The following is a 70,427-nucleotide window of genomic DNA, read 5'->3' as shown; positions in this document are numbered from 1 at the left end:
ACACAATAAAAAATAAAAAGGCACAAGCCGGTATTCAGTATCACTAAGGAATCTTTGGTCCATTTTTTAAATCTTTGGTTGGATTAGAATGCTTGTTGCTTCTGCAGCCACATCTCCTGACAGGGTCAGGGTTAACCCTAAGCAGCTCCTGATAGTGCAGTGGCTGGTTGCTTCAGGGCAGCTTCACCCCTCAGTCCTCCACAACCTCGGAGGACTCGGACACCACCTTGCCGTCCTTGGTCTCGATCATCTTGATGACAACACTCTTCTTGTTCTGGGTGACGCTGCTGCCCCCGTGCCCGCTGCCGCTCCCGTAGGCGCTGCCGGAGCTGTAGCTGCCCGAACCCAAGCCAGAACCAGAGCCGTAGCCATAACCGCCACCGTAACCGCTACTGTAACCGCCACCATAACCGCTGGAGACGCCGCTGCTGTAGCTGCTGCTCACGCTCTCCATGGGGAAGGAGTTGTAGCTCGCTGTGGGGGAGATAGGAGAGCTGAGAGGATGTGACTGTGTAAGAGAGCAGGAGGGATTTACACCTAGGATGTAGTTGCTGGACTATGAGGTAACCGTGGAATTATGATGTAGCTGTGGGATTATGATGTAGCTGTGTGATTATGATGTAGCTGTGGGACAATGAGGTAGTTGTGGAATGAAGGTGTAATGGTTGGAGCCTGAAGATGAGCATGGTGTGGGAGGATCAGGACTTACTGCTCTGTTTGGAGATGTTGATGGACTTGATTCCACTCGCTAACCTGGAAACACAACCATACATATAGAAGACTTAGTTACAGGTGGATCCCCAAGGTTCTTAGACTGATATTCCTGAACCCCAGTAGAGCATGTAGAGAGCAGGAAATGGAAGCAGCTTGTTGGGTTTCCCAGGAGCCTCACCTGTCCTCCTCTCCTTCCAGCAGCTTCCTGTAGGTGGCGATCTCGATGTCCAGGGCCAGTTTGACGTTCATCAGGTCCTGGTACTCTCTAATCTGGCGTGCCATATCCTGCTTGGCTCTCTGGAGCGCTGCCTCCAGGTCACTGATGCGGCCCTTGGCGTCTCTCACCGCCATCTCTCCACGCTCCTCCGCCTCGGCTATCTGGGCCTCGAGGTTAGCACGCTGGAGGAGAGGAGGAGAAAAGAGGAGAGGAGGAGAAGAAGAGAGGAGAGAGGAGAGGAGGCTCAGGTTAGTATTTCAGGGGTGGGTTTTATATACTCTGAGGGTGCTTAAAGCTCAGTGATCGAACATTTGACCACAGATAAAGATTTCCCAGTTTTAAATCCCCCCGATTGTGGTTTTAGATTGAAGCGTCTGCTAAATTACGACATTTTCATTAGTTCTAACTGTTTTCCATTAGGCCCTCTCTTCTATTGTAATAGCCTATACTTCCTGTAGCTATGTACTCTATTCTCAGCTTCCTGTAGTTCATTTGATGTATTTGGAGTAAACACATGAACACCACTGTTACAGTGACTGCTGTATTAAACCCTTGTGCTGCCTTCTGGTCATTGTGACCCACCGTTGTGTTGCGACAATTTTACGTAATACAAAAATAAAGTGAAGCATTGTCTTTTAACCTGCTCGCTGTGGGGGGGCTGAGACAGTGCGAAGGTTAAAAGAAAATGTTTCAATATGAAGGGAAAGTTGTCACAACACAACGGCGGGTTGCAATGACCCAAAGGTTACACAAGGGTTAATTGCATGAGGTAACTTCTCGAGGTGGATTGTGGGTAATGTATTGTTCAGTACCTGTCCCTTAACAGAGTCAATCTCAGATGTCAGCCTTTGGATCATGCGGTTCAGGTCTGAGATCTCTGTCTTGGTGGCTCTCAGGTCATCGCCGTACCTGGTAGCTGATGTCTGCATCTCCTCATACTGAACAAAAACATAATCTACATGAGTCAGGATTCAGAAGAGAGTGGTGGTCAGAATTCAGGAGTCATGATTCAGTGAGTTATGACTTGGGGAGTCAGGGAGTCATGAGTGAGGAGCAATTATTCAGGTCAGGAGTCATGATTCAGAAAGTCAGGGAGTCAGAATCCTACCTTGGACTTGTACCAGGTCTCAGCCTCTGCCCTGCTGCGGTTGGCGATGTCCTCGTACTGGGCGCGGACCTCAGCCACGATGGAGTCCATGTCCAGGTTGCGGCTGTTGTCCATCTCCACCACAACTGAGGTGTCCTTGATCTGCCCCTGCAGCTCCCTCAACTCCTGCAGGGGGAGAGGAGAGAGACAAGGAGTGGGAGAGATAGAAGAGGATGAGAGGGCGTAGAGAGGGCGGAGAGAGGGCGTAGAGAGGGCGGAGAGAGGGCGGAGAGAGGGATCGTCAAACGTAGGGCAGATGACGGCAGCATCCAGAGGAGCAGCTGTGATTGGCGGCAGATGCTCATCAGATGTCTCATGCTGCATATGCAGCATTCCTACAGTTACCACAACATCATGACATGCCAGAACTCACAGATATTCTGGAATCACAAATCAGGAACACATCCATTTCTTATCTGTTAGCCTCAAATCCAGACCCAGTTTCTGCAAAGGGCTTGTTTCTACAAGATCATGGCATGTGCATATTCATTCAAGTTTGGTCAGAGCCAGAATGTTGTTTCAATCAATCCCAGAGCAGGAAATGATGTCATTTGCCCACCTCCTCGTAGATCTGGCGCAGGAAGTTGATCTCATCCGTCAAGCTCTCCAGCTTGGCCTCCAGCTCCACCTTGTTCATGTAAGCCTCATCCACATCCTGACACACACACACACACAAAGATGGAGCATGAGTTGTGTTGAGATTCAGGGACCAAAATGACCCATGATGCTAGGTGATATGAATCCTGTCTGATATCAATATGTACCACAGCTAGATTGCTGGGTGAGGGGATGAAAGTATACCTTCTTGATGAGAACAAAGTCGTTCTCACATTCAGTACGTTTGTTGATTTCATCCTCGTACCTGAAGAGCAAAAAAGAGCAACTAATGAGCCAATACTGAACATGGCCACTAGGGGGCATGAAAATTGTCCTTAGGACTAACCATCTCTCTCTCTCTGTTTCCTTTTTTTTTTCTTCCTCTCCCCCTCACCTTCTCTCTCCCTCCATCTCCCTCTCTCTTTCTCTCTCTCTCCCCCTTTCTCCCTCTCTCTCTTTCTCTCTCAATCCCTCTTCCTCTCTCTAACTATCTGAGACAGGAGGAGAGGGGGAGGGAGGAGGACAGGGGGAGGCAGGAGGAGAGGGGGAGGCAGGAGTAGAGGCAGATGTCCTACCTGAGTCTGGCCCAGAGCCAGGTAAGAGCGTGCCAATGTTTGATTGGATGATCTGTTAGGTCTGCTTCATGAACAGGTGTTAGGTTACCACAACGTCTGTCATGTGACCTGGGTCATGTGACCAGGGTTGTATAACCAGGAACCAGGCCGTCTGGGAGCTGACACACCTACATGACCATCTCAGCCCCAACTAACCCTGGTCCTGTCCAGGGTTAACCCTAACTCTGGTCCTGTCCAGGGCTAACCCTAACTCTGGTCCTGTCCAGGACTAACCCTAACCCTGGTCCTGTCCAGGACTAACCCTAACCCTGGTCCTGTCCAGGGCTAACCCTAACTCTGGTCCTGTCCAGGACTAACCCTAACCCTGGTCCTGTCCAGGGCTAACCCTAACCCTGGTCCTATCAAGGGCTAACCCTAACTCTGGTCCTGTCCAGGACTAACCCTAACCCTGGTCCTGTCCAGGGCTAACCCTAACCCTGGTCCTATCCAGGGCTAACCCTAACCCTGGTCCTGTCCAGGGCTAACCCTAACCCTGGTCCTATCCAGGGCTAACCCTAACCCTGGTCCTGTCCAGGGCTAACCCTAACCCTAACTCTGGTCCTGGTCCTGGACCCAGACTCACTTGTTCTTGAAGTCCTCGACCAGCCCCTGCATGTTGTGCAGGTCAGCCTCCAGCCTCATCTTGTCGTTGCCCAGGCCATCCAGCTGTCTGCGCAGGTTAGCGATGTAGGCCTCAAACATGCCGTCGATGTTGGAGCGTGTGGTGGTCTGGTCCTGCAGGAGGCTCCACTTGGTCTCCAGCATCTTGTTCTGCTGCTCCAGGAAACGCACCTGGGACCAGCAAGAGAAGTAGAAGAGCAAGGGTCAGGTGACCAGGAAGTTGAGGACTAACTTGACTACTGTCAGGTGAGCAGGAAGTTGAGGACTAACTTGACTACTGTCAGGTGAGCAGGAAGTTGAGGACTAACTTGACTACTGTCAGGTGAGCAGGAAGTACACAGTGTGGGTAGAAGATGAGAGACGGGTGAGGAGGGAGGGTTAGGGTTAGGAGGGAGGGGATGGGTGGGTCATGGTTCCCTGGGCAGTGCTGAGTACTGAGCCTGCAAGCTTCCAGGAGAAACAACAGTGTCTGACAGGATGGAGGTTTGTTAGAGCTAGTTTGTTGTTGAGGAAACTCTGGTGACTCTGCATCCTGACGGGGTTGGAGGGGGAGCTGTGGAGGGGAGGTGATGACGGGGGAGGGGCTAGCAGGGAAAGAGTTAGCAGGGAGTGGAGGGGTAGGGGAAGGGTTGGGTGATTGTTGGGGGGGGTGTTCTGTTTGTATGGTGATGGAAACCCAGTTCAGTGTTTTCCTGTTTTTCAAGGGCGAGGTTAGGATGTAAGAGGGCTGACAGAGGAGTGAGACAATGAGAAAGAGACAGACAGTAACAGAGAGAGACACAAAGAGAGGGAGAGTGAGAGTGATTGATAAGGAATAAGTGTGAGAAACTAGGTGTGGTCGTGCTCACAGCCTGTGAAGGTAAATATTTTACCACAGTGTAGGTGGGAGGGGGAGGAGGGGGAGCGGGAGGGGGGAGGAGGGGGAGCGGGAGGGGGGAGGAGGGGGAGCGGGAGGGGGGAGAAGGGGGAGAAGGGGGAGGAGGGGGAGCGGGAGGGGGAGGAGGGGGAGCGGGGCAGCTGGAATGTTGTCTCTGATAACTGTGAAAGACAGAAGATATATGGCTGTGGACTTTGCTCAGGTGGACTTGCCCTAAAAAGGATTCTCTCGTCTCCCATTGGCTCATCTGGTTGTGAGACCAGGCCACTGGCAGGAGTCAAGGAGTGAGAGCGAAGGCTCTCTCTCTGCATGATCACAATAATGTAGGCATTTTGTAGGAAAGCTTACGTAATCTAGAGGGCCAGAACACAAGTCCAGCTGACCTCATCAATATCCCTCCAGAGGAGACAAGGGTGGGAGGCTGACAAACACACACACACACACACTGCCTGAACGACTCAGCAACTACCTCACCCTTTGAAATGAACAAATTGACACAATGTTCTATAACATTTTATATAAAATTGTTTTTCCTTTCAACCACCATTTGCTGGAGAGTGTGTGTGTGTATGAGAGTGTGTGTGTCTCTGTGTGTGTGTGTGTCCTTGTGCGTGTGTCCAGCACTGAGCCACACCCTACCCCAGGGCTGGGCCAGTCCCAAGGTAACACATAGAGAGATCTGAGCAATGACACGCCCTCCCCCCCTCCCCCACTCCCTCCCCCTTTTTCTCTCCCCCTCCTCCGCCCAGCAAGTCTGCTTTTCATCACTATAAAAGGACTCCTGCCAAACCATCAGATGTCGCCTCAGATAACCCAGGATAAACATTCCTATCAGCTCTTCTTTGCCTCATGAAGGGCACTTCCACATTGTTTCACACATTCTTAATCTTTTTCTGTCTCTCTCTCAAAGGCATGCATTTGTTCATCCAGGCTGAGGAGACAGCAAGGCTGAACCTCTCATATCTTAAAGCTCAAACACTGAATTATTTCTAGATGCAATCATCACAAGGCGAAGTACAACTCTACTGCTAAACCAAACAGGCAGACAGACAGGCATGCCTTCCAGTACTCACCTTGTCGATAAAGGAAGCGAAGCGGTTGTTGAGTGTCTTGATCTGATCCTTCTCCTGGGTGCGGACGACCTGGATATTGGGGTCAATCTCCAGGTTCAGGGGAGCCAGCAGGCTCTTGTTCACAGACACGGCCGTGATGGGAGCCATGTTCCCCATGCCCCCGCCCAGGCCCATGCCCAGGCCCATGCCTCCTCCGTAGGCAGAGGAGCTGGAGATGAAGCCCCCAGTGCCTCCGTAGCTGCCCCCCACCCCACGGCTTGCCCCGCCGTAGGAGCTCCTCACGCTGTAGCTCTGCCGTGCCGTGGCGGGCCCGGAGTACGACATGCTGCTGAAGCTCCGGGGAGCCGCGCCCGCAGACGACGACTTGACGGTGTAGCTGGTGCTCTTCCTGACTGACATCCTGGATCTGGAACACGGAGGACTGACGAAGGGGAACAGACAGACAGGCAGGCAGGCAGGCAGAGTGGAGGGGCTGATCTGCGTAGGGAGAACAGATGCTTCCCATTCGGTTTTAAGTGGCTGGCTCAGGGGAGGGGCCAGGGGCCTGCTCTGATTGGACAGGGCTCTGGGTGAAAGAGAGAAGGGGGAGTTGCTGTAACAGGACTCTGTGCCTGGGGGAGAGAGGCTGCAGGCTGGCTGCAGGCTACCTGGCTGGACTGGGCTTTGCTGTGTGGGGGCTACTGCACAGGCTCTTCCAGGGGTGGTGGGTGAGACCTTCAGGAATGTGAAAGCCGCAAGGGAATGTAATAATTGCAAGTCTTCTGCAGGGTGGAGGACAGAAACTTCAAACTGGTATTGAACTAGTTAACCAAACCACAACAACATAGTTCACTGAGCTTGGAGAGTTTTGCCTGAGTCATGGAGTAAAGCTCTCATTTACATAATTAAATATCCACCATTCTTCAGGTGTCAGTCTGCTAGCGCCATGGCACATGGCTGCCAGTACTACACTGCAGTGTGTGTGTGTGTCTGTATGTATACAACATGCATGTGTTTATGCATGTGTAGGTGTATGTATGTGTGTGTGTGTATGTATGTATGTATGTATGTATGTATGTATGAATGCTTGGGGTTTGGCTACAGTATGAGCTGAAGGTGGACCAACAGGTAGCATGTAGCTGGATAATCCAGTTTTCATCAGGACTCCAGGAGAGTGTCCCCAGATGATCTGTGTTTTCTCACAGGGACACTGTGTTCATGCAGGGGACATGACTACACACATGTCCTGGTTTCCTAGAATCTGGTTTTGTACTCCAGTTTGTTGTCAGAGATTAAACTTTGTTTTCATGGAAACTGGTCAAACTGGTCAAAGTAACCCACCCACCTAAAGCTTAGTTTTGATGGAGGGGAGGGGAGGCTGTAGGTTAACTAAGATGTTCCATGGAAATGACTTGTCTGACTCAGCTCAGTGGCTCTCTGCCCATTCCAACAGTGCCCTGAAACAGGGTTCTGGTTCCAGTTTGGCTGAATATAAATCTCTTCCCCTCCCCTCCCTCCTTCCTGTTTGGTGAAGAACACAGAGTTTCTTTCTGTGCAGATTATAAGATTCTTCATGTGTAGTTCTCCTTTACTCTTCAACACACACACAGACACACACACACACACACACACACACACACACGGACACAACCACACACTGACACAGCCACAGAGACACACACACGCACCCATGATTTGTGAATGTGCAGCCCCCTCTTGTTACCACACCCACTGTTACCCTGGCAACAGAGTTACTCCAGAACAGTTTACTTTTCCAGAGAGTCTCGTCACGAAGACGGTTTGTGGTCGTTGCCATGGACACTGGGATAAGTTTAGCCTCGCTGTAATCACCAGTGAGAGGTGCTGCGGTTGGGTTGATGCATCATGGGTAATCTGCGACCGTGGATTTGTTTCATTTCCTGACAAGGGACCAGAAGTATTCTGGAACCTTCTGAACAGCACCAGAGATATCAAACATCTTTCCAGGCTGCCTGGACACAGTCTCCAGGAGCAACCCTAACACAGCACACCAAACACAGAACAGCCCAGTGTTGTCAAGGTTGTGAGAGCTTTCAATCAGCTGAAGACTAAACACGCAGTTTAATGAAATCAAACAAACAAATGCACTGACTCACTCTCCTCTAATAAGAAGAGTTGCTTCCTCTTCTGCTTTCATGGTTATTTGTAGAGGAAAACTAAATAATGTATTCATGTAGCAGACACCGTTATCCAAAGCAACAGACAGTACAGTAGGAGGATTTGAACCTGCAACTTTTTGTTCTGCAGTAAAGTACTCTGACCACTAAGCGTTACTGTCCTCAAAATGCCATCCAATCAAAGCACAAGTACTGTGCTTCTATTCTATAATATGTAAAACCATATGATACTGAGCTACTAATACTGAACTGTATGCATACTTAAACACAGCTTAGCTGCTTATGAACATTATGATGCATACTTTAACTTGGACTTGCTCTGGTCTGCTCCCAGTATGAGGACTGAGCAGGTTATGTTACAATGTGAACACAGAGAGGGTGATGATGAAAGAGGTAACAATCTCTTTGCACAATGCATGTGTGTGTGTTGATCCATCAGCAGCCTTGCCAGTGTGGATGGATGGTTCCCCGTCTCACTAAGTTACCAGCGGGGCCAACAGCAGCTCACCTCTGTGTGGTCAGCTCTCAGGTCTAGGGGAACTTTATGGAGGCCTTTCCTCTCTCCATCTTCCTCTCTCTCTCTCTTTCTCTTTCTCTCTGTCTCCCTCTCCCTCTCTCTACCTCCCTCTCTCTCTCTTTCTCTTTATCTCTGTCTCCCTCTCCCTATCTCGCACTCGCTCTCTTTCTCTGTCTCTGCCTCCATATCTCTCACCTTTTCTGTCTCTCTTCATTTCTCTCTCTCTCCCTTTCCCTCTCCCTCTCCCTCTCTCTCCCTCTCTCTACCTCCCTCTCTCTCTCTTTCTCCCGCAACACAGCACCTCTTGTAACACAGCACCTCCTGTAACACTGCACCTTCTGTCATCACGGATGCTCTTCCCCTGTGTCTCACTGCTCCACCTCACTGCTCCACCTCACTGCTCCACCACACTGGGGACGAGAAACAGGTGACACCTCATCCTGGCACTCCCACAAGCCACACCCAACACCCCCCCCTCCAGCTCAGCCTCGCCCCCACAGTGTGCTGCCATGTGCATTCTCCTTCGATTTCCAGGTTATTGGCATGTGTGTATTTTCGCCCACTTTTCCTTTGTGTTGTGACTCACCCACAATCTAGAACAAGCTAGAGTTCACTACTGCTGTTTGCACTCTCAATTCCTCCTCAATTTCACAGTTTTATAATAACATCTGAATTAGTGCATAGAATAGTGTAGGAAAAAAACGACAGAATAGAATCGGTCACTTGTGGGTGCAGTTTCTTACCAGAGGGTGTAACAACTCGATCTTAAATACAACATGCAGCTCACCTCCAGCATGCTGCTGTGTTGACATTGTGAGAACTCTAATGTGAGGCTGCAGAGTGATGCCGTCACCACACAGCTAGTCTGCGTACACAACAAAACCATCAGGGATTAGTTCCATGTTCAGGGTTAGCTGGTCTCTCCTGGCTCCCAGGAGCAAGCTGCTTCGTAGGGGGTCTGGGTCTGGGACTGGTCTGGGTATGGGTCTGAGTCTGGGACTGAGTCTGGGGTTAAGGTCTGGGACTGGGTTTAGGAGTCTTGCATGACAATATTGTTGTTTTAAGGTTGAAATATGTGAGAGATGATGGTTAGTGAGCTACTATAGGCTAAGACGTGGAGGTTGGTGAGCTGCTGTTGGCTGAGGGGTGGAGGTTGGTGAGCTGCTATTGGCTGAGAGGTGGAGGTTGGTGAGCTGCTATTGGCTGAGAGGTGGAGATTGGTGAGCTGCTGTTGGTCGGTTGACAATTCCCAACATCACAAGATGAGGGTGGGTGTTTGATCATGATGATGGTGACAGATGATGGTGACAGGGTTAGGGTTAACCTTTGATGATGGTGACAGATATTATCTGGCGTATCGCTAGAGAGCAGAGGAGACCTGATAACGGTGTGGCCCGTATTTTAGTTATTAAGTTTGGGAGTAGCTCCAGTTGGCAGCACTACAATAAGATCCAGCACCTTGATAACAAACTGCTGGAGAACAGGTTCATACACCCCCCTCCTGAGAGACTATGTACATTCTGATGTTAGGGTGTTTAGGCCTGGACATGATGGTGTTATGTTAGGGCTGGACATGATGGTGTTATGTTAGGGTTAGGGTGCACAGCCTGAAGGGACTGACATCAGGAGGGAAAGAAACGTTGTTAAAGAGAAGACTTTCCCCACAAGAGGAAGTTGAGAAGGTAGTCAGTCCCCCAGGAGGCAGGGAGGGGTGAAGAGCGGAGGTTCATGGGTCTTCCCAGAACCTATTTGCTTAATACAGACAATCTTATTTCGACTCCAACATTATTGTCTCCTGTAGATGGCCAGGCAGTTCTTGTTGCACTGTGAGAATGGTAGGTTGAGCAGGGGAAGGTTCTATAGAGCATCGTGTTGCACACTCTTTCAAGAAAGAAAAAGTGATGTGAGTAATAGGGGGCCTGTGCCCCCGTAGAGCTTTATGTCTAGCAATGCCCCTGAGGAGAATATTTTACAATGAAATCCATTAAGCTAGGATGTTTGCCTTACAACATTGCCATGGACTGCTCATTTACAGTTGTTTCATCTGGGTTTTCTGGGGCTGGGCTGGGTTAGGGGTGGGCTGGGGCTGGACTGGGTTAGGGGTGGGGTGGAGTTGGACTGGGTTATGGAGGAACACTGTAAAGAATGATGGCTGTGGATTGGAATGCAATAAAATGGACAGAAGGAGAGTGAGGGGTGAAGGGGAAGGAGGGGTGAGGAGGAGAGAGAAGGGAGAGGTGGGGGGGGTACTGGGTAAATATAGAAGGGGGAAAGGAGGAGAGAGGAGGAGAGAGGGTAAGAGAGAGATTAAAGGGCTGAGAGAGAGAGAGAGAGAGAGAGAGAGAGAGAGAGAGAGAGAGAGAGAGAGAGAGAGAGAGAGTGGTAGGGGAGGAGCCGTGACACAGTGGACATCTGACCTGCTTTAACAACAAACAGAGAAGAAAGATGGATGGTTTTGGGAGAGAGGAATGTGAGGCCTCACAACCCAGAATGCATGAGTTCTGGATGACCTTTGACCTACCAAGCAACCTGAAGAGGAGGAGTGGTCCATGACAGGGGCGTGCACATGGACCAAGGCAGGGGCGTGCACATGGACCAAGGCAGGGGCGTGCACATGGACCAAGGCAGGGGCGTGCACATGGACCAAGGCAGGGGCGTGCATGTAGACGGATGCAGGCATTTTGCTGCATAGTTTACATGACAGAACCACACCTCTCCTGCAATCCAATCAGTAAGATTGATGACATGGTCATGACATGGTCAACATGGTTAGGGTTGCTGTATGGGTGTGAGTGTGTGTGTGTTGTGAATGTGTGTTGTCCGAGAGTCAGAGCCTTCCCAGCACCAGGAACAACAGCCCATGGGTAATTTCTGTCTTTTTGTTGGTACTTGTTTTGGTAGTTAGGTAAGCACAAATGGTCTGTTTTATGTCTCTAGTCTGCAGAAATGTTGACTTGTCTCAGCTCTCTGACGCAGTTGTCACCTTGTGTGTGTGTGCCTGTGGGTGTATGTAAGTGCATAGAATGCAGTGTGGGGTCATGGGATTTTGTTGTGTTACCTAACTCAGATCTTATCAGACCACAGCTACTCATTCTCCCTTTCTTTCTGCCTCTCCTTATCTCTCTCTTTCTCTGAACTGGTCTCTCTCTCACCTCTCTCTCTCTCACCTCTCTCCCTCCTCCCTCCATCTCAATCTGTGTATTTGGTTCAGGAGGTGATGTTGTGAATACCAGAGATAAACCTGAGAGCACACACACACACACACACATACTGAGTCCATACTCACACTAACACACACTCACACATACTGAGTGCACACACACACACACACATAAGCCTTTGTTGTATATTATAGTGAGGTTGCATAATATTTAAGCAGGAACCACATAAATCTACAGGAAGTGACTAAAGTGCTTCATGCTCACCTGCAGAGACACCTCCACACCTGCAGGCTCAGTGCTGCCCTCTCCTGCCCCCTGCTGGCCAGCCTTCCTAACCCTAACCCCAACACTTAACCCCTGGACGCAGTCAGAGTGACCCCACATACACACACACACATACATATATACGCGTAAACACACACATACATACAGTACATATACCCACACACATATACCCACATACGCATATACACTCACACATGGACACACACATATATACACAACACAACTAACCCCAACCAAGACATTAACACAAATACACACAAACTCTGACACACACACACATGCACACTGTCAGACACAGTCCCTACTAAGGCTATTCTTCTGGTATATTCTGGTGACTCAGTGATTGGATTGGAATGTTATCAAGATGAAGTTCAAGGTTTATATCTGATAATGTTTCCTGCCACTGTATTAATCACCACATCCGGTTACCATGGCGACCTGTAAACAGTAGCTCATGGTAAAAGATGTGAAGGCCGTGATAGCTGACGACTAGTCCCACACACGGTCTAGTAGGACAGAACCTCTCCTCCTCACCTCCTCAAGTCCTCCTCTCCTCCTTTTCCTCTCCTCTCCTCCTCACCTCCTCCTCATCTCCTCACCTCCTCCTCACCTCTCTTCCTCCTCCTCCTCACCTCCTCACCTCCTCTCCTCACCTCCTCACCTCCTCTCCTCACCTCCTCCTCATCTCCTCACCTCCTCCTCACTTCTCTTCCTCCTCCTCCTCACCTCCTCCTCATCTCCTCACCTCCTCCTCATCTCCTCACCTCCTCCTCACTTCTCTTCCTCCTCCTCCTCACCTCCTCCTCATCTCCTCACCTCCTCCTCATCTCCTCCCCTCCTCTCCTCACCTCCTCCCCTCCTCTCCTCACCTCCTCCTCACCTCTTCACTGTTCAGGGTGAGATGGACTGCTCAGGGCTCCAGCTGCTAGATGACAAGAGCTCTATGTCTCTGTGTGTGTGTCATAGACAGCTGTGTGTGATGTGTGTGTGTGTGATGTGTGTGTGTGTGTGATGCCTCTGGTGTGTGTGCGTGTGTGTGTGCTTGTGTGTGTGTGAGTTATGTTTCACACAGCTGTCTTTCTCTGTCTCCCTCATCTGCTTCATATTCACATGCTGCTTTCAGCAAACACATGAGGAATGTCTCTGTGTGTGGCCAGGAGGCAGGGGGAGGAGGAGAGGGGGAGGTTGGATTACATTAATTAAATGTAAAAGAAATTAAGGAAAGGACGAGCGAAGAGGAGCAAAAAGGAGAGAGGAAGGATAGGAGAAAAGAGGAGAAAAGAGGAGACAGGGATAGAAATGGAGGAGAAGGGAGGAAATGGGAGGAAAGGAAAGAGAAGGGAAGACAATGGAGGATTTCTTTCTCTCTGAGAGTGTAAAATTATATAAAGGCCTGGGTTGCGTGTCATGGAAACAGAAGGAGTGCCACCTGGTTTCCAGAAGCTTTTGGGTGGACTGGCCCTGCTGCAGAGAGGAGGGGTTTGTATGGGGGAAGGGAGGGGGGGTTAATCCTCATTAGAAGGGCGTGGGTGGTGGGGTTGGGGGGGTTGGGGGGGTGGGGTGTTCCCAGAACAGCCCCCATCTGTGGTCTGCTTCCATGTATTCCTGTTCTAACTCCAGCCTATTATTATCAGCCTGGGAGAAGTGAGTCACTCCAACCAGCGCCCAGGCAGAACCAGGCAGAACTATGCAGAACCAGGAAAAACCAGGCAGAACTATTCAGAACCAAGCAGAACCAGGCAGAACTATGCAGAACCAAGCAGAACCAGGCAGATGGGATCAGCTTCTGTTGGCAGGAGCTGAAAGAGCAGGTCCTTTGTTTGAGGGTCAGTCTGTACACACACCCAACAACACATCTCCATGTCCCCTCTCCCCCTTCTCTTCCCCTATCCTCCCTTCTCCTCCCCTATCTTCCCCTATCCTCTCCTGTCCTCCCCTCTCCTCCCTTCTCTTCCCCTATCCTCCCCTCTCCTCCCTTCTCTTCCCCTATCCTCCCCTCTACTCCCTTCTCCTTTTTAAATTTTCTTTTCACAGAGCGCAAACAGTTCTACTGGGATATTCTCTTAACAAGATGTTTGGCATTCTGTGAAAATCAGACACTTCTATTTATTAACCTACAGAAGAGAGAGAGAGAGGCGGGAGACTCAAAGAGAAGGGGAGGGAGACATAGGGGACGGAGAGATAGAGAGGGTGTTAGCATTAGAGAGAGGGACCTTATTAAAAATAAAAATAAAAGCAATAATATGTACAATTTGAATTATTTTAAGTACCCCCCACTTCCACCACCACCGAGCACTGAACTATCAACAGCAACATGTAGATAAAGGGTTAGGTATTGACACATTAAGTAACATTTGGTTTTATTGGTTTTACCAATTTTTTTTACAAATATTTACACTTCTAAGTTAAAACTTCCACCACATTTCACCCAGTGTCAATCTTTACCAAACACTTGCACTTGCACTATTGTATCGTTCTCTTGCACTATCTGTTTTTTTAGGTTAGATTGTAAATTATGACTACTTATATTTTATGTTATTCCCCTTAGTGTTAGCTAGACCCCCCTTAGTATTAGCTAGACTTTGCTCCTTTTGTATGGTTAGTCCACATATTTAAGTTTCAATATTTCTATATGTTTAATGTATGCACCTCCCTGCCAAAGTAAATTCCTTGTTTGTGCATATACCTTAAAAAACCCACATTGTGATTTTACCTGAGTGCAGATGTAGCGGGGTATGCCGGTAACACAGACATGACAGACATGACAACCTAAAACTCTCCAAGAAAGCGAGGAAAACCCCCCCACAACAAAAAAATTACTATCTTTGTGCGGGGGGGGGGGGGGGGGGGGCAGTGGTGTCCTTGGGGGGGTTGAAGGTACCGCTGATGGGAGGGTGTGACTGACTGGAACCCTGTAAGATGACAGGGGAGAGGATGGAGAAGGGAGGAAAGGAGGGGTGTGAGTCAGTATTGACACATTAAGGAGCAGATGCCTTGAGAGACACTGGTCTGATGTTGACATAGTTGTAAATGGGATGGTAGGGTATACTCTGTGTGTCCTAAAGTGTGTCACGGTAATAGAAGGAAGAAAAAAACTGTTTCCATGATGCAGTGCAAACTTGTGAAGAAATGAGAAATATAACCCTGACCTGGAGTGTGGTGTAATTAGATGACTTGCCCAATGTAATATTCTCTGTCAGGGAATGAATATGTCATATATTTGCTGGGCCGGCCAGAGGAGAGCTGCTGCCACTCCAAGCTGAGGAGAGTTAGGGTTAGAGATCACCACCCATTCCTATAACACTAAAAGATGGGATAAATGTATGGGCAAGGACAAAGTTGGAAATCTAAAGTAAGGGGACTATTTTTATCATTTAAATTATTGTGTTCTATTTTCTTTTTGAGCGGGCCAGTGACTCACTAATGTGAGATTAAACTGGGGGGGGGGGGAGAGGGGCGGAACAGGCAGGGAAATAAAATTGATAGAGATGGAGATAGATAGGGATGGGGTTGGATAAAGGGTTAGGGACAAGGTTAGGGGCACGAAGCCTCATAGCTGATCAGGTCACTACGCAACTCCACAATGCCTCAGTGGCAGAGAGGGAGAGGGAGAGGGAGAGGGAGAGGGAGGGGGGAGGGAGAGGGAGGGGGAGGGGGAGGGGGGGGGGAGGGGGAGGGGGAGGGGGAGGGAGAGGGAGAGGGAGAGGGAGAGGGAGAGGGAGAGGGAGAGAGAGTCTGTTGTGACTGGACCCTCAGTGTGTACAGAGCAGACTGTTTCTCGTAGCTGTGAGGAATGTGGTGATTCACCACTAGCAGGGTCTGACCCTGCACGCCAACACAGCCGGGGCTTCCCAGAAACACGTGAAAAAAACACTGATTTTCCTGTTGTCATGGTAACAGGCATAAAGGGTACGGTTCCTGTTTTGGAACTTGGCAACGTCTTCTTGGCCGTGCCTGCATCAAAGGAGAGAGAAAAAGAGGAGAGAGAGAAGGAGGAGAGAGAGATTTAGTTGTTTAGTAGTTTTTTGCCATTTATAACAAGGGTTAGTTCAGCAGCACTGGAATTCTTTGGTCGTGCTCTTGACAATTCCTGGCAGCCGCAGTCTACAGCACTAACACTGTCTATAGCACTAACACTGTCTATAGCACTACCACTGTCTATAGCACTAACACTGTCTATAGCACTAACACTGTCTATAGCACTAACACTGTCTACAGCACTAACACTGTCTATAGCACTAACACTGTCTATAGCACTAACACTGTCTATAGCACTAACACTGTCTACAGCACTAACACTGTCTATAGCACTAACACTGTCTATAGCACTAACACTGTCTATAGCACTAACACTGTCTATAGCACTAACACTGTCTACAGCACTAACACTGTCTACAGCACTAACACTGTCTATAGCACTAACACTGTCTATAGCACTAACACTGTCTATAGCACTAACACTGTCTATAGCACTAACACTGTCTACAGCACTAACACTGTCTACAGCACTAACACTGTCTATAGCACTAACACTGTCTATAGCACTAACACTGTCTATAGCACTAACACTGTCTATAGCACTAACACTGTCTACAGCACTAACACTGTCTACAGCACTAACACTGTCTATAGCACTAACACTGTCTACAGCACTAACACTGTCTACAGCACTCACACTGTCTATAGCACTAACACTGTCTATAGCACTAACACTGTCTACAGCACTAACACTGTCTATAGCACTAACACTGTCTATAGCACTCACACTGTCTATAGCACTAACACTGTCTATAGCGCTAACACTGTCTATAGCGCTAACACTGTCTGTAGCGCTAACACTGTCTATAGCGCTAACACTGTCTATAGCACTACCACTGTCTATAGCACTAACACTGTCTATAGCACTAACACTGTCTATAGCACTAACACTGTCTATAGCGCTAACACTGTCTGTAGCGCTAACACTGTCTATAGCACTAACACTGTCTGTAGCGCTAACACTGTCTATAGCACTAACACTGTCTGTAGCACTAACACTGTCTATAGCACTAACACTGTCTATAGCACTAACACTGTCTGTAGCGCTAACACTGTCTATAGCACTAACACTGTCTGTAGCGCTAACACTGTCTATAGCACTAACACTGTCTGTAGCGCTAACACTGTCTATAGCACTAACACTGTCTATAGCACTAACACTGTCTATAGCACTAACACTGTCTGTAGCACTAACACTGTCTATAGCACTAACACTGTCTGTAGCGCTAACACTGTCTGTAGCGCTAACACTGAATCAGAACCTGATGTGGTTGATAATGATAATGGAAACCTATAAATGTCCTAACCTATTTGAGCCATTGCTCTTTATTAACGATAAGTTGAATTTAATAGAAATTGAATGATACAGAATAAAAACTATATTATTGGTGGATTCTATAGAGAAGTGAAACAAAATGGAAGGAAGAGGGGAGAAAGTGGGAGGAGAGGGAAGGGGAGGTGAGGGGGAGGAGAGGGGAGGTGAGGGGGGTGAGAGGGGTGATGAGGGGAGGTGAGGGGGGGGAGAAAGGTGTCAGAGACAGAGAATAAAGAGAGAAAGAAAGACTGATGAATCGTGTGAAAGAGAAAGTAGAGAGAGGAGACAGAGGAGGATCTGTGCTGGCTGGAATGTGGGCTGAACTGTTATATTGTGTCCCTCTCAGGGCCACAGAGAGAGAGTGGGGGCAGAGGTGAGGCAGGGAGTGACAGGGGAGAGACAAGGGTCCTAAAACACAGACTCAATTCAGGGTAATCAGTGTGTAAGGCAGATTTTCTGTGATGTACAGCCCTGTCAATAGTCAGTGGTCAGCAGTTAGTGGTCAGCAGTCATTGGTCAGCGGTCAGTGACTGGACTACAGTACCCAGAATGCACCATGGCCTCATTAGATTGTTTATTAAGTGTATGTGTATTGTGAGCAATTATAATACGGGTGGATGAAATCAAGCATTCTGATAGGTTGAGAGGGTGTTCCGGGTTGTGCATTATTGAGCGATAAGGTACTGTACGCCTTTTTACATTTACCTTAAAAGGGGAGCGTTCCATATTAGTGCGCATTCAAAATGTAACTGTACACCTGTTTACAATTAAGCTGAGGAGCGTTCCATATTGGTGCAAACGCTCTCTAATGCTGGGTTGGAAGCAAGAGAAATCATGTCAGTGAGTCGACATCAATCCGAAAGCTCCCTTAAAAGTTACTGGGCACCAAATCTCAATAAAAGACAGCGTTGGAGTAATATCCTTGCTGGAGAAGGCACTTCCAACACTGAGCCACCAGCAAAGAGAGCAGTGGTCAGAAGTGAAGTGATCAGAGACGAAGGGGACATGAGAAACTTGTTCCACGGATGCACAATTAATGGAGATATCCAAATCACTATAACCAAATCTTAACAACAGCCTTATTCTATCGAGTAACTCGTAACCAGCTATAGTATAGCAGCCTATACCCAGTGCATACATTTGAATGATTTAGAATGTTTAAGCCTAATGTTAAAATTAAATATTATTTTATTGAAAGTTTCCCATTGTCATTGTGGTTATTTTAAAGGCAACTTTTTTATATAAAATGAGCATTGAGAATGAATGAGACGGTGCGAGATCTATAGATTGCTAGCTAGGCTAACAAACGTGAAGTTCACAATATTGTTTGTCCGTTGCAAAGCAACAGTCACACGTACGGACTATTTTCTCTCGGCTACTGAAATGGATACACAACGTTTGTTGGATTTTTTGTGCTTAAAGGCAGCTTAGTATTTATTTACTATTTATAATTTCGCTGGTAACCGTATTATAAAATACTCTGCTGCGCGTCGGGCCTAAACTACAACACTTAGGTAAAGTTGGCATGACATTCACAGATTCAAACTTCCGGGATCAATTAGCCTACTCTATAGCGAAATGTTATTGAATCACAAATAACGCATATTTCGTTTTTTTTAATATTATCTTGTTAAAACATTAAATTAATAAATATTTTTGTTGTATCTCTTTTCGCTGTTGTCGTTAGTAGACGGTCCCTAAGCGCTCGTCTTACTGCCGGCTGCTCGTAGAGACCAATGTTATTTCTTCAGGTTGTAGGACGGCTCGTTTTGATGAAAATGACTTTGTAGCTCGTTGTTTACCTTACTACAGTACGAAATATGCGTTATTTGTGATTTTATAAAATGTTTGCTATGGAGTAGTTGATCCCGGAAGTTTGAATCTGTGAATGTCATGCCAACTTTACCGAACTCCTAAACGACACCCTGGAATCCGTACATTATTGACGATAAAGTACTGCCTCTCGTAGGCTACCTTATTGCTTAAGTATGAGTACGTCCTTGACTGACAACAGAGTGTGTCTGTGTGTCACAGTGTGTGTGTTGTGTGTGTGACAGTATCTAGGAGACAGTGCAGGACTACAACTATGCTGTTGACGTGTCTGTGGAGCAGCTCTGTTCTGTTTGAAGATCAAAGAACAGTAAGACTCTGAAAACGTTTTGAAAAAAAAGTTTTCAAAGCTTGAACAAATATTTTTTTCAAACGTTTTCAAACAAAAAGTTTCAAAAGTTTGCATCATTGATAAGTACTTGATGATTTTACTGTACTCTCCTGTACTGTACTGTACTCTGCTCTGCTTTAATCTACTCAGTCTTAGGCTTCTCTGTTCTCCTCTCTGCTCTTCTTTCACTGTGTGTAAAAAAAAAGTTTTGCTAAAAAAGTTTCTGAAAAAAAGTTAGTGAAAAAAAGCTTTTGGAAAAAAAGGTTATGAAAAAAAGTTGCAGGGGAGGGGGCGGGTTAACCCTAGCCCTAACCCGGGGGAGGGGGGCTAACCCTAGCCCTGACCCGGGGGAGGGGGGCTAACCCTAGCCCTGACCCGGGGGAGGGGGGCTAACCCTAGCCCTGACCCATGCTCGTCCTCGCAGAGTTCAGGCCCCAGCAGAAGAATATAAAGGTGTTCAATTGTTTCACTTTGTTTGGAATTTTTTTTAATTTCCTGCCCAGTGTTCCTTCCTGCTTCTTTTGGCAAACACACACATAAGAAGTACCAGTAACACACACATGAACATGCACATGTGGGTGTGTGTATGAGTGTGTGTGTGTGTATGTGTGTCCGGTGTGTGTGTGCGTGTGTGTGGGTGGGGTATGTAATGCATGATTATAATGGCTCTAACACAAATAAAACAGTGTTGACAATAGGAGGGTTGTTTGACTGCTTAAACACACACACACACACACTGTACGTACACACACACCATGTTTACACACACACACACTGTGTTAACACACAGACATATGTGTTCTGACAAAGCAGTGTTACAACCATGTTCCACATGTCTAGAGAAGAGGGGAGGGGAGAGTCTGTGGACGTGATAATGGGTGTTTTCAGGACCATGGCTGCTATTCTGTCATTGTGTCTGAGCTTCACATCCTGAGAAGGAAACGATCACATCCTACCTACCTCGGGACACTTACAGCTTCTCAGAAGACAAACAGCATGCTGACTGGATTATTACTACACAATCAGACGAAGATCAGTAAGTCTTTGCCCATGTATAGCATCTCAGTTTCCCTGTGCTGGTGGTGTGTGTGAGAGTAGACAGGCCAACAGTTGAGGATCACAGGCCAGGTAGACAGACAAACAGACAGGTAGACAAGCAGACAGATAGACAGGTAGACAGGCAGACAGGTAGATAGGCAGACAGGTAAACAGGCAGACAGGTAGACAGGTATGTAGACAGGCAGAAAAGTAGACAGGTAGACAACCAGACAGGTAGACAGGCAGACAGGCAGACAGGCAGACAGGTAGACAGATAGACAGGCAGACAGGTAGACATGTAGACAGATAAACAGGTTGACAGGTGAGGATCCCAGGCCTGGTGTCTGCATTGTGGCTCAGGGTTGTCCTGTCCAGACCTGATCATGACATCTCTGACTCTGAACTTACCTGTGACTAAACAACCTTATCTGTCACCACCACCATCCCTTTAACTCTACCTCTCCCACACCCCAGCCCCTTCTTCCAGTCACACCTTATCCTCCCTTATCCCTCCCTATTATCTTGCAGCTCTCCCTCATTCCTCCCTATACTTCCCTCCATCACACTCAAACATGGAACCATATTTTCTTTATTCTTTTTTGATGTACTGTATATTTTGGACAGTTTAAGTGAAGAGTGGCAGGAAAGGCAGGGAGAGAGCAAGAGGAAGACATGCAACGAAGGGCTTTTACTTTACAATGAATCAATGAATGAATGAATGAATGAATGGTGATGCATCTGTAAAGTTTATAAAAGTATACAGTATACACACAATTAGTGTGGTGTGGTAAAAAAAACATATTTTGACATATTTTCATATACACACCTTGTATTTGCTTGTGTAAATCCTCCGAAAAGGAGCTTCCAATAAACTACTTTGGGAAGTAGTTTGAAAGTTTCAAAAGGAATTCCTGTGGGTGCAGAGCAGAGCAGTGGGAGGGAGGGGGGGCGTGGCCAGGGCTCGGGGCAGGCCAGGGGGTGGGGTCTGTGGGGGCCAGCAGGTTTATAAAAGTGCAGCTGCTTCCTCCCTCCCTCCCCTACCCTTACTGAGGTCTGCCCTCCTTCAGCTCTCTAGTCAGTTTCACTTGCTCAACTCTCTCTCCCTCTGTCAGTCTCTCTCTAGTCAGTCTCACTCGCTACAACTCTCTCTCCCTCGGTCAGTCTCTTTCTCCTTCAGTCTCTCTCCGTCTCTCTCTTCAGCACCATGAGCTACAGAAGCAGCTCGTACTCTGTGCACACCTCCAAGATGCCGTCTGGTCATGTGTCTGTCACCCGCTCCTCAGCCGCCCCCTCCTACCGCGCCGCCAGCATCTACGCAGGGGCTGGGGGCCAGGGGGCCCGCATCTCTTCCTCCTCCTACTCTGGGGTCCGCAGCTCCCAGGGGGGCACAGGGGCATCCCTCTCCTCTTCCCTACAGGTGGGAGGCGACACGGCCAACATCACAGGCAACGAGAAGTTTGCCATGCAGAACCTGAACGAGCGTCTGGCCTCCTACCTGGAGACAGTCAGGAACCTGGAGCAGGCCAACGGCAAGCTAGAGCTGAAGATCAGAGAGGCTCTGGAGAAGAGAGGACCAGACCTCCACGACTACAGCCGCTACCAAGCCATCCTGGACGACCTGCGCAAGAAGGTCAGGGGGAGAGAGAGGGGGGAGAGAGAAGGCCTTTTTCTTTGTTGTGAGGGCCTGAAAAGGAGGGAGGCAGGAGGGGAACTGGTTAGGAGGCATGTGAAGGAGAGGGAGGGAGGGGAGGACTGTGAATACTAAAAGCATACTGCCCAGTCAAGTGGAAAGAGAAATTGAAAGAGAGAGACACGGAGAGAAAGAGAAAAGAGTTGTTGACTTACCATCAGAGGCCAAGAGAGACTCATTAAAGCTATCTGCTGATTAGTTTGTAGTTCATTAACGCTTTCTGCTGTGTAGAGCAAATTAATTTGTAGTTCGTTAAAGCTGTCTGCTGATTGGGGCAGATTACTGCAGGGTGATAGGTGAAGAATGGTGGTGGGCAGGGCACAGGACAGGGCGGAACAGTATGGAAGGGGGGGCAGGGTGGGACAGGAACCAGAATGGGACAGACAGGAAGCAGTTTGTGCAGGCCTGTGGTGATCTGTGGTCAGACTAGTTCCTGGTCGAAATGACCTCTCAGAGGCTGGGGTTGGGAATGAGAGGAACTGTATGTGTGATAAGGGAGAGGGGGGACTCATGGGCACATTAGGAAATACTGACTGGAAATTGAATCATGCATAAGTCATCTAAAATGTTTGTTATTAACCATTTGTGATCTCAGAGTTCAGAAAGTTGTTTCTAAGCCTCTGCAGCTGGGGTAGTGTGTGAAACAGAGAAAGAAGACTGATGAGTGTGTGAAAACGCTAGTTGGAGCAAGGTTGTGTCACCTGGCGTGACAGAGCTGATAAGAGCGGTCACACCTACACAGAGCTGTTATGATGTTCGCTCTCACAGGGTGGAGTTTGGATGAATTAGTTTAGAAGTGCTTTCTTCAACAGCAATTAAACAATACTTCCTACTTCTCTTGATAAAGCCCATTGACAGTGTGTGTTTGTGTGTGAGTGTGTGTTTGTGAGAGAGTATAAGTGTTTGTGTATTTCCAACAATGAGTAACAACACACCCCATCTACCATCAGACTGTGCTTCTTCCTGCTTTTAGTACTCCAGAACTAGGAGATCTAACCCTGCTTTCACTGTGTGACTGCTGTGAACCAGTAGTCTGAGAGGAACATGAGGAAAAAGTTTCCATGTGGAACATTCCAGTCACGCCGTCTGGGTTTGTCCATAGAGCTCAGATAAAATCTCCTCAGGCACTGAGTGATCAATGTATGGCGAGTATGAGTATAAACATACATATCCATCACCATTATTTATAATCAGGATAACTGGTGGAGGATATTGGCTACCAGGACAGCCTCCTAACTCGGTTCCTAGAAGTGAAACTAACTTGGGAACAAGGTCAGTAAACTTTGCCTTGCAAATAAGAACATTTGCAAATGAGAACAAACAAAACGTTTAACCTGGAGGGAAGGAGAGGAGAGGGAAGAGAGGGGGGAGGAAGATAAGGGAGGAGACGAGAGGAGAGGGGTATAGAAGAGAGGAGAGGGGACGAGAGGAGAGGAGAGGGGACGAGAGAGTGGAGGATCACGCAGGTTAAGGTCAGTGCTAGGGAATTGCTAGGGATTGCAGAGTATGTATTAGGGTGGTTTTGGTATGGGTTAAGATTGGGTTTTAGAGTTAGACTATTTATTTGGATGTTAGGATTTGGGGTTGTGATTTTGTTGATCCTGCTGAATATTGACCGCCCACCTTTACAGAATGGTTCTATCCAGTTGAATCTAATTCCACTGCTCAGCGTCACAACTACTTCTGGAGAGCAGGAAGTTATACCCACCCTGTCCATGACACAAACAAGTCTGTATATGATAGCAACAGGAAACCCAACCCAGTGTACACCCACCCACACACACATACACACTTACACGCACACTTACACACACACACGCACACATACATATTTACACACACAGCAGTTGTTCCATTAGGAGTGGTGGCCAGCTGTGTCTGCAGGTTAATGATTGGCTCCATCTCCACTCTGTAACTAAACAAACAGTGGGATAACTGGCTTCAGCAGTTCACACACACACACACATCCACACACATATCCACTCACACACACACATATATCCACTCACACACACACACACATCTACGAGCACTCACATGCAGTTCAGAGTCCTTGACTAGCGGTAGGAGAACACAGCTGTAGGAGAACCCTGATTAGCTGATCAGAAGGTAAACAGAGCTAGGGATAGATAGGTCGTTGTTAACCGCATCTCTGTGTTGTTCCAGAACTGACCTTATCTGTGTTTCAGGTGTTTGATGCCACTGTGGACAATGCTCGTCTGATACTGCAGATTGACAATGCCCGCCTCGCCGCTGACGACTTCAGAGTGAAGTAAGAAGAACCCTGTGTGTTTACACTGATCACAGATCCCTGTGTGTTTACACTGATGAAGCCTCGAGGCCTTAGAAACAGACAGTTAGAGCCACACCCTAGGCACACAGAGGTGGAATAGCCATCAGTGGAGAATGGGGGTCATTACCGAAGGATGTGTGTGCCTGTGTGTAGGTACGAGTCGGAGCTGTCTATCCGCCAGTCTGTGGAGGCTGACATCGTGGGGCTAAGGAAGGTGATTGATGACACCAACTTGGGTCGCATGAACCTGGAGAGCGAGATCGAGGGATTGAAGGAAGAGCTCATCTTCCTCAAGAAGAACCACGACAACGTAAGCTGTCACATGACCCAGCCTCTAACCCAGCCTCTGATCCAGCCTCTAACCCAGCCTCTGAACCAGCCTCTAACCCAGCCTCTGAACCAGCCTCTGAACCAGCCTCCAACACACTTCCCCCAGCTTCTAACTCACCCTCTGAACCAGCCTCGAACCCAGCCTCTAACCCAGCCTCTAACCCAGCCTCCAACACACTTCCCCTAGCCTCTAACCCAGCCTCTAACCCAGCCTCTAACCCAACCTCCAAAACACTTCCCCCAGCCTCTAACCCAGCCTCTAACCCAACCTCCAACACACTTCCCCCAGCCTCCAACACACTTCCCCCAGCCTCTAACCCAGCCTCTAACCCAGCCTCTGAACCAGCCTCTAACCCAGCATCCAACACACTTCCCCCAGCCTCTAACCCAGCCTCCAACACACTTCCCCCAGCTTTTAACACACTTCCCCCATCCTCTAACCCAGCCTCTAACCCAGCCTCTAACCCAGCCTCTGAACCAGCCTCCAACACACTTCCCCCAGCCTCTTAACCAGCCTCTGAACCAGCCTCTTAACCAGCCTCTGAACCAGCCTTCCCCCAGCCTCTAACCCATCCTCTAACCCAGCCTCTTAACCAGCCTCCAACACACTTCCCCCAGCCTCTAACCCATCCTCTAACCCAGCTTCTTAACCAGCCTCTGACCCAGCCTCCAACACACTTCCCCCAGCCTCTAACCCAGCCTGTAACCCAGCCTCTGAACCAGCCTCTAACCCAGCATTCAACACACTTCCCCCAGCCTCTAACCCAGCCTCCAACACACTTCCCCCAGCTTTTAACACACTTCCCCCATCCTCTTACCCAGCCTCTGAACCAGCCTCCAACACACTTCCCCCAGCCGTGCACTCTCATCTGAACCATCCCACCCATTCAACACAAAGGGTACCTCCATCCTGACCTCACATCCTGTCTGTAACAGGAAGTGATGGAGCTGCGTGCCCAGGTGTCCCAGTCTGGAGTGCAGGTGGACGTGGACGCCCCTAAAGGCCACGACCTGGCCCAGATCATGTCTGAGATCAGAGCCAAGTACGAGAAGATGGCCCTGAAGAACCAGGAGGAGCTGAAAGCGTGGCATGAATCTCAGGTGAGCAGGACATCTCGTAGTGAATCCTGTGATGACTTAAGATCTAGAAATGGAAGCCTGACCTGAGCCCAGACACCATCATTTTAGATGTATTAATTTAGCAGAGGCTTTTATACAAAGTGACAAAGAGAGTATATAGAAAGTACAGCATTACGGATCAGAAGTGCAGAGGGTTAGGGTTGGTGAAGTGCATAATTCTAACAGTATTTCGGTGGTTAGAGTCAAGCAACAACAGTCATATTGCAGCTACCTCTGAGGAGGTGGAGAGGAGGTTGAGAGCTGTGCTGTGTTCTGCAGATCACAGAGGTCCAGACCCAAGTGGCCCACAACACAGAGGCCCTACAGAGCTCCCGTTCGGAGGTGAACGACCTCCGCAGACAGCTGCAGACCCTGGAGATCGAGCTGGAGTCCCAGAAGAGCCTGGTTAGACTCACATACTCACACACACACACCCACACACACACTCACACACACACTCACACACACACCCACACACACACGGTCACACTCACACACACACACACACAGACACACACACACACACTCACACTTGAACACTCAACACACACTTGAACACTCATTCAAATCAATTTTCACATGCAACCGACATTAGTACAGATAAACACACCTCCCTCCCTCCCTCCCTCCCTCCCTCCCTCCCTCCCTCCCTCCCTCCCTCCCTCCCTCCCTCCCTCCCTCCCTCCCTCCCTCCCATTCTCTCTCCCCCTCCTCCCCACCTCCAGAAGTCCTCCCTAGAGGGCACTTTGAGGGATGTGGAGATGCGCTACAACCTGGAGATGGACAGTCTGAACGGCGTGCTGCTGGGCGTGGAGGCGGAGCTGACGCAGCTGCGGGGGAACATCCAGCACCAGACGCAGGAGTATGAGGCGCTGCTCAACATCAAGATGAAGCTGGAGGCTGAGATCGCCACCTACAGGAGGCTACTGGATGGGGAGGACTTCCAGTGAGTCACCGTGACAATGAGACAACATGAGAGATGGGGTCGCGAGAACTGTTCTAGAATGTAGACAGATTGTTCTAGAAAATGTAATTCACTGATCTGGAACACTCAGTGACTGTTGTGGAACCACTGGTTGACAGTAACAAAGTGTAATTCATTACTGTTCTTAAGAACTTATATGTTACTCAAGTGTTTCCGTTTTGGGAAACATTTTACTTTTATGTTCTGACACACATACGTACTGTTCTGAAACATCTATTTATCTGTTCTGGAATACATACTGACTTTTCTGGATCTTTCAGGCTGCAAGATGCCCTGGAGGACCAGCGGACAGTGAAGACCAAGGTGATGACAGTCACACAGACGCTGGTGGATGGCAAGGTGGTCTCTTCCAGCACAGAGACCAAGGAGAGGAACCTCTGACCTGCCAGTCCTGTTCACTTCCTGCTTATGCAACTACAGCTGACTGACTGATTCAGGAAGAAGTCTGTTAATGTCTGGTTACACAACACTAAAAAGTAGGGTCACATGACCTCCGGGAGGGCCGACTGGACCAGATGAACACTAACTCATACTCTATTTATTCCATCACTGCCTTAATTGTCGTTGTCTTCAGTGTTTTGATATTTTTTATTTTAGGAGCATAGACATTGACCAAAACATTTAACCTAAGATTGTTGTCAAATCAATATGATTTTAGACATTTCCAAAAATTATACAGAACCGAAAAAATTATCTGCTTGTTATGTGGAACTTTGCATCATCAAGTTTTCAGTCTCTCCAGTTGTGCCTGAAGGGTTAGGGTTAGGTAACCGCTCTGTCCAGACATTTCAATAAAGCCTCCAGCATTCAGCCGAATGTCTAAATGTTTTACTGTGTTTTAACATCAAATCATATTATGAACTAGAAGGTACAATTTCTAGGGAAATTGCGTCGGGTGCAGATGGGTCCTTTTTTTACTGACATTTTACAACTGATATTTGTGGAACTTAGTGGAAGTATGCATACTTATTATTAATGAAAATGGCAAAGATTTAAAAGCATACAATTGTTGCTGCTTATTTCCAATTTAAAATATAAAGGTTGAAGTGTAGAATGAAACTAGCCTGGCTCTGCCCTCCTACGAACATCTCCTCAATTTGGATTTTGCTTCTGTACTAGGTCTGGGAGTTTGACTTTGAAGTCGGTTTTCAGAAACACATTTTTTGTAGGTCCAATCAGCGAACAGGGGGAGTGGCTGAGAACGATGACGTTCAGTAATGGCGGCGGAGAAAGATGCGAGCTAAGCTATTCTGCGGTTGTGGCAACTCTGCCGACTATCCATAATTTAAAGCCGGAGCAAGAACATTCCTTGCTGAGTTTTGTTGGTGGCCATGATGTTGTGGCCATCCTTCCCACAGGGTTCGGGAAAAGTTTGATTTTCTAGCTACGGCAGCTAGCTCCGTTACAGTAGTGGTGAAGGAGTTGGCTAAGGCGAACGCTTGCAGTTGGTTATGGCAGATCAGAGTGGCTCTGGGCAGATCCAATAGTTTTAAACTTCAACGGACGAACCCGCCTTTAAGAAAGTTAACGCTTGTCAATGGAGCGATCCCAGACCCTCTGTACATGTTAAATGTACGAGGGTCTGGTTAGGATCAGGCTAGAATGAAACAGGCTTCTGTTGTCATTTCCCTTAGTGCAAGAGGGAATGGTGATAGGCTATGTTGCAACCTCACGTAGTTGAAACAGTTGCATCAAAACAAAATAATTGGGCAATCCTAAGTAAATATTGTCTGAACCTATATCTAACAATGTTGTCTCTGGTAGTACCTTAGCTGAAATCACAATTCAAACAGTACCCTCTGCAAACTGAAAAAAATCCCCCAAAAACGTAAATAAACTTGAAATCCATTTTAATCAGGAGAGACCTGGGATTGAAAGATGTTTATTACAGAATGATAAATGTACTACAGTGTTTGGAGCTTAGACCCCGGGGGATTATAGATCAACGGGCGCCTGCCCAACATCCGAAGAAGAATCCCCCATGGAGTCCAGACACTGGTGGCGGTGGCGGCAGCCGACGACCAACGAGTCGAAGAGCAGACGAGGAACCGGGTGGCGACGGGGTGGAGGGTCGCGCACTTGATAGAATGGACAAACTACACAGGGAGAGACTCGTATTTAAAAGGCACGGGATCATGTGACAGCGTTCATTGATAGATGGGAGAGCAACTCGACCTGAACCCAGATGACTGCCCGACATAGGAACAGAGGAAGTAGAGCGCTCTTAGCGGGAGGAGTGAGTGGTGGACATTATCGAGCATGCCCGAGTGCAGGGATCGGTCTTGCCTGACTGAACTTGCACTAAGCTTCATTTCTGTAAAACTGGCTAATATAGGTTTACTAGAAGTGCTCATTATGTGATAAGCTAACCAAGGATGAGAAAAGGAGGGGCGCTATGGGGCAAATAAACTGTATGGAGGAGGAGGGAAGGGCACCATGGGAATACTGTGTCAATTTAGCTTCACTTTTATTTCTGCTGCTGGCTTATTTCCGTAACAACAGTTACCCCCGTTCTGCGTTCGTGCCTTTTTTACACTTTAACAGGCTGTAAAAGGTCTACTGATAAGAGACCAGAGGTGAAGGCAGGTGTCTGGGGCGGAGTCTGCTCCAGAGGTGAAAGGTCATGCAGAGATAGGGAACTGAAGGAGGGGTGTGACACACCCCAGTGTTGCTCTGCACACATAAAACCCCATCCCTCCGCCACTCTGCTTAGCTCAGAGTTCATCTGTCTGTCTTTCCAACTCTCTCCTCTTCACCGCTCTGATGGAAAATCTCAGCACCTCCTTGTACGCGCTGAATGTGGACCGGGGCAGCAGGGCCTTTCAGAGCCTCACTGGGGGGGGCGGGGGGGCCGGGGGGGGGTGGTACGCCCACGGCGGTCTGGGTTGGGGGGCTGGGGGCCAGGCTGCAAGGATGTCTACAGTCTCCAGCTCACGGATGATCAGCTCTGGGGGGGCCTGGGGGCCTGGGGGGGGCGGGGGGGCCGGGGGAGAGAAGTTTGCCATGCAGAACCTTAACGAGCGTCTAGCCTCCTACCTGGAGACAGTCAGGAACCTGGAGCAGGCCAACGGCAAGCTAGAGCTGAAGATCAGAGAGGCTCTGGAGAAGAGAGGACCAGACCTCCACGACTACAGCCGCTACCAGGCCATCCTGGACGACCTGCGTGAGAAGGTGAGGGGGAATTGCTAACAAAGGCAGAGATAGAAACACAAGCCAGTTCAGAAACTCAGCAGGTCTAAAGTGTTGTGATGAATCAGTCTACTTTGTTGTGATGTATCAGTGTTAGAATTACAATTAGTGCTGTCAAACGATTAAAATATTTAATCGCGATTAATCGCATTAATGTCATAGTGAACATTTTTATCTATTCTAAATGTCCCTTGATTTCCTTTTGTCCAATTATTTTTTCTCATTTGAATGCTCTTATCAACATGGAGAAGTGGATCGGATTGCTTGGTGCAAATGTATTTTTTTACGCCATTTCGGCGTCTCGCACTCGCCATCCACTCAAAACGTAACGTTAGCTCACTACTCTTTAGTCGGCTCGCAAGCCCAAACAAGTGTATACGGCGTGCCTGTTGTTTTGTTTCCGGTCTAGCTAGATCCATTGTGGTGTTTTCTAACGTCAGTAGTTGTTGCAACAGCATGTGAAAAAAACGACAACATTTGCTATGCCAAAAAGAATGTTAATTGCGCGATAACAAAATAGCCGCCGTTAAAATGGGTTTGCGTTAACGCCGTTATTAACGCGTTAAACTGACAGCACTAATTACATTACATTACATTTAGTCATTTAGCAGACACTCTTATGCAGAGCGACTTACAGTAAGTACAGGGACATTCCCCCTGAGGCAAGTAGGGTGAAGTGCCTTTCCAAGGACTCAACATCATTTAGCATGGCCGGGAATCTAACTGGAAACCTTTGGACTAATAGCCCGATTCCCTAACCGTTCAGCCATCTGACCCCTGAATTAGACATCACAATGACTTCTGTCCCTCTTCCTTATCTCTGAGTTATCAACGTGGACTTTGGATCCACGTCTCAACACCAGCTCTACTTCCTGCTTCACTGGAATTTGTATTCAAGATCATAAAATAGAGTTAGGATCATAAAATACTGGACCTTGACTGGGAATGTCCCGTCATTGTTCAAAGTGAAAGCCACCATTTCAATCTAGGGTTAGGGTCCCCAAGGGTTAGGGTTACCATCAGGGTTAAGGTCATTAAGGGTCACCATCAGGGTTAGGGTCACCCCCATGGTTACCAGGGTAACTGTTTTCAGTCTTACCCCCCAGATAATGGAGATGACGATAACCAACGCTGGACTGGTGATGCAAACTGACAACCATGACCTTGCTGCTACTGACTTCCGGAACAAGTTAGTGTGTGTGCATGCGTGTGGGGAGGAGGAGTAGGGGAGTTAGAATCAGAATCAGAATTCGGTTCATTCGCCATGTATGTTATACAAACACAGAATTTACTGTGGCAGGGAGATGCAAACATTAAACATATACAAATCTTAAATTAAGTAAAGGTACAAAAGTTTAACTATTCCTAAGAACTAAACAATCTAAGAATAAAACAATTGAAAATAAAATATATATAAAAATAAGAATAAGAATGAGCAGCATGAGTGGTCAACATAATGCAATCAGATACTAGGTTAAATAATGAATGAATGTCAGTGGGAGTCCTTGGCCTTTTTGAAGAGGCCAGTAGCAGATGGAAAGAAACTGTTCTTATGGCGTGAGGCTTTGATCCTGATGGACCGCAGCCTCCTGCCGGAGGGGAGTAGCTGGAACAGGGAGTGTCCAGGGTGGGAGGAGTCGGCCACAATCTTCCTCACTCACCTCAGGGTCCTCGAGGTGTGCAGGTCCTCGAGGGAAGGCAGATTGCAGCCGATCACCTTACATTTACATGTATTCATTTAGCAGACGCTTTTATCCAAAGCGACTTCCAAGAGAGAGCTTTACAAAGTGCATAGGTCACTGATAATAACAACAAGATAACCCCAAAGCATTGCGTGTAGCCAAAACAAGAAGTACACATTGTGAACAACCAAAAAATAAGTGCTAAAGGGAGGAAACCATAAGAGCATGTAGTTAAACAAGTTACAATTAAACAACATGAAACTCTAAGTGCAAGTTTACCTGTAGGAAAGCAATAAAAATAGGATTAACTAAAATAGAAAACAGTTTAAATCAGCTACCACTAACAAACAAGAGCAACAGTCTAAGCAAGAGTCATTGTGATCCTTGAGGAAACCAGCGTTGGGTTCAGCAAACCATTCCTAAGTACCGTTGTACTCCCGGAACAAGTGCGGCTTGAGCCTTCTCTTGAAGGTGGAGAGACAGTCTGTGTCTCTGATGGAGGTGGGGAGTTGATTCCACCACTGGGGGGCCAGGCAGGAGAAGAGCTTGTGTTGGGATCGGGCGGTCTTGAGCGGTGGGACCACCAGGCGGTTGACTGAAGAAGACCGTAGGTGGCGGGTGGGGGTGTAAGGCTGCAGGAGAGACTTGATGTAGTCGGGTGCAGTCCCGTTCACTGCTCGGAAGGTCAGTACCAGGGTCTTGAATCTGATGCGGGCCGTGATGGGTAACCAGTGGAGGGAAATGAGGAGCGGAGTAACGTGGGAGCATCTGGGTAGATTGTAGACCAGGCATGCCGCTGCGTTCTGAATCCTCTGAAGAGGTCGGGTTGTGCATGCTGGGAGGCCGGCGAGCAGCAAGTTGCAGTAGTCCAACTTGGAGAAGACCAGTGCTTGGACTAGCAACTGGGTGAAGTGCTCAGACAAGTATCTCCTGATCTTCCGGATGTTGTAGAGGGTGAATCTACACGACCGGGAGACCGCAGCAATGTGGGCCGTGAGGGAGAGCTCATCATCTATGGTAACCCCAAGGTTCCTGGCAGAGGATGAGGGGGTCACCGTCGCAGATCCCAGGGTGATTGAGAGGTCGTGGGAGATGGAGGGTTTGGCCGGGATGATGAGAAGTTCTGTTTTGGCGAGGTTCAGCTGGAGGTGGTGCTCGGTCATCCAGGCGGAGGCAGGCCTGTGAGGCAGGCCTCAATCCTAGCTGAGATCCCCGGATCGGTCGGGGGGAACGACAGGTACAGCTGCGTGTCGTCAGCGTAACAGTGGTAGGAGAAGCCATGGGAGGTGATAATTGGTCCAAGTGAGGTGGTGTACAGGGAGAAGAGGAGGGGTCCAAAGACAGAGCCCTGTGGGAGGACGGAGCCCTGTGGGAGAGTGTAGAGGGGGGGACACATGGGTGTGAGGGGGTAGATCAGGAGAGTCCAATTGTCTTTCAAATCTACAGTAGAACTCGTTCAGGTTGTTGGCCAGGAAGGGTCGTTAGTGGTGTGGGGGGCTCTGGCCTTGCAGTTGGTAATCTGCCTGAGCCCTCTCCAGACAGAAGCAGAGTTGTTAGCAAAGAACTGGCGCTTCAGTCTTTCTGAGTACAGTCGTTTAGCCTCTCTCACCACCTTGCTAAACCTGTTCTTCGACTCCTTGAATCTGTCTCTATCCCCACTCCTAAAGGCTTCCTCCTTCTCTGACCTCAACCTTCTGAGCTCTGCTGAGAACCAGGGTTTGTCGTTGTTGAAGCTCACCCTGGTGTGTGTTGGAATACAGCAGTCCTCACAGAAGCTGATGTATGATGTCACAGCCTCTGTGAGTTCATCCAGACTATTGGCAGCAGTCGTGAACATATCCCAGTCAGTACAGTCCAAGCACGCCCGCAGATCCTCCATAGCCTCACTGGTCCACTGTTTTGATGTCCTCACAACAGGTTTACAGAGCTTTAATTTCTGCCTGTATGCAGGAATCAGGTGGACCATGGTATGGTCAGAGTGGCCCAGTGCTGCACGAGGGACGGCGTGGTAGGCTCTACTGACTGTAGTGTAGCAGTGATCCAGAGTGTTCTCTTCTCTGGTTGGGCATTTGATGAATTGTCTGTATTTAGGGAGTTTGTGAGATTACCTTTGTTAAAGTCGCCGAGTACGATAACAAGGGAATCCGGATTTGCTCGCTCCACACTCAGAATCTGGTTGGCGAGCATGCGTAGGGCCTCTTTAACTTGTGGACTCGGTTCTCGGGGACAAATTCTCGTGGCGAGCCTAAAGGTTAACAGTTTATAAAAAATGATTCCAGATCCGGAGAACAATGTTGCAGAATCACTGTCACATCTACACACCAGCCATTGTTGATGTAGAAACAAATACCACCGCCTTTGGTTTTGCCAGAGAGTGCAGGGTCCCGATCAGCTCTCATGAGTTGAAACCCTGCCAGATGTAAGGCGGTGTCCGGGATCAAATCACACAGCCATGTCTCCGTGAAGCACAAAACCAAAGATGAAAGAAAGTCTCAGTTAGTGTGTGTGCATGCACGTGTGAGGAGGAAGAGGGGGAGGAGGGGGAGGTGGAGGGGGAGGGGGGGGGGAGGAGGAGGAGGGTTAGTGTGTGTGAATGCAAGTGTGGCTGTGTTTGTGTCCAGGGTTGTATGGTTGTAGTTGTGTTCAGAGTATGTATTTAGTCATGCGGTTGAGTTCAGGGTGTTTGTGGTTGTGTGCAGGCTGGAGTACGAGAGGCAGGTGCGCCAGGCGGTGGAGGCTGACTTGGCTGAGCTGCGGAAGGTTCTGGATGACACCAACGTGATGCGTCTGCACCTGGAGAGCAACATCGAGTCCCTGAAAGTGGAGCTTATCACCCTGCAGAAGAACCACCAGGCTGTAAGCCCCCCTTACTTTCTTTATTTTGACTGGATGAGGCCACTGCAGGACATGAAAATGCAAAATGCATCTTGATAGAAGAGGAATGGTTGTAGTGGCCAGGACGGTGCCCATAGATTCACAGATGAGTGTTAAAGTGCAACTAAACTCCAAAACCTTAGTTTTAGGTTACACCCCTCTGGTTGATACTCACACATGCCTAAACTCATCAATGCTGGTCTTGAATCCAACAAATCTTCGCAAAAGTGTTACTTTACATAATTTTGTGGTAAATCACAGCTCTTTTTGCTCCTAGCGGTCAAAATGTTTGAAGTTAAACATTGTATGAGGGCCTTTATTACAGGGAGGGTTCAGTATGATAATTTGCTGTGTTCATCATTTACCCCCACTCACAACTTTTCAACATTAGTAATTGTTCTTTTTGAAAACGATCAGTTCTCTTTAAACCTGTCCTAGGTATTAATAGAACTTAACACTAACCCATCCGGGCCTCACATCCTGTCTGTAACAGGAAGTGATGGAGCTGCGTGCCCAGGTGTCCCAGTGTGGAGTGCAGGTGGACGTGGACGCCCCTAAAGGCCACGACCTGGCCCAGATAATGTCTGAGATCAGAGCCAAGTACGAGAAGATGGCCCTGAAGAACCAGGAGGAGCTGAAAGCGTGGCATGAAACCAAAGTATGATTATGATCTTTACTGACACCTCCCAATATAATGTGCAGACGTTTGTTAACTGATGTGCATGTGTGTGTGTATGCGTGTGTGTCTCTATGTGTGTTTTTGCATGTGTGTGTGATGTGTATGGTGTGTGTGTGTGTGGTGTGTGTGTGTATGGTGTGTGTGTGTGGTGTGTGTCCAGATCACAGAGGTGCAGATCCAGGTGACAGAGAACACAGCGTCTCTACAGCAGGCCGCCGTCACAGTGAGTGACCATCGCAGGTCCATGCAAACTCTCCAGATAGACCTGCAGTCTCACATCAGTCAGGTGACCTCCCAGTTACACATCACATCACCACATCACTAACCCGCCATCACATCACTAACCCTCCATCACATCACTAACCCTCCATCACATCACTAACCCTCCATCACATCACTAACCCTCCATCAAATCATTAACCCTCCATCACATCACTAACCCTCCATCACATCACTAACCCTCCATCACATCACTAACCCTCCATCACATCACTAACCCTCCATCACATCACTAACCCTCCATCACATCACTAACCCTCCATTACATCACTAACCCTCCATCACATCACTAACCCTCCATCACATCACTAACCCTCCATCACATCACTAACCCTCCATCACATCACTAACCCTCCATTACATCACTAACCCTCCATCACATCACTAACCCTCCATCACATCACTAACCCGCCATCACATCACTAACCCTCCATCACATCACTAACCCTCCATCACATCACTAACCCTCCATCACATCACTAACCCTCCATCACATCACTAACCCTCCATTACATCACTAACCCTCCATCACATCACTAACCCTCTATCACATCACTAACCCTCCATCACATCACTAACCCTCCATTACATCACTAACCCTCCATCACATCACTAACCCTCCATCACATCACTAACCCTCCATTACATCACTAACCCTCCATCACATCACTAACCCTCCATCACATCACTAACCCTCCATCACATCACTAACCCTGCATCACATCACTAACCGACCATCACATCACTAACCCTCCATTACATCACTAACCCTCCGTTACATCACTAACCCTCCCAGTTACATGCAGAATTGGCAAAAGTACATAGACTACACCTTTTCACTCAAGTTAAAGCAAAGTATAGCCTTTGACATTTACTTGTAAAGTAAATGTAAAAGTAAAAAGTAGCAATTACTACTACCTGTTTTAGTGTCACGCTTGGTAACTGGACCTCATATTATATTAATACAAAAAGACACAATAGACACGCAGCGCATTCACCAGGAATCCTTTATGACAGCGGTCCCCAACCTTTTTTGCGCCACGGACCGGTTTAATGTTGCAATATTTTCACGGACCGGCCTTTAAGGTGTGGCGCATAAATACATAAAATAAAATGATACGACCGGCATCACCTGTTGCGATGAAGCCATATTTTAAGTAGGACTCCTGATAGTGTCTGTTAAATGCAGCTTTCTTTTTCTTGGAAGTCGTAGGCTCTTCTTCCGTCTCCTCACTGGGCCTTTTCCCCTTCCCAAAGAAACTTTCTAAAGACGTTTGTTTTTTACTCATTTTGTTAGCAAGTTGTAGGTTTCATTTGAGCGGCAACGTACCGAGTAACCGAGACAAGCTACAAGAGTACGTGATAGACGGATGTAACAACCAGAGGGAATCCGGTCATTTTTCAAAATAAATTTTTTTTTAATTTTTTTTTAATAAAACTGAAATAATGTAATTATTTATTCTTTCTCTGCGGACCGGTACCAAATGACCCACGGACCGGTACCGGGTTGTAACCCGGGGGTTGGGAACCGCTGCTTTATGACACAGAAAATGTCAAACAATTTCAAACATCCTCATATATGGCCATGGGTGAACAGGAATGTCTCTATTCTCAGTCATGTTGACATTGCTGACTCCCTCTGTCTCATCCACAATATTAGCCACTATTCTTGTTGCCTTCTGCCTTGCTCCATGGTAGCTTCATAGACTAGCTTACATCTGTTGTTCATGATAGCCAGGAAATGAAAAAAGGTGCACAATGACAAGAAATTATATTGATTATGCCACCAAATATATATTAAAACTAAAGTTAGGAACCTGGTTTGAAAATGTACTTCCCTTTCTGCAACAGTGTAACAACAGTGTAATGTTAGTGTAAAAACAGTGTAAACACAGTTTCAAAAGTGTAATAACAGTGAAGAAGTAGAAAGTTCAGACATTTGTGTAAAACATGTAAGAAGTGAAAGCAATTCTTGTCAGAAAAAGTAAAAGTACTGATACCAGATAAAATCTTCTTAAGTTCAGTAACCAAGTAGGTGGCTGAGCGGGTAGAGTAATCTGAAGGTTGCCAGTTCGATTCCCAGCCCGGACGTTGTGTCCTTGGGCAAGGCACTTCACCCTACTTGCCTCGGGGAGAATGTCCCTATACGTACTGTAAGTCGCTCTGGATAAGAGCGTCTGCTAAATGATTAAATCTAAATGTAGAAGTAATAACAGTGAAGAAGTAGAAAGTTCACATATTTGTGTAAACCTTTTTTGTAAAAGGTTGACTGAAAAATGTATAGGGAAATTCTGATACCAGAAAGAGTACAGTAATAAAGTATTTGTACTTTGTTACTTCCCATATCTGTCACTAACTCATCATCACATCATTGAACCTCCTAAACAGTAACACTATCGATCTTATTCATCCAACAATCTCTATCCAACCAGCCAAGGCATTAACTCCATCCAACACTACATAACCAGCCAAGACAATAACACAATAAAAAGGAAACATTTCATATTGTCATAGTCCCCTGCTAAAGGCACAGTACACAATGTGGTCTCTCTGCTCCCAACCTTCCAGAGATCCTCCCTGGAGGCTACAGTGCGAGACGTGGCAATGCGCTACAACCTGGAGATGGACAAGTACAACAGCATGCTGTTGCAGCGGGAGGCGGAGCTAACGCAGCTACGCGCTAGTGTCTCCCTGCAGACCCAGGAATACCAGGCCCTTCTCAACATCAAGATGAAGCTGGAGGCTGAGATTGCCACCTACAGGAAGCTGCTAGACGGGGGGAACTTCAAGTAAGTCAGTAGTAGCATAGCATAGCATTTTATAGCATAACAAGTACAGTCATGGCCATAAGTTTTGCCAATGACAAATGTTGTATTTTGCTAAATTTGCTGGTTCAGTATTTGAGGAAAATGTTTTCACATGTTTCTATAGAATACTGGAATACAATAAGGCACTAAGATTTTTTGAGGTGAAAATGTTAAATTTAGGCAAATGGTCCCCTCTTTTACAGCAGTCAATCTGCTCTTAAAATACATTCAGAATTCTGATAGAGTGATTTCACCTGGCTAGAACTAGTTCACACTTTCCCCTGTGCTGATGATATGACTTACTGAAATTATGTTAGCAATCATTTTATGCCAAGGCCCAGCAAGCTTTGCAAACACAAAATGTATGTCGCTCCCAATACTTTTGGCCACGGTTGTACAACACAGCACAACATAGCAAAGCACAACATAGCAAAGCATAGTGTTGCACAGCATAGCAAAACATTGAATTACTTTTCATATTATTGTTTAGTTAATCTTAGCTTAGCATAATTTAGCCTACATTAGTTTACAAAAGCATAGCATTGCATTTAACCATACTCTAAAACCAAACAAGTTAGCTTTCATGCCATTGAATATTTAACATTTCCATAGAACTGGACTGGTTTGTGGAGCTTTGTATGACTTGTGTATGTTCAGCTCTACTTGTCCTGTTTAGATAAATCAGCAAATCACATGCAAACTAGGCACATGCAAAAGATGGGAGCGTGGCTTTCATATGGAAATCATATGACTAGCAGTGTCCTGTATTTCATCACTTCCCTGTCCCCCTTCCTCCCTTTGTGCTCCCCCCTGCAGACTGGAAGATGCTGTAGAGCTGGAGAACACGTCCCACGTGACGGAGAGTACAAAGGTGTTCACAGTCACCCAGACGCTGGTGGACGGCAAGGTTGTTTCTGAGACCCAGGATGTCAAGTGAACCGTGGAAAAACATGAACACAGCCAAGCACCTCTGCAGCTGCCTGAATGCTGTGTTAGTTAACCCACCATCAGTATTAATACTGTGTTCATGTAATGGATGCTTCTGTATCAATAAACACACCATCGATTCACTGAAAGAACATGGCTGGTTTTCATTGGGTTAGTTCACCTTATCTGTGGACGGTTGCCATAGTAACACTGTATCTGTAGGTTGTTGCTGTAGTAACAGTGTATCTGCAGGTTGTTGCTGTAGTAAAAGTGTTTATGTAAGTTGTTACCATAGTAACAGTGTATCCTGGGTTGCAGTGTTGGGTGCCAGGTCGTGGTCCTTCTCCTTCTCTCCTGCCCAGTCCACTCATCCCTAGTCTCTCTCCTGCCCAGTCCACTCATCCCTTGTCTCTCTCCTGCCCAGTCCACTCATCCCTTGTCCCTCTCCTGCCCAGTCCACTCATCCCTAGTCCCTCTCCTGCCCAGTCCACTCATCCCTAGTCCCTCTCCTGCCCAGTCCACTCATCCCTAGTCCCTCTCCCAACCCTGCTGGTTGTCCTGCTCATTAGTCTGCCTGCTCCAGCTGTCTGATAAGACCTGACCTGGAGAGGCTGCAGATCATGTGGTTGTTTGTGTAAGGGTGATGGAAGAGCTTCCAGAGGTGGGAACCACCCAGTGGACTCTTCACTCTCAGTAAAGCAGAAAAGCACAGCCAACATAGCTTCACAGAAAACATTAAACAATATTATTATAGTTTACTTTTACAGTAGCACAGAGCTCATGTGCTGATGAAGGGAATCCCTGGAGGAGTTCCTCTTTTGCTGACAGACGAGACTGGAGGTTCTCTCTTCTCTGGTCCCGTCCATTCAGGGGCTTAGAGCCCTCCCTCCCTCCGGACACACTTGTCTATTGTTCTTGCCTTTACGCCTTTGTGAAACCAGAGCCAGGACACTGGAGAGAACACAGCATTCCACAGAAGAGAGACGGGAAATTAAGAAAGGGTGTGTGTGTCTGTGTGTGTGTGTGTGTGTGTGTGTCTGTGTGTGTGTGTGTGTCTGTGTGTGTCTGTGTGTGTGTGTGTGCGTCTGTGTGTGTGTGTGTGTGTGTGGGTGTGTGTGTCTGTGTGTGTGTGTGTCTGTGTGTGTCTGTGTGTGTGTCTGTGTGTGGGTGTGTGTGTCTGTGTGTGTGTCTGTGTGTGTGTGTCTGTGTGTGTGTGTGTGTGTGTCTCTGTGTCTGTGTGTGTGGGTGTGTGTGAGAGACAGAGCCATTGCGCGTCATTAGAGACTGTCTTGCATAACTTCCATTCCTGGGGTCCAGTTAGAGGTTGTGTTCAGAGGCTGTACTTAGAGGCTATGTTTAGAGGTTGTGTCCAGTTAGAGGCTGTGTTTTGAGGCTGTGTTTAGAAGCTGTGTTAAGAGTCTGTGTTTAGAGGCTGTATTTAGAGGCTGTGTTAAGAGGCTGTTTTCAAGGGTCAGGGCCGGGGTGCTGAGTCGTGTTATGCTGAAAGAAGCAGTTTATCCTCTAATACTGTACTCTGCCAGAGGCTCAACAAGCTGCAGACACACTGACAAGACCAGCAGAGAGAGAGAGAGGGAGAAGGAGAGAGAGAGAACCAGTATGTTCCTCCACAGGGAGAAATAGGGGGAGGGAGGCAACTTGAGGCCTGTCCCAAAAGGGTTTGGCTACTTCATTCTGAGGGTGAGTCACTGGTCTGGTCTCCATGGAAACGGTCTATAAGGAGAAAACTCTATGACCTGTCAGACCACAAGCACTCCACCCTTCCAACCCTCTCTCTCTTCCTTTCCAGACTTCCATCCACCCCTTCTCCCCTCCACCCCTCCATCCCTCCACCCCTCAATACCTCCACACAGAAAGTAATTTGAGAGTAGTGAGATAGTTGGCATGGTTTTTTATGACATACAGCAGCAATTTGCAACATTCCAGCCTCTGCCCTCAACCCACACAACTACTGAGCTATTTGCTCACAGTTTAGTGTGTGTGTGTGTGTGTGTGTGTGTGTGTGTTTGTGTGTGTGTGAAAGAGAGAGAGAGAACAACAACTTTGTTTCCCAGTAGCAGAAATACCTTGTTTGGTCACATATGTATCCTGGAAGGAGAGGAGAAAAGTTAAGTTAGAGGAGGGGAGGAGGGGTGGAGGAGGACAGGCAGGGAACAGCTAAGCTGCATTATTGCTACGTGATTTATCTGGCAGCCTCACAGACAAGGCTGTCTCTCTCACTTTGTCTGTGAATTCCACATGTAATATTTAGGAGTGTTATGTAGTCACCCGTCCAGCTTGATGCGGAAGAGGAGGAAAGAGGAAAAAGAGAAGAGGAGCAGAAGAGGAGAGGAAGGGGAGCAGGGCCGGATGCAGCCAGCTTTGACTGGGGAGGCAGTGAAAATTTCTGGGGGGGCATCATGATTACGGAAGGGGGTCGTATAATTTTTTATATAACCATTATTTTATTATTTTTGAGTCTGCTTAACGATCCGAGTGTTAATCAGGCACGGAGCCAGACGTTATACACATTCGGGGCTTAACCCAAACCCATGACATATCCTTGATCTGATGCTGGATAGGATCCTTCACAGTGCGAGCGCTCGCAGCACGCAAGCGAAAATTTTGGGTATTCATTTGAGCGCAAAATAGTTTTTTGAGCTCTATATTATGGTGGCCCACGGGTGCAAACCACAGCAACATTAGCGAAGCAAACAAAAGTTGAAAACACAACAACATTAACACCCAACACAACGACATTAACAAAAACGAAACATTTATAAAAACGCTACATTTCAAAAACAATCTACTACTTACAACACAACAGTATTGGTTTACACCACCAACATCAGCCGAGAACACAACAGCATTAGCTGAGAACACCGCAGCATTAGCCGAGAACACAACAGCATTAGTCGAGAACACCGCAGCATTAGCCGAGAACACTGCAGCATTAGTCGAGAACACAACAGCATTAGCCGAGAACACCGCAGCATTAGCCGAGAACACCGCAGCATTAGCACAAAACACAATGACATTTGCAGAAACGCTGCATTTCAAGTTCACACCAAATCGTTCTTCAGACCACTAGGGGCAGTGTGAAGTGGAATTAGTTGGGTTCTCACCAAAATAAAAACAAACTTTTTGACAGCCGGTCAATTTGAAATCATTCAAATCAATAACATCAAACAAGGACACAACTTAAATTCACCAATGAAAGTGGGTTTTATTATATTTTAATTATAATCTTATGTTTTAAGCGTCTCTCAGAGGGCATCGTTAGGTCACACAACATGTTAATAGGGGACAAAGCTGATCTCCTTTACATGTTAATTGGGACAAAGCTTACCTCTTTTGTTGTTTTGTTGTCATGGCAACAGGGCAAACGCTAACAGTGCGTTCACACTGCAGCGACGCGATGCGAGCACAGAGTTAACAGGTGCGTGCGACATGAACTGCGGCTGCATGAAACGACCGGCGAGAGTGGCCGCTTGCAGTCGGAGAGGAGTTGAAAACGGCTCTGTGAAGTCGGACATTTCAGCTTCTCGTGGTTTGCTGCGTGGCCGTCAGTCACGGCCGTTCAAGCGCTGTTTGCTTACTTTACTCTATTCATAATGAAACATATTTTTTCCGTTAGTGAAGAGGTGGAGTAAAAACCCTTTCTTCCATAAATGTTTAATTCAATTCAACTGTTTGGTCCGGATTTGAGCATTGGTGAAACTGAAGGTGTCCGAATATTACAAAACACGTCAAAGTTGTCGTGTGTGAGTCTGGCCAATCATGAAATAGCTGTGTCGTCACTTGAACCCGTGCAGTTGCTCTTGAGAAAATGCGCATGGCTACACAGCCGGCAGTTCTCGAATCGATCTCACGGTACTTTGATGGCGACGTCACAGTGACGTGTCCTCGGCGCCGTCTCAAATTGGACAAAAAGTCGGTAACATCTTAGAATAATGGTCCGTTGTTAAAAGTAGCTATGCAGGAAGTAATAGGTAATTCTACATTAACACCAAATGTAATAGTATTGACTAATATGGAACCAAGATTAACTAAGCAGTAAGTAATAGCTAATTTACAACAAAGGTAGTTCCTTGGTAGGTATTTGGTTATTACTAAATACATGTATCCTCTTGAGAACTACTTGTGAACTGTCACCAATTAAGAAAGAATAACCAATTAATTACTAATCACAAAAGTAAGGTCTAAATAGTGAACAATTGTGGTTTTTTTACTCTTAACATGGTCATAACATTTCAGAAGCTTGTTCCTCAAATGGGTTCTTTGTGGAAACCAGTTTATGGATATTATATCCCCCCAAATACATTAACTACAGGTTGAAATTTTGACTACTCTTACCGAAGGATGTATGTATGTTCTCTGTTTATTTCAAACTTAAACAAGGTATAATACAAATAATAATAATTTGTTTAACATTTTTTATAATTAGGAAGTGATGCTGACACTCTCATGATTGGATTAGTTTACTATTATGAGCTATTGAGTGTCAGTTCAATATGTTTCAGACTCCAAAGACCTACCTTTATGTTTCAGTAGCCGTCTGAGGAGGACCTCTCTTTAGGATATGAATATGAACATATTCATATATGTTCATGAACATATTCATTCCCCCCCCCCCCCCCATCAACAACTTTTTGGGGTTGTCCTCCTCTTTGACCCTTTGTCCTCCTTTTTGGACCCAAGTGTCCTCCTTTTCAGGGTCATGCTTCTGGTCACCCTAGTTATCAGACATGATTTATTCATCTTTGTCTTTGCTCCAGAATAACATGTCAACAATCTATATCGACACCGTACCCACCGTAGCGTAGGCTATAATTACATTTGTCATGCCATGAGCATAATAGCGTTCATTAGCCTATAAAATGGTTAAATCGGCTTTAAAATAACGGAAATAAACTCAACAAACAACCGTCATGTATGCAACCATTTGTAAATCGTGCTACAATAAATGCAGCCAACTGTAGATTATCAAGTAATTTCTCCATGTTCTTCTCATTCAGCTCAGGTAAATCAGAGATTTGCTGATTCCGCGAACACGTTTCCGGGCAACTTTTCTTGACGTAAGCAAATAAATGGGGTGCTAGTTTACCCATTTCGGATTGGTTTCAAACTTAGCAAAAATCTGGAAAAATTATTCTATTAAAAAGCTAGTAGTATGAGCCAGGTTCGAGAATTGAAAAAAATATATTGGGGGAGATAGTTTTAGATATGTTGACTGGAGTTAATAGAATAAAAACGACCGGACGAGTCGGGTAGCAAATCGGAAATGCAATACCACCTACATCCACCGGGGCCGTTGCTTCAAGCCAAGGGGCAGGGGTGGGGGCTTGGATGCAAGCGACAACATGTTTTCCATTAATTTTCTATGGAGCAAGGCAAATTGCTTGCGTGGTGCACTGTGGGTAGCGACACGACCGAGTTGAGATTTTCTCAACATAATGCAAATGAGGAGCTATTTTCGCTAGCGAAGGCCAATCGGAGTGTTTTCTTGTTTCTCGTAACGTAGCAACCATGGTAAACATTTCTAGCTTTCTAGGTTTCAAAGTGGAAGAGAAACTAATCGGCTGCTCACCTAGTCCTGTATGATACATATCTGTATTCGTACAGAGATGTTAATTTAAAAAAAAACGATGCATGGGCAAGGTTGCCGAAGTTGTTGGTGCTTGTACTTTCTAATTCAGTCTAGTCACATTACGTAACTTCGTTCTGTGGTAACTAGCTAGCTAGCCTGGCTGGAACTCCCTATCGTATCGACAGATTAGAAGAGATTGAGTAATATAATAAAACGTTTTTTACACATGTCAACGTGTGTGTCTATTAAACAGTTTAGTATTTTGTATATAAGTTGTATTTTGATCGATGTTGCGAGTACGTAAACCCAAGTCTGCACACTTGGCCATTACAACTACAACAGTGACTTTAGAGAACTACATTCAACATGAATCTGTTTGAAATGCCCCCGAGCGTGTTGAACTGTGGAAAGGCGAGCGATGGCAAGCGATTCGCGTCGCTGCAGTGTGAACGCACTGTAAATTCTGAACCCTAAATGAACTCTGATCTGCTTATTCGCACACAAACACTACAACACACACACAAACACACACACAGACAAACACAACCAACACAAATAAACTACACACAAACACACACTGCACGCACACAAATACACACACTACATACACAATTTACATTAGTTACACACTATAGTTGTGCGCACACAACACACATGCATACACACACAAACAGTGAAGACTGTAAACAGAACTGGGCTGAACGTTTAGAAGCCATGCAACAACATTAATCTGAGTATGATTAAAATCAGAACCATTTCTCTTCAAGTTCTCCTGGGATAGGAAACATTCACACACACCAAAACACACAACCACACAGACACATGCATACTCTCACCCCCCCCCCCCCCCCCCCCACACACACACACACACACACACACACACTCGTACACACTCTCACACCCTCAGATTGGCCTCTGACTCAGGAAGCTCATTTCCTGTTGAGCAGAAACTCTGACGTCCAGAGGGGCTTCCCAGTGTTTCCATGATGATCCAGACCAACTAGAGTTTTGTGTAGAAACCTTCTCTCTCTCTGTCATATCTTCATCTGGACCCTCCAAACCCTCTATATCTCTCTGTGTTATGTCTTCATCTGGACCCTCCAAACCCTCTATATCTCTGTCATGTCTTCATCTGGACCTTCCAGAACCCTCTTTCTCTGTCTCCTGCTGTCCTGTCTTCATTCAAACCATCTTAGTTGTGTCTTCTGGACAAGAACAACTGTCCTGCAACACATCTACAACACACCCTGCCAGACTGCCCTGGGTCTATCAGTTACACAGACACACCACACACCCTGCCAGACTGCCCTGGGTCTATCAGCTACACACACACACCACACACCCTGCCAGACTGCCCTGGGTCTATCAGTTACACACACCACACACCCTGCAAGACTGCCCTGGGTCCATCAGTTACACACACCACACACCCTGCCAGACTGCCCTGGGTCTATCAGCTACACACACACACCACACACCCTGCCAGACTGCCCTGGGTCTATCAGTTACACACACCACACACCCTGCAAGACTGCCCTGGGTCCATCAGTTACACACACCACACACCCTGCCAGACTGCCCTGGGTCTATCAGCTACACACACACACCACACACCCTGCCAGACTGCCCTGGGTCCATCAGTTACACACACCACACACCCTGCCAGACTGCCCTGGGTCTATCAGTTACACACACACCACACACTCATTCACACTCACACACATATACACACGCTCACACACACTCACTCACACACTCACGCACACCCCATACACACACACACCCAGAGGTGTCTCAGGGAGTAATCATTAGTCTGTCGTAGCTGTGCTCCAGTCTGAAGGCTGCAGAGGAATGTGCGGGGAGTTGGTTACGGTTGTCAAAACAATGATTGAGCAGTTGGGGGGTTGCCGTGGTTACGGTGACCATTGTGTGAGGGAGCAGAGACAAACTAAAACCACCGAATCTGGCCTCTCTCTATCTCTCTCTCACTCTTCTGTCTTTTTCTTGCTCCCTCTTTCATTTTCTCTCTCCCTTTCTCATTTGTTCAAAATCTTTCACTGTATTTCTGCCTTTCTTTATTGTTTTCTCTCCAACTCCCTCTCCCGCTTTCTTTTTATTCTCACTCTTTATCTCATTCTTTCACAACTGTTAAAGTAAGTTGCAACAATGCGCAACAGAAGACAAGTGTTCAGTTCCAATTAGATTTTAGGTGTGATCATGTAAACTTGACAAAACAGGCACCATAATTATGGAAATGTGTTCTTGAACAATGAATGAAAGCCCAAGTCTAACTGTGACTGACAGTTTGAAAATAGCCTCTGGTCGTTGTTGTGACTCTGCTTCCCTCTAGTGTGGAAAACTGATATACAAATGCTGTTTCACTGTAATTGTCATATTTGATTGTTTACCATGCCTGGCAGCTGAGATGTGGTTACTTTTCATTGTGCCTGGTAGCTGAGATGTTACTTTACACTGTGCATGGTAGCTGAGATGTTACTGTACACTGTGCCTGGTAGCTGAGATGTTACTTTACACTGTGTCTTGTAGTTGAGATGTTACTTTACACTGTCAGGTTACTGAGATGTTACTTTACATTGCGTCTGGTAGTTGAGATGTTACTTTACACTGTGCCTGGTAGCTGAGATGTTACTTTACAATGTGTCTGGTTGCTGAGATGTTACTTTCCATTGTGTGTGGTAATTGAGATGTTACTTTACACTGTGCCTGTTAGCTGAGATGTTACTTTACACTGTCTGGTGGCTGAGATGTTACTTTACACTGTGTCTTGTAGCTGATATATTACTTTACACTGTGTCTGGTAGCTGAGATGTCACTTTAAATTGTGTCTGGTAGTTGAGATGTTACTTTACACTGTGTCAGGTTGCTGAGATGTTATTTTACATTGTGTCTGGTAGTTGAGATGTTACTTTACACTGTGCCTGGTAGCTGAGATGTTATCTTACACTGTGTCTGGTTGCTGAGATGTTACTTTACATTGTGTGTGGTAGTTGAGATGTTACTTTACACTGTGCCTGGTAACTGAGATGTTACTTTACACTGTGCCTGGTAGCTGAGATGTTACTTTACACTGTGCCTGGTAGCTTAGATGTTACTTTACACTGTGTCTGGTGGCTGAGATGTTACTTTTCACCGTGTCTAGTGGCTGAGATGTTACTTTATAATGTGCCTAACACAGAACTACTGTGAGAACCATGCAGTTCTGATCCCTGATCTTGTACTGTACTTTCTACTTGCAGCATTAGTGAATGTGAATGCTGTGTACTTGCTGTAGTGTTGCTGCTGTAGTGTTGCTGTGTACCTGCTGTAGTGTAGCTGTGTACCTGCTGTAGTGTTGCTATGTACCTGCTGTCATGTTGCTACAGCTGTTGCTAAGCAGCCAAACAAGAAAAGTTAAACCACAATGCTGCAGCAAGGCCCTGGGTGTAGCTTAGTGGTTAGAGTGCTGGACTACAGATCTCCTGGGTGTAGCTAAATGACTTCCTGTGAGAACTCAGGCTTGCCCCTAGAGGGAGCCGTGGCCTGTGGGAGGGGAGCTCTGTTGCTGTGGGAATGGGCAGATCCAGACCATAGTATGGCTGAGGTTAATCCAAGGGGAAGGCAGGAATGCATAACACAGTAATAGTCATTATACCACTTATTTCCACAAGCTCACGTTTCTCACTCGTCAAAGCTAACACATCCAGAAGCAATTTGCAACTACATTTATTTTTTCGTCTCTTTCTAGAGGAATAAGTATTTATGATATTCCGTAAAATTTTCCTCTCCCTCTACTCTCCCACCTCCCTCACTCCCCCCCGGACTCTCCCACCTCCCCTACTCCCCCCTCCCCTGGGACCAGGCTCTGACCTCTGACCTGGTATGATGAGGGGAGGAGCCTCCCACATCCCTGATGGGAAACAGAGAGAGAGAGAAAGAGAGAGAGAGAGAGAGAGAGAGAGAGAGAGAGAGAGATAGAGAGAGAGAAGGGAGAGAAGGTAGAGAGAGATAAGGGAGGGAGAGAGAGAAAGAAGGGAGAGAGACTCATTGTGGTTCAGTCTCTTGTCTGGAACAGCTGCATGGGTCACAGTTACAGCTGAACTTTGAAATTTTCCCATGAATCATCTCTTCCTCCTTTTTCCCTTCCTTCTCCTGCTACTCCTCCTCCTCTTAATTCTCGCTTGTAGAGGGGGTCAGAACTTTGACATCCTGCTTCAGCTGAGTCATCTAGGAAGTGACTCAGAGAAACAGGAAATGACATCCACTGCATCTTCTCTTGTCTGCATAGTTTAGCTCAGGGTCCCTCTGCAACGTGGTCAGGTCCCTGCTGACAACAACAGCAGTGGTTGGTATGTATGGTTTAGTATAAGTGTATGTAATTGTGTGTGCATCACGTATGTGCAGTGTGTGTGATTGTGTGTGTAGTGTTTCTGCCGTGAGTGTGTGTATATTTGTGGCTGATGTTTTTGTTCTGTTCCTGTTTGGGAGCCTAGAAGGCAGGCAGGCATGATTCCTACACCTTAGACCAGCCACCCCCTCCCACAGGATAATAACCCAGTGCAGACACTAGTTGCTGCATTTTATTATAATCTAAGGTGACCAGATGTCCCCGGTTTCCGGCTGGAGCTGTCCCCGGCTGGAGCTGTCCCCGGCTGGAGCTGTCCCCGGTTTTTACTGTGACCAACAACAGACCCAGAACACAAATTTTAAAAACAGAGAAAGAAAACAATGATCAAACATTTAGTTGCGTAGCCTACACGTCACGTGCTTAAGCAAGCAAGCCAGCAGCCAGGGTGGCAATTGAGCTCAGAGCACAAAGATGTTCTAGAATGCCTGTCATTTTAGTATTTTGATTGGCTATTGTATATGCAGCGCGAGAGATTGTGTTCTTTTATTCATTCATTTACATTTATTCATTTAGCAGACACTCTTATCCAAAGCGACTTACAGAAAGTACAGGGACATTCCCCCGAGGCAAGTAGGGTGAAGTGTCTTTCCCAAGGACACAACTTAAATTTTTACGGCCGAGAATTGAACCAGCAACCTTCTGATTACTAGCCCGACTCCCTAACTGCTCAGCCATCTGACCCCTTCAACTTGCCATTAAATTACAAGGTGCTCACGTCAGGTGAGCATACAAACACTTCAAGGTTAGAGTTACTTAAGAACACATTATGGGCAGAACAATCTGGCAAAAGGTTGTTACCTTTACTAATCTTCTATGCTGGAAAAACTTACACCTGTCACCCATCTGTGCAGACTAGTCACTTATCAGCCAATCACAGAGGTTAGGCCTGCTGCAAGGAAGCTTGTGCATCAAAAAAGTTCTTATCACTGACATTGGTTCTTTTTATTTGGATAAAGGTTTTTACCTTTACTAATGTTCATTTCAGCCACACTGTAAAAAAAATAGAAATTGACAACTCAATTTCAAGGCAACTGTCTTCATTGCATTTTCGAGTTTGGAGTCAAACAGACTATTGAGTTTTGAAATTAAACTAAAAGGTTTCGCCAACTTAGAATCTTTTGTTGAGATCATTTACATTTCTTCTTCAGAAAAACTTGAATTTCTGAGTTTTTGAAAAAAAAAAAAATGTATTAAAAAAATTGTTGAGAAAACTCAAAGTGAATTACAATTAATAATTTGATATTTTCAGTTGCAACCAAAAACAATTCAAGCACCAAATGACAAATCGGGTCCACAGCTCACTTGAAATGTTTATTGTTTACCTCGAAACAGCATTAAACTTGATGACTAATAAGCCAAAAACAAGGCTACTTGAATGTAAAGCTGACATTGACCTTAGGCAAGATACACTGATGGCATGGTGAAAAACGGAATGCCAGATATCTGAATTTGTTCAGATCAACTTACTCAATTATAGGATTTAGAAAACCTCCCAATTAACTACAATAAAATGTCTTAGTTAACTTAATCAAAGGAGACAGCCAAGTAGGGCTACTTGGAACACACATCAAATGGTGAAAAGTATGAACCCAGCTGTACTTTGAAAGCAAGGTCTATCCAAAACCTGACTAAGATATGTATGGAACAATAAACAAAACACACCATAGATCAGCGGTTCTCAACCCTGGTCCTCAAGTATCCCTGCTCCAACACACCTGATTCAAATGAATGGGTCGTTGTCTAGTTATGCAGAAGCCTGTTAACCACCATTTATTTGAATCAGGTGTGTTGGAGCAGGGAAACATCTAAAACATGCAGGACAGGGGGTCACTGAGGACCAGTGTTGAGAACCACTGACATAGATGGTAGTGGTCTTTCCAAAACCAGGCTTTAACATGACTTTAAGATTATTGTTTTCTGAGGGGTATTGTTCAGAAAAAGTGTATCACTGTTCAAATCCATTTAAACACTAGGCAGATTAAGGCAAGAATACTGAAGATTTACACTAAGAGCTAAGTTTTGAGACTCCTGATATGCTGTGAGTAATCAATACACAGAACAGGTGCATACATGTTCAAATATATGTAAACATTAGGCAGACTAAGACAAGAAAATTGAAGATTGACAGTAAGAGCTTAGTTTTGAGACTCCTGACACGCTGTGAGTAATCAATAGAGAGTTCCATGAAGACTTTCTCGATCACCAGGGCCAGGTTAAAGTCATCTGAGGCCCGGGGCAGAAGCCTCCCCAAAATCACCACACAAAAGATTTTTAAATATATATATATATATATGTTATTATTACTATGATTTTTATCAATATATATTAGAGAGGGATTGGTAATGTAATTATGACAGACAAAAATATCAGTAAATCAAATCAAATCAAATTTATTTGTATAGCCCTTTTTACACGCAAGCATGTCACAGAGGGCTTCACATACGCCCATAGAACTGCCCCTCAACCAACCTAAACCCTCAAGGAAGACAAGAAAAAACTCCCAACGGGAGAAAAAATGGAAGAAACCTTGGGAGGAGCAATTCAGAGAAGGATCCCCTCCTCCAGAGACGGTTGGTAAGAGAGAGGAGCAGAACACAAGCTAAACATAGTCATACAATGTCAATGGGTTTTGAAACACCAAAAATCCATTGTTCGGCTTTATAGACGTTGGATGGGACCTGGAAACTCGCTGTTGGCCGTCATGGAGGCTGGTTTCCGGTTGACGACCTGGTCCAGCGTTGGTAGACCGACACCCAGGCAGGTCCTGACAGCTCAGACCCCCCACACCACAGGGGATGTGTGGGGGGGACAGAGAGGAGAACAGGGATTAGAGAATGCCAGGAGCAGCTAACAGTTTCAGTCGTAATAGAATGAGATCCCCACCGGTCAAGTGTGGACTAGTGCAGCAATTTAACAAAGCTAAGAGGGTATTTGATGCAGCCTCACACACCAAGACAGCGACAGCCCCCCTTGGTTGGAACATTAAATCTGTTCCGGGGGAAACAACTCTAAAATAGGTTATATTTATACGAATAAGGATGAAAACAACCAGCCCCCCATTGTCTCCAACTAGTACACTATAACAATAAAAATATACAGCAACGGAACTATTACAGTAACAATATACAAGAACAGCTTTACTTTATTTGTAACATTTAAATGGGCAGTGTGAACATAAGCTAAAATTACAATTTAAAAGTTACATGTGATACACACATAGGCAAACGCACACCCCAGGTTTACAAAGAAAGTACACACATTTAACAATCATAGGATTGACTAAACAAGAACGTTTTTAATCTAGTTTTAAATGTCGAAACAGTATCAGCCTCCCTAATTGAGACAGGTAATTTGTTCCAGAGAAAAGGTGCTCTATATGAGAACGCCCTACCTCCAGCAGTTTTTTTCTTAATTTTGGGTAGTACCAGATAGCCGGCATCTTGAGATCTTAGAGTCCTTGCGGGGCAATAGGGTGCAAGGAGACCGGAGAGGGACAGTGGTGCCAATCCATGTAGAGATTTGTAAGTTAGTAGTAAAACTTTGAAATCAGCTCTGGCTTGGATAGGGAGCCAGTGTAAAGAGATAAGAGTAGAGGTTATATGATCAAACTTTCTTGTTTTTGTCAATAGTATGTGATACATTGTAATCAGTGGCGGCTGCTGGTCTTTCAAAGAGGGGAAGCTCAATATTCAGTTTACATCCTAAAAATGTTTTATTTATTTGGCTAGTTCACTGGCTAGTTCACCCCTACGTAAAACCTAGCCGACTGAATGAATTAATGAATGAACGAACAATCTAACAAAACAATATTAATCAAGGAGGAAATGTGGAAATTAGGTTAAACTGAAACAAGGAACGTGGTGTATAATTGTATAAAATGTATGATGAAAATTGGTTAGCAATTTTGCCGAGCAAATACCAAGAAATAGGTTGCTGCAGTTTGCCTTTCTACTACAGTTGCGAAATCTGCGATGGGACTGAGCTTGAATAGCTTCTGTGACTTTTTATAGTATAAAATCGCTGTCAATCAAAAGGAGATGCAGTCTTTCGACAGACCCTCCAATCATCACGCGGAAGCCCAGCGTCCAGGCCAGCCCGTACTCCTCCATTCACCCCCAGAGACTCTGAGCATCCGAGGCGGGACATAATCTCAGCATTCATCCAATGACCGTATAGTTTCAAAGCAATGAAAACAACTGTTCAAAGCAGCCAATGGAAGTCCAAAGAAGTCCATGGAAGCTGAGCTTCAACAGGGAAATGCACTGTGACGCTACGGGGATGTATGAGAAGGAAGTCAGTCAACCTGCTAATATATGTTGCTGATTCTGAAAGAACTCGTTTTCGATATGAACGTGTTCTAACGCATTTAAAATGTTAACACAATAGTAAATATTTGACCATACATTTTATTTATTGCAGGGGAAGCTGAGCTTACCTTGCAGTCTTAAAGAAATCGCCACTGATTGTAATACATTTTAACACGCACCCCTAGCCAGCCCCGATGTCAAACACATTGGAACATGCAATCTAGCGTGCACAATCTAGCGTGCACACACACAGCCCAGCAAACACATATTTACAAACAACTCGATTGAACAATTTAATTATCAGGCTTGGGCCGCCTACTGGAAAAAAAGGCTAGATAATCAGTGTGGGACTAGTTTAAGTCCACTCGTCTACTTTTTTTGAAGGTAAAGTTACAAATCAAATCGTTGAAGGCAATTTGGCGAAGCTGGTCAAACTTGTTTTACATCACCTTCATGCAAAGCCATGTTGTCTTGCATGCTTTGATACCGGCAACGACACGTGGCACTAAGAGAATGTGGACTTCACTACGGGGGCCTGTTGCACAAAAGTAGAATTAAGACATCCGGGATAAATGACTCAGCTGAGCTCAATGAAGCCAAAACATGTGCGTCCAGGCTTAATTGGTTGCACAAAGACCAAGCCAGGATGAGCAGACACGGATTCATTAAGCCAGGTGAAACCAATCCTGGATAGGTGCGCGCTCACGGCTCACTCAAATAGACCCCGCCACAGATCACAGATTAACTGATTTACCATGGCAACTAGAGCCGCGTACTTTTCCCCGTCGGAAGCACAAATCCTCATGGAGGCATACGAGGAGGTAAAAGATATAATTAAGAAGAAAGGCAACACCGCCACAGTGATAAAGCAAAGAGAAAAAGCGTGGCAAAGTATTGCAGACCGCCTGAATGCGTAAGTAGTGCACAATTACACACTCACCACTCCGCTGAAACATCACAATTACAATTCAAATATTTAATTCACATCTCCAAAAATGCAGTTGTACTGTAATTATGAAACGGTTAAATTTTTAATTGAAATGCACTGCAGATATGAGTGAAATTGTGTAAAGTAACTCCATCACACTGTATAAAGCTATGATACATTTTTTGATATTTTTACTGAAAACAAGACAAAAATACCAAGTAATTTTTTGCAGTGTGACTCCATTAAATATGTGTGTGTGTGTGTGTGTGTAGATTAAACATTAACGGGCCAAAACGGACATGGCAGCAGGTCAAAATCAAATACAAGAACATTCTGCAGAATGGTATGGTCCCTGACTAATATTTAACAAAGCACAAGCATATATTGTACCCAGAAGGTGCCTGCTCACACATTGTCTGTACTGTTTTAGCAGTGAAAAAGAATACCCACAGACAAGGCACGGGTGGTGGGTCACCAAAGGCTGACCTTACCCCAGCAGAGGACATGGCCTTGGAGCTAAATAAAGGCAGGCCCGTCTTAGAGGGGATCCCTGGGGGGAAAGAGACGAGCATAGGTTCCTCCCAAGATGCCACCCGCTTCATTCAAGGTATGTCCTTCCATCTCTACATGGGATACAACCACATTCATGTTGAATCAATTTGGACTGTCTGACTTTGGTTTACCTATTGCCTTGCAGTGTCTGGCAGCACTGTGTTCCTGTTAGAGCCACCAGCACAAGCACCAGACGATGCTGATCCAGTGAGTACTCCATCAAAGGCATACTGTAGGCCTGGCATGTCTTGTCTACTAGCTTCAATATGAATCCGATTAAATGTGATAGGGTGAAGGCCCCAGTGCAGCAGCAACAGCACATGATGGAGACGATGATGAGGAGGAGACCATCTCTCTGGATTCCAGAAGGCATGAGGTATCATGTTAAGACTGTGAAAGTACTATTTACTCTACAATGGTGAGGAGTCCTCATCAAAATCAAAAAATCTAATTTCTTTTACAGGACCCAGATGCTATACAGTGGGAAAACCAGCCTGGCAACATAGTGCGTATTAATAAAAGGACACCACATCCTGCCAAATTCCAGCTGCGCTAATTGTATTGTGTTCACAGAGCTCACAAGCTATCAGAAAGTTGTATGGCAAACACCTCTGGCGCCAAATAGAACTGGCAGACATAGACATTCAGTACAAGAAGAAAAAGATGGAAAATCTTGCACTGGAGTCCGAAATAAAAAAGAGGACAATTAGGAAACTGGACCTTGAAATAAAAAAACTTGAGAGGAAGGTGAGATATGCCTTCAATGTACACTGTATGCTAACTGTAACACAAATGTATTAATCATTATTTTTCTTTCCTCCCCCAGCTCCAAGAAGATGACACAGCTGAAAATAAAAATTAGGTATATTCTCGTAAAGTCAAGTGAGCCATGACATATGAGCTCTTATTGTGAGCACACAGGACGGTGGCATCTTTCTAAGGTTTTTTTTATTTTCCCAGCAATCAGTACAACCAAGTCATCGTTATAAGGCATCGCCCTCTTTTGCCCACCCCCCCAGCACCAGGTGTGGCCACTAGCCTATATGAAGGCCCAAAATTGTGTGTTCCTTTCTGCTCTGACAATGGCATGCCCATTCGTGCGAGATGTGGTGGATGAAGAAGCACTTGTGCTGAGGAGAGCCTTCAGGCGAGAAAGGGTCTTCAGGGACCGGTTGGACCCACTGGCCTTCCCTGATGACCATCTATATGAAAGATACAGGTTTTCTGCAGATGGCATCAGGTATCTATGCAGACTACTGGGTCCCAGGATTAAGCACCGCACTGCACGGAGCCATGCACTGAGTGTGGAGCAAATGGTTTGTGTGGCCTTGCGCTTTTTTGCTAGTGGAGCCTTCCTGTACTCAGTGGGGGATGCAGAACAGCTGAACAAGGCCACAATTTGCCGCACAATAAGGAGTGTGTGTCTGGCTATCAAAGCATTAGCAGATGTCTTCATCTCCTTCCCTGGCCACAGAAGACTCTGTGACATCAAAGAGGAGTTCTATAGGATTGCAGGTAAGAGGATCTACAAATTACAGGACAACTGTTAACACATAGTAGGATACTCATTACTTTGTGCGACAGGTTTCCCCAATGTCATTGGTGCAGTGGACTGCACACACATAAGGATAAAAGCCCCCTCAGGTGCCCATGAGGCCGATTTTGTGAATAGGAAATCCTTTCACAGCATTAATGTTCAGGTGAACATAACTTTTTGATATTGTCCATTGACGAACACGCTGCATTGCCAGTGATGTGCATTGATTGGTGTAATATTCCTCATCTTATGATTTCAGATGGTCTGCAATGCTGACTGTGTGATCAGCAATGTTGTGGCAAAATGGCCTGGCTCAGTCCATGACTCCAGAATCTTTCGGGCCTCTGAAATCTATCAGTGCCTATCACAAGGTAAGCCACACAACCCCTATTTATAACCATCATGGCTGTGTCAAGAATATCACTGTGTTTATGAGGTAGTAATGATGAGATTTTGTGTTGACAGGTGAATTCTCTGGTGTGTTGCTGGGAGACAGGGGGTATGGCTGCCAGCCTTTTCTCCTGACACCTTTCACAGACCCCCAGGAAGCACAGCAGGCCTACAACCATGCCCATGCCAGGACCAGGGCCAGAGTTGAAATGACCTTTGGCCTCCTGAAGGCACGCTTTCACTGCCTTCACAAATTAAGGGTCAGCCCTGTTAGGGCATGTGATATTACTGTGGCTTGTGCTGTCCTCCACAATGTGGCCTGCCTGAGGAAGGAGAGGGCCCCCAGAGTGCCACCAGCCATGGACTGGGACAATCCGGCAATCTTCCCTGATGACGACAGTGGTCGGCTGCTGAGGGACCAATATGTGTTGAATTATTTTAGTTAGTATGTGTGCTTTCAATTTTGGTTAAATATGTCCTGCGGTGGCAGAGGAATTTGGGTTTTTTTGGGTTCGTTTTTTTACGAATTTGGCCTCTTATGATGTTTGTGCGGTATACTGTGTGTAATACAAGGCTGCAGGGAGGCTACTGCATCCATTCATTTGTCTGTTCAGTTGATGTGTATGGATTTGTCCTGCATTTATTTTAGTGTGCAGACATGCAGGGTGTTATATACAGACCTTTGAATGTGTATGTATCATTTTGTATAATATGCTTGGATTCTGTGCTTTCCATCTTGTAGAGTCACTGTGACTTCAGTTTCGAAAGGAGCTGATGGTTTACCTGCTTTGTTTTGTCCTTATTCAATAAAGGAACATAATGTTACACATTGTGTTTTTATATTCATATGGAATGTGTATTTGTTTATATGACAGAGTACTAGGGCCACACTGAAGAAAAAGGATAAAGTCATAAATTTATGAGGCTGGTTCTTTCTGCAGAAAAGCTACATATTGTTTTTACAGTTTTGATACTTATGACAATGTGATACTTAATATTCTGGCACATCAGCATGTCTTTGTTTATGAAACCATACTGAAGTACAATTTCACGAAATGCCCCACATCTGTCATTTTAACAACTGTCCTCCTTTAAAACAACTGGTTACAATATTATGACTTGTGTTTTTTTCCCCTCTGTGGCCCTAATATTCTATCATTTTATATATAGCCTTATAGTCTATGGGAAACTGTAAATTATCTAATGATAGCAACATCATCTAAAAATCATTTTTTATCCAAAATCATTGAAATTAATGATCACAAACGTTTAAATAATGACAGTGGGTCTAGTTATATGTGATAACAATGTATAGTGAGCAGTGAAATAACTATTGGTTTCCATTTGTGGTGACTGCTGACTGACATTAGGGATGAGATTAAATAGATCCTGGAATTTAGCCTGGTCTGGAGCAGGCTAGCTCCACAGAATAAATCTCCATGGTAATTTATACCATAACATATCCTCCTGCCCCCTATCCATCTTTAGTGCAACCGGATTACGGATCAATTGAGCCAGGATCACCAAGATATCCTGGCTTAATCCCTTATCCTAGTTTTGTGCAACAGGCCCCGGGTTGGTAAATGCATCAAAAAAAGTGTTTTTGTTGTGTTTTGTTTTTATCTCGCGTGCCGGGGTCCCAGCCCCTCCTGCCCATTGCACGAACACGGCCCTGTCGATCACTTCGAAAGTGTACTTTAGTTATTTTGGGTACTTGATGTTAAGGCATAGAGCAGGCTGAACAGGTAGGCAAATGCAATGGGCAGGTCTGGAATATCTCTGAGAACAATGTTCTCTTCTAAGACAATGGAAATTCCCTGGACTCTGGGAGGTGAGGTGCCATTGTCTTCTAGAATCGTGAGGACAGCAACCTGGACAATCAAAATCGGCAACAAAGCAACCAAACAGGAAATTGGATCACATGTTGGCAAATCTTTGAGATGTCAACACCAAACTTGGTAAGATGACTCGGAACCCTCTTCTGAGGACGTCCACACAATTTGGTGTCATGTGATCACTGGGCGTGGCCGCAGGAAGCAAAAATGTGTTTGGGCCAATGACTTTTGATTTGTTTGCCTTTATTAAGTGATTCCTTTGTCTCATGATATCTTGGGACATCCTGTATGTGACTCATAATAATCTGTGATAATAGCCGAATTGATGCGGCCGCCATTTTGAATTCATTGAAAAAACGTTTTTTCTCTACTCCTCCTACACATGTTGTCCAATCTTCACCAAATTTGGCAGAGATTATCTTCAGACCAAGCTTCATACAAGTTATCACATGGTTTTTTGATTTTCGAAAGCATTTGCCTGGTACAGGCAATCAAAATGTGCCATTAAGCCAGCAAACAGGAAGTTGGGTTGTATCTCATCAAATCTTTGATAGATTCACACCAAACTTGTTGCTTGTACTCGTTACCCTCTTTTGAGGATGTCTAAAATGTTTTCTGGGTCATTTGACTACTTGGCCACCTCATTGCTGCTTGCAGCCATATTTGGATTTGGTCAGATTTGGTATCCCATTGGTAAGTCTGCAGCATTGGTTTTTCTATACAGTTAAAATTTTTCAAGGATATACATTTTTAATGGTTCGCAATGTTTGGAGGAATCCGCCATTACTGCTTGCAGTTATATTTCTTACTTGTTCTTCAGAAAAAAGAGCAGGCCATCTGTCCTATATATCTGATACCATTGCCTGCACCTCGACAACCTCTTTTCTCCTAAGGGAGAAAGTAAGGTCCATCTTCTGTCTGATGAATCATGTCATGTCTTTACTTCTCTTTTTCATTTCATCCACCAGGGCAAGTCTTAGGTCTTCAAGTGTATCATCATCAAGTGTATCATTTAGGATGATCAGGGACATGATTAACCTCCCCTCGCTTGGGTTTTTTCAAGGAAAAGGTATGCTCTACATCTTCTTCTCTCTGTCTTTTTTTGTTTACAGTGACCTTGCTGCAGCCAGCTTGATGCAGCTTTGATCTGTAGTTGCCAAGTTGGTACTCGATGCTTGTGGTCCACCCACCATAAATTGTGCCAGTGCCAGGCTCCAGACATGGATGTTTATGGAGAAGTTCAGAAGTCACAGATTTGATTTAGCTTTTTTCGGGGTAGGCTTTCAAGGCATACATAGTCGGTGCAACCTTGTCCAGAATGTCCATCTTTATCTGCCTTGTTACACCAAGACCTTTCTCTATCTTCTCATACACCTCATTACCCTTACGCAACTTTAACTCAACATCATATGAGAAAGATGGGATCTGAAATGGAGAAGGCCACCGTGAAGTGCTTCACATATTTCTGCGAATATATGCTGAAGGGCTGTACGAAGACCCTGGAGAGCTCATACTGGCTGTGTCTAGAGAGGAAATGGAAGAATTGGACTGGACTTCTGGTTGATTACATTGTGATCATGTGATGTTCCCGTAGAATGTGCAAGACAACTCGTTCTTCTGGCAATCCTACCTTGTCCACCAAGTTACAAAGTGCATTTCCAAAATCTGGATCTTAATATTCCAAGGAGAATCCACCTTCAAGTTGGAGCTTCTTTTGGAGTTCAATTTGCAGATGCTCCACGGACTCTGGTCGCTGTGTTAGCTGGACTTTTCGAATGAGTTTTGGAGTTATCTGTACTCGAAATAACAAAGCCTGTGAAGAGAGTGTAAAAAACATCCTTACACTTCCAGACAATAGTTTCAAAAATAATTATTCAACTTATACTCCAAAGGCCGTCAAAATATCAACATACTCCTGTTGACATACAAATGGAGGTTATCATTCAAATTTAAGTTATACAGTGACAGGGTTTACAAACCATTTCAAGTCCTTTCAATGCAGCAGACAGGTCTTCGGGGTCACCAGCACCTTTCCTCCTACTGTGTTTGCAGTCAACGGGTGGTAATCATTCAAGGCCTCTGGATCCTGGATTTCTATATCTGTGTAGCGCACCGTATCCTATAAGATTCTGGTTCCAAGTTAATATCCAAGTTAATATGCAATATTTCTCCGTGTTTCTTTCGTTTTTATCGAGGATAGCGTACCCAATGTGTTTAATTTAGTCCAATGTAGCCTACTTTTTATTTTACGTACTAATAGGCTCATCGCTTTTCCGCCAATTTAAGAGCCTACGTCTGAAAACGCAACGTTTTTTCAAGTTCATTGTCTTAAGATTTTCATCATGTTGATAAATTGATCTTTCATTTGTTTTCTTTATTCAACCCTTATTTAATATAATAGTTTAACAGTCCCAATTATTGCCAGAATGTGTGGTGGTTCATGTTTTTACTGTATACTTTGCGTCACGTCAGGCTAATTACATAACGGAACTACATTAACAAAAATAGATTATACGGATATTGGAAAATAATTTTGGATGCTATTCAAATAGTGAAATCAGTTCAAATCTCCATCCCTAGTATATTGCTGCCAATCATAAGAGGGAGTAATCGTAATAGTGCCCCATTTTTATGTCCATTGCCACCAATACTTCCTTTTGCAAAGTTTGCTTTCGTAATTTTCTGTGGCTTGTTTACCTTGTCAGAATATTTGTATGGAAAGGATTGTATTCGATTATTCGGTCCATCAAATGAAAGGAATCCTTTTGAAATAAATTCCTTCAGGCACAAAGATATTTTCTAAAGGGATGACACCTTCAAAAAAGTCATGCAAAATATCTGGTGTAAATCCAGTCACTGGATGGAAGTATGACAGATGCTTACTCAGTACACATTCTCTTTTAACACCATTCAAATGTGTTTCATTGCTAGCTTTGAGCTCCTCCAAAAGTGTGTTGTGCTGTTCTACATTCCTTAATTGAAAATCACTTGCCTCAATAGTTATCCTTTGGTCTCGACTAAGCAAACAGAATCTGCAGAACTTTTCAACGTTAAAAGCCTCTTGAAATCCTGCTATACCGTGGGCCCGAGGTTATCTGCACATACACAAAATACAGTTCCCTTTACAAACTTATCTAAACTTTCAACAAAACCCCCCTTGTTTTCCAAAGACAGAATATCCTTAATCAGTGGCTCAAGAAAACAAGCGAAGCAGGTTCATGCTGGGGGACGCGAGACCTAGCGCGTCAGCAAATCGTCATCACGTGTCAAGGTACACCCTCCTAATAGGGCGTGGTGTAAAGCAGGGATCCCAGGTCCTGCATTGCTAGTGCGACACAGACACTCTCAGTCTCCTGCGGCCTCCACCTCCCCGGCCTCCTCCTTTTTGTCTGGTTTTTCTTTTTCTTCTTCCTCAGGGGGAATGCGTCGCTGCTCTCTGCCCGGATGTCGAGACGGTGTCTCAGGAGACGGTATCTCAGTTGGGTGCGGCAGGGAGCCGCTGCGAGCACAACCATACGCCAAATCAAATATTACAATAATGTATTGTAACGTGTAATAAAGTATCAAGTAACATAACATTACTGAGTCCTCCTGCCTGAACCTCTCATATCCAAACAATTCTACATCAGAACTCTTTCCAAGGGCAGCTAGCTGAATCGAGTGCAGACTAGAGCAAAATTTGGCTGGTATATTGAGAACAACCCAATACACAGCAGTAATCTTGTGTATTTTTCTTGATGTCCCTAATGGATTATATACTTCAAAGTCATCAATATACAGCCCTACAGAAATACCTGTTTCTTGCTCCCCTAAAAGCTTATTGTCTCTGAAGTACTGACCATCTTGAAAGGATCTGTATTGGCCAGTTAAAGCTTCCTGACTAAATACTACCTTATCTAAAAAATCGTCTCGTCTTAGTAGACTCTCTAAAACTTGAAGGATTGAAACATAAACAAAGGTACTTTTATGGGTCCTATCATACAAATATTCAATTGGCTCAATCACACGAAAGTGTTCCTTGAAGTATAAATTCCTCCTGTAATCAGTAGATAATGCACCCTTAGCTTGCGTAGTTACAATAAGTGGATTTGTTTGCAATATTGTTTCATTAATTTCACTGACAACAAAATCATCTAATTGAATATTATGTTTAGTAAGCACCTCTTTGATTCTTTGAAGAGAATTACATTTGGAAAAGTGCAGAATATCATGAAATTCTTCAACTATTTTCTGTATTGCACTTTTGGAAACATGAAGAACTGTTTGCATGCACAACAAAAGAGATGCAAGTTTGTGTTCTAGTGTCTCAAAATCGACATCCTCTTCCCTGCCATTTTCACACGACTCTTCTCTCAGAACGCTTTGTGAAGTCTCTGGTGCAACACAAACATCAGATGGTTGGACCCAGACCTTTCGTTTGAGTACCATATTAAACAAATCACCAGAACTACATTTTTCCATCTACGTAATATTGCCAAAATACGAAAATTCCTCTCAAAGGATGATGCTGAAAAACTAATACATGCTTTTGTTACGTCCCGATTGGACTACTGCAATGTGTTGTTCTCTGGCCTCCCAATTACCTACTTGAAAAATTTACAGCGGGTACAAAATGCTGCTGCTAGACTATTGACAAAAACAAGAAAGTTTGATCATATAACATCTACTCTTATCTCTTTACACTGGCTCCCTATCCAAGCCAGAGCTGATTTCAAAGTTTTACTACTAACTTACAAATCTCTACATGGATTGGCACCACTGTACCTCTCCGGTCTCCTTGCACCCTATTGCCCCGCAAGGACTCTAAGATCTCAAGATGCCGGCTATCTGGTAATACCCAAAATTAAGAAAAAAACTGCTGGAGGTAGGGCGTTCTCATATAGAGCACCTCTTCTCTGGAACAAATTACCTGTCTCAATTAGGGAGGCTGATACTGTTTCGACATTTAAAACTAGATTAAAAACGTTCCTGTTTAGTCAATCCTATGATTGTTAAATGTGTGTACTTTCTATGTAAACCTGGGGTGTGCGTTTGCCTATGTGTGTATCACATGTAACTTTTAAATTGTAATTTTAGCTTATGTTCACACTGCCCATTTAAATGTTACAAATAAAGTAAACCTGTTATTGTATATTGTTACTGTAATAGTTCCGTTGCTGTATATTTTAATTGTTATAGTTTACTAGTTGGAGACAACGGGGGGCTGGTTGTTTTCATCCTTATTCGTATAAATATAACCTATTTTAGAGTTGTTTCCCCTGGAACAGATTTCATGTTCCAACCAAGGGGGGCTGTCGCTGTCTTGGTGTGTGGGGCTGCATCACATACCCTCTTAGCTTTGTTAAATTGCTGCACTAGTCCACACTTGACCGGTGGGGATCTCATTCTATTACGACTGAAACTGTTAGCTGCTCCTGGCATTCTCTAATCCCTGTTCTCCTCTCTGTCCCCCCCACACATCCCTTGTGGTGTGGGGGGTCTGAGCTGTCAGGACCTGCCTGGTCGTCGGTCTACCAACGCTGGACCAGGTCGTCAACCGGAAACCAGCCTCCATGACGGCCAACAGCGAGTTTCCAGGTCCCATCCAACGTCTATAAAGCCGAACAATGGATTTTTGGTGTTTCAAAACCCATTGACACTGTATGACTATGTTTAGCTTGTGTTCTGCTCCTCTCTCTTGCCAACCGTCTCTGGAGGAGGGGATCCCTCTCTGAATTGCTCCTCCCAAGGTTTCTTCCATTTTTTCTCCCGTTGGGAGTTTTTCTGGGAGTTTTTCCTTGTCTTCCTTGAGGGTTTAGGTTGGTTGAGGGGCAGTTCTATGGGCGTATGTGAAGCCCTCTGTGACATGCTTGCGTGTAAAAAGGGCTATACAAATAAATTTGATTTGATTTGATTTGATTTGGTCAATGGAATCATTTTCAGAATTTCTTTTTACACAAGTTCGAATCTCATTTAGTGTATGATTTTTGTGCTTTCTACTTCTGTGACAACCGAATGTTTTATAATTGTTTGTTTTGTATCCACATCTAAGAAAAAGGCAATGCACAGTCTCTTGATATCTCAGATGATGTCCAAGATGGTTGAAATTTTTTTCACTACATATGTCTCTAAAGTCACGTAATTCACAAAAGAAAGTTGATTTTTCGTGCCTTTTGACAGTCCTGCTGTGTGATCTGGAAATGTGTGATTTCAATGATCCAGGTGTTTTGAAGGTACATAGACAACCGATGTGGAAAGAGGGCCAGTGGGATCCTCTTCCATAGCGCAGTCGATGGTGTCTTGAAATAACTTGTAGATTTGATGTAACAAACTTGCAGAATTTGCACTGCATGCGTTAACTAAACTGAAAAAGAACAAGAGGCAAAGAAATTAGTTAAACAATTTGAGTTAAGCTTGCCTCTGTGTAGCCTTTTGCAATTAGCTAGCTTGATAATTATATGAAAACAACTTGGCACTAGCTAAATTAGCTATGTGAGGAGCATCACAGCTAACACATTACATGTGTAATGCTAATGTAATGTTAAATTAACTATTCTAACTATAAGAGTAATACATAGATAGTAAAGCACTTTGTAACTCAATTAATTCAAGGTGATTTTGAATTAGAGGCTCAAACATGTAAACATATAAGGTCCTTACTAAGGAGCGAAACGCAATGTTCTATAGCGCCATACTGTAGCTACATGACCGACCGTTATCAAAACGTGATCAGCCACGCGCTTGGTACGGTCTTATAAAATTGAGGGCTAAGTAAGCTATTTTTTAACTAGGTTTTCTAACATCTCTGAACGTTTATTTTCGAAGATTCTTTTGTAAGTGATTTGTGAGACGATAAACTTTGATATCATATATGCATTTTCACCATTTCAACATAACTTTCTGGAGGCTTTAATCGTAGTTATTTTACATCTAGCTAGCGAAATCCTATAACTAAAACAATTTGAAACTGATAGCAAATAAAAATGCTAAATAGCCTACATTTCAAACTTATACGAAAAACATGCCCATTCAATTTCTACAATACATTTAACTAACGCTATTTATTTAAAGAAAATACTCACCTCTGAAATAGCTAGCTAGCTAGCTAAATTTCGCTTCAAGATGAGACCGTTGTGTGAAAGACGCATGCCGTTGTGTGGATGAAAGCCGCTGCAAAATCTCTTGGAAACCCCAATTTAATCGAGGCGTTGATATGGGCATGCTTAAAGTTGTTGCTCAGGGCCAGATTGAAGTATGAGTATAACATATAAATATGTAGTTCCTTAACTTGAACATTGTAGTAAGCTTAACTTTTCACACAAAAATCAATAAAGCTAGTTAGAACAACCAATTTTATATAGTTGACATGGCAAATTAAAATATTTTGTTCAACTTACTCAAAAATGAAATTAAAGTGAACAATTTCAAGTTCTTTTTTTACAGTGCATTTTGTGATCATTTTTAAGTAGAAAACACTTTGTTTGACTCTCCCTTTGCAATTTACGAGAACAAGGGTAAGATAAACTACTGTAGCGATGCTGCTCTTGGCGCCCAGAGTGCACCACGGCAGACGGAAGAGCTAAGAAGTATAAAGTTTTAGCTTAGTTAGATAAGCATTTGTGACGGGTATGTAACAGTCATAGCCACGCTTCGTTACAACAAGGTTTGTTTGGCACGACCTCCGACTTGCCAGCGTGACCACTACCAGCTACTAGCTCTTCTTTGGCGGGAGGCCTTTCATATATCTGAGGAGCGAGTTTCACGGTTCTAACTCCGTTAGACTCACCCCTCTGAAACTCACTCCGGCGGTTAGCTGAGCTATCCTCGTAAATCCGGGTCACGGCACCAATGTGACGGGTACGTAACAGCTGTTGCCACTCTCGAGCCCATCGAAAAGCAAACCGGTTCTTAGAAGGCTCACAAATTGAACCGAACCGGCTCCAATACCATCTCCGAACTATCTCCCGGTTCACTTTGGTGGAAAGGGGGTATAAGAGGAGACGAACAGATGTCCCATTAGCTACACAACAAGGACAACTCTGGTTGTGTTGCAACATCAACTCTAGCTGGGGCAACACTGTTTCTCCTACTATAACACTTGTGGTTTGTTTGTGTTCTGAAAGCTATTAGTACAGACAATGTCTGGTGAGTGTGTATGTGTGTGTGGTTCATTTGAGTGTATGTGTGGTGTGTGTATATGTGTGCAAGAGCACAAAAACAGTAGGGGTTTAAGATGGATTGAGGGACCAAGAAACAGAGAAGTATTGTGTGTGTGTGTGTGTGTGCGTGCGTGCCAGACACAGAGTGGAAGGCAGAGGGAGAGGTGAAGAGAAAGAGATGGAGAGCGAGAACAGTTGTGTTCAATCAGAAACTCAGAAAGAGATAAAGTAGATGGCTTGCATGTGTGTGAAGTAGAGACACATTAAGTTGTATAAATTGTAAGTCTTGAGAGAGACAGTTTACATCAGTTTGACTCTATGAACAGGGAGGGTACTGCATATGTGTTTTTGAGACAGAGGAAGAGAGAGAGAAGGAGAGAGAGAGAGTGAGTGAGGGAGAGAGGGAATGACAGAGAAAGAAAGAAAGAGAGAGAGAGAAAGAGAGACACTCAGTAGCAGACAGGACAGCAAGAGGGAACACCAGGAAGGGGGGAAGGGCCTCACCTCTCCTCCCTCTCTCCTCTCTCCTCCCTCTCTCCTCCCTCTTCCCTCTCTCCTCCCTCTCTACACTCTTCTCCTTGCTGCCTGTTTATGCCTTGCATAAACAGCTGCCTGGTCGCCCGGGCTGGAGGACAGAGCCTGAGAGGGAGAGAGAGAGAGACAGAGAGCAAGTGAAAGAGAGCGGGGCCAGATGTAAACAGAGAGAGAGCAGCAGTGTCTCTATGGGTTGTGCTCTGAGTGTGGACTGGTGTGCTGAGGACCAGACAGCCCTGGAGCTAAGGCCGGGGCCCCCAAGACACAGCCCCCAAGGCAGGGCCCCAAGACACAGCCCCCAAGGCAGGGCCCCAAGACACAGCCCCCAAGGCAGGGCCCCAAGACACAGCCCCCAGGGCGGGGGAACCATGAAGCAGACCAAGGTGAGACCAGGGGGCGGTTGGGGGGGGGGGGTTGCATTAGCTTGTTAAAATATCAACTACTTTTAGGTTTCCAGAATGTTTGTCCAAGCCAAAGGCAGGATGCATCTATCTAGGCTGTTTTTGTATGACATCGCTGGAGGCAGCAACAGCTAGTGGGAAACAATAGCGCTGTTGTGGACAGCATCACTGAGATGTGGTGTTAGTATACTAGTTATTTTATGTGTTTGTGCTGGCTTCGGCTGTGTACAAGTGTTGGGGTGTGAACGCATCTGAGAATGTGAATTTTTTTGTGTGCATTTGTTTGTCTGTATGTGTGTGTGCAAGCATGTGTGTGTGCGAGCATGTGTGTGTGACATCTGGTGTTATTCCCCATGCTCCAGCATGTGCAGTGCATTGTGGAAACCTTGATCTGGAGGCCAAAGTCTTGAGCAGCTGTCGTGTCCCGCTGCCAAAGGCCCTGCGAAGTTGCCGTAAAGAAAACCTGCCACTACGTCTGCTTTGCTTGTTTACACTGAACCAAACAAAGCCGGCATAGTGCTGCTGCTCTGTGTGCTTTGACAGCATGCCGGTGATGTACCGAAATCGGTGACCTATCAAAAACTGTGACCAGGGGTTGCTGTTCTAATGGCTTGCAAGCCATTAGAACAGCGACCGGTGTTCTGGAATCAGAGGCGTTATGTCAGTGTGGTTGCTAGCATGTCTAGTTCCTCCATGCCGGCTGTCTCTTTTACACACACGTGACTATCAGCGGCTTTCACTGTGTGTGAAGAAAAGGTTTTGAAACAAAAGTTTGCATCGTTGATGAAGACTTGATGAGGACTCTCCTATACTGTTCTGTTGTCTATTGTACTCCACTCCGCTTTAATCTACTCAATTAGGCTTCTCTGTTTTCTTTCTGTCTCTCTTTTTTGTGTCTGGTTGCTGAGATGTTACTTTACACTGTATCTGATAAATGAGATGTTACTTTACACTGTGTCTGGTAGTACAGATGTTACTTTACACTGTCTGGTAGGTGAGATGTTACTTTACATTGTGTCTGGTAGCTGAGATGTTACTTTACACTGTATCTGATGAATGAGATGTTACTTTACACTGTGTCTGGTAGTACAGATGTTACTTTACACTGTCTGGTAGGTGAGATGTTACTTTACATTGTGTCTGGTAGCTGAGATGTTACTTTACACTGTCTGGTAGGTGAGATGTTACTTTACACTGTGTCTGGTAGCTGAGATGTGGTTACAGACAGACAAACAGACAGGGGGACGGACAAACAGACAGGGGGACGGACAGACAGACAGACTCAGAGACAGACAGTCAGACACAGAGATAGACAGACAGGTGAACGGAGAGACAGACAGAAACAGACAGACAGGTGGACAGACAGTCACACAGCTCTCTCTCTTGCAGAGCCAGACCAAGTGCTAACCCAGTAAGCTCTAACCATAACCCACTACAATAAGCAGGGGCAGCAGGGGGGGACTGTGGCAGCGGGGACAGGGGCAGGAGAGGGGGTCAAGGGACTAGGAAATTATTTTACTTTTTTTTACGCTTGTGGAGGATTAACAGTTTTTCACACGTTGCTGTCATGGAGTGAGTGAGCTCATAAGAACACAAGAGTGATAGAACCCTAGACTCCAGTGTTAGAACCTTAGAACACCAGAACACTTGAGTATCTACCACCCTCTCTCCCTCCCTCTCTCCCACCCTCTCTTCCATCCTCTCCGTCCCTCCCTCTCTCCCACCCTCTCTTCCATCCTCTCCGTCCCTTCCTCTCTTCCATCCTCTCTCCCTCCCTCTCTCCCACCCTCTCTTCAATCCTTTCTCTCTCCCCTCCCTCTCTCCCTCCCTCTCTCTGTCTCTAACTTGTTCTCTCCTTCATTCCAGCACCCTTTCTTCTTCAACAGCTGTTATTCATCAACTCTTTGGCTTAGTGCTGTCTTGCATAATCATTCCTCCACAACACAGCCTCCCTCTCACTCTCCTCCCCCTCCCCCTCCCCCTCCCCCTCCCCCTCCCCCTCCCTCTCCCTCTCCCTCTCCTCCCCCCTCCCTCTCCTCCCCCTTACTCTCTCTATTTCTCTTTCTCTATGTCTCTACCTCTCTATCTCTGTTTGTAACTGTCTCTATCTCGGTATCTTTTTCTCTCTGTCTACCTCTTTGTCCCTATCTCAATCTCTATCTCTATCTTTCTCTGTCTTCCTCTATCTCCATTTCTCCAGACATCAATCTGCTTCTCTTCTATTTGTAGTTGAGAATGTGACCCTGACTTCAGTTCCCAGGCCAACAGCTGGATCCCCTCCACCAGCTCCAGCCCCCCAGCTTCCTGTCCTGCAGAGGTGCCCCTGCACTTACATACTCTCTCCCCAACCTCTCATCCCTCCTCCTCCATCCTTTCTTCATCACCATGGTCCAGCGGAGATGTAGCTACAGACATGTTTTACTGGGCAGGAAATACCAGGAAGATGAGC

The 70,427-nt window shown here is 45.6% G+C and overlaps 5 protein-coding genes, 1 long non-coding RNA gene and 1 pseudogene across 7 annotated transcripts in view; 5 read left to right on the top strand and 2 right to left on the bottom strand.

Annotated features, from left to right (window-relative positions):
* krt8 (keratin 8) overlaps window positions 1-6,358 on the bottom strand; it is a 6,618-nt gene extending 260 nt beyond the window's left edge. Inside the window, exons 1-9 of the mRNA XM_084680627.1 lie at window positions 5,861-6,358; window positions 3,873-4,081; window positions 2,880-2,940; window positions 2,638-2,733; window positions 2,040-2,204; window positions 1,744-1,869; window positions 893-1,113; window positions 710-753; window positions 1-474 (exon numbers count right to left, since the gene is read on the bottom strand). The exon at window positions 1-474 is cut by the window's left edge and continues 260 nt beyond it. Coding sequence (XP_084536753.1) covers window positions 191-474; window positions 710-753; window positions 893-1,113; window positions 1,744-1,869; window positions 2,040-2,204; window positions 2,638-2,733; window positions 2,880-2,940; window positions 3,873-4,081; window positions 5,861-6,259 — 1,605 coding nt within the window. The 5' untranslated portion in view covers window positions 6,260-6,358 and the 3' untranslated portion in view covers window positions 1-190. The remainder of the gene's footprint in view (window positions 475-709; window positions 754-892; window positions 1,114-1,743; window positions 1,870-2,039; window positions 2,205-2,637; window positions 2,734-2,879; window positions 2,941-3,872; window positions 4,082-5,860) is intronic.
* Window positions 6,359-21,536: 15,178 nt separating this feature from the next.
* Window positions 21,537-27,737, top strand: krt18a.1 (keratin 18a, tandem duplicate 1). The gene is made up of 7 exons (XM_084680629.1): window positions 21,537-22,140; window positions 24,390-24,472; window positions 24,647-24,803; window positions 25,760-25,924; window positions 26,222-26,347; window positions 26,668-26,888; window positions 27,188-27,737. Exons 1-7 carry the CDS (start codon window positions 21,715-21,717, stop codon window positions 27,306-27,308), a joined length of 1,299 nt encoding a protein of 432 aa, XP_084536755.1. The 5' UTR covers window positions 21,537-21,714; the 3' UTR covers window positions 27,309-27,737.
* A 2,187-nt stretch (window positions 27,738-29,924) lies between these two features.
* On the top strand, window positions 29,925-39,516 carry LOC146252734 (keratin, type I cytoskeletal 18-like). The gene is made up of 7 exons (XM_084680633.1): window positions 29,925-30,098; window positions 31,223-31,305; window positions 34,498-34,654; window positions 35,166-35,330; window positions 35,512-35,637; window positions 38,199-38,419; window positions 39,254-39,516. The coding sequence occupies exons 1-7, from the start codon at window positions 29,931-29,933 to the stop codon at window positions 39,372-39,374; spliced, it is 1,041 nt and encodes a 346-aa protein (XP_084536759.1). The 5' UTR covers window positions 29,925-29,930; the 3' UTR covers window positions 39,375-39,516.
* LOC146252735 (uncharacterized) lies at window positions 31,667-33,764 on the bottom strand (annotated as a pseudogene).
* A 14,690-nt stretch (window positions 39,517-54,206) lies between the features above and the next one.
* LOC146252733 (uncharacterized) lies at window positions 54,207-56,242 on the top strand. Of its 2 annotated transcripts, XM_084680637.1 has the most exons (9): window positions 54,207-54,576; window positions 54,864-54,934; window positions 55,022-55,198; window positions 55,289-55,350; window positions 55,433-55,519; window positions 55,607-55,648; window positions 55,717-55,890; window positions 55,970-56,005; window positions 56,104-56,242. In XM_084680637.1, the coding sequence occupies exons 1-8, from the start codon at window positions 54,419-54,421 to the stop codon at window positions 56,003-56,005; spliced, it is 807 nt and encodes a 268-aa protein (XP_084536763.1). In that variant the 5' UTR covers window positions 54,207-54,418; the 3' UTR covers window positions 56,104-56,242. The 2 variants fall into 2 exon arrangements, with proteins under 2 accessions (XP_084536763.1, XP_084536760.1); XM_084680634.1 differs by lacking the exons at window positions 55,970-56,005; window positions 56,104-56,242 and having other exon boundaries at window positions 55,717-55,944.
* A 5,859-nt stretch (window positions 56,243-62,101) lies between these two features.
* LOC146252732 (uncharacterized) lies at window positions 62,102-62,486 on the top strand. Its single transcript, XR_014732105.1, has 2 exons — window positions 62,102-62,176; window positions 62,322-62,486. It is a non-coding gene; the product is annotated as an uncharacterized LOC146252732 (long non-coding RNA).
* A 5,155-nt stretch (window positions 62,487-67,641) lies between these two features.
* The window catches only part of tns2a (tensin 2a), a 34,994-nt gene continuing 32,208 nt past the window's right edge, over window positions 67,642-70,427 (top strand). Inside the window, exon 1 of the mRNA XM_084680623.1 lies at window positions 67,642-67,960. Within this exon, the coding sequence (XP_084536749.1) occupies window positions 67,766-67,960 (195 nt within the window). The 5' untranslated portion in view covers window positions 67,642-67,765. The remainder of the gene's footprint in view (window positions 67,961-70,427) is intronic.

The sequence above is a fragment of the Hypomesus nipponensis genome, chromosome 18 (assembly GCF_054491055.1).
Source record: "Hypomesus nipponensis isolate SF chromosome 18, ASM5449105v1, whole genome shotgun sequence".
Lineage (NCBI taxonomy): Eukaryota > Metazoa > Chordata > Actinopteri > Osmeriformes > Osmeridae > Hypomesus > Hypomesus nipponensis.
This window is presented reverse-complemented; position numbering and strand designations above follow the sequence as displayed.

Coding starts and splice junctions, on each gene's coding strand:
- krt18a.1 (XM_084680629.1), top strand. CDS start 21,715: ATGAGCTACAGAAGCAGCTCGTACTCTGTGCACACCTCCAAGATGCCG. Junction 24,804..25,759: donor TCAAGAAGAACCACGACAAC/GTAAGCTGTCAC, acceptor TGTCTGTAACAG/GAAGTGATGGAGCTGCGTGC. Junction 25,925..26,221: donor AAGCGTGGCATGAATCTCAG/GTGAGCAGGACA, acceptor TGTGTTCTGCAG/ATCACAGAGGTCCAGACCCA.
- LOC146252734 (XM_084680633.1), top strand. CDS start 29,931: ATGCAGAACCTTAACGAGCGTCTAGCCTCCTACCTGGAGACAGTCAGG. Junction 34,655..35,165: donor TGCAGAAGAACCACCAGGCT/GTAAGCCCCCCT, acceptor TGTCTGTAACAG/GAAGTGATGGAGCTGCGTGC. Junction 35,331..35,511: donor AAGCGTGGCATGAAACCAAA/GTATGATTATGA, acceptor GTGTGTGTCCAG/ATCACAGAGGTGCAGATCCA.
- LOC146252733 (XM_084680634.1), top strand. CDS start 54,419: ATGGCAACTAGAGCCGCGTACTTTTCCCCGTCGGAAGCACAAATCCTC. Junction 55,351..55,432: donor CACCAGACGATGCTGATCCA/GTGAGTACTCCA, acceptor TAAATGTGATAG/GGTGAAGGCCCCAGTGCAGC. Junction 55,520..55,606: donor TGGATTCCAGAAGGCATGAG/GTATCATGTTAA, acceptor TTTCTTTTACAG/GACCCAGATGCTATACAGTG.